Raw genomic sequence first — 71535 nt, forward strand, 5'->3', positions numbered from 1 at the left:
TTTGAGTTGTCTCTCTTTAGTTGTTTTCTGGCCCTCGTCTATCAATTGATAGTCAGGAGTAGTGGTGCATTTGTGTTATCGATGCTTATTATTCTTGTGGTCCGTCAAGCCGTTCTATTTCAGAATGACTAGGAGAAACAAACTCCAGTACCTCGTCCATCTCTGGGATTGGGTCAAAGTAGTTGTATTCCGCAGATCAAAACGCCAAACCAGCTTTTGATTCTGTTCTACCTTGGAGTATTACCATCTTTATGTCAAGAGTGTCATGAGAATTGCACCACCTCTTATAAATTCTTGACGCAGTGATACTTCTCGCCATCATTATTCATTCCTCGGTCCCGTGTTGTCACAACCGGAATACCGACAAGTGAATTGTGATGTGTGAAATCAATACTCTGAGCAACTCGTTGCTTGGTAGTTAATGGACAACACTCTCATTCTTAGCGTGCTGGTTATTGAATCATCATCCTAAGATTGATCGTGCTACCTAGTCCTTATTTTTGGCGCACTCTTCAATCAATGAGTTAGGATTTTGTCAAACCCTTGCTCAGTTGATCATATCGTCTTGCCCTGAAAAGCAAGATTGTTCTCGAGCTTAGTAACATATCGGTGGTTCGTGATTTTCCGGATATCTTCTCAGAAGTATCACCAGGTTGTCACCTGACCGCTATGTTGAGCTCGTGATCAAATGGTTTTTTCTATAAACCACTCTTTCTCCAAGAATCTGTGTTGGATACCCTTGAGCTAGTTGGTCAAGCTAGAAAACAACTTGGAGAGTTGGAAGATAAAAGCTTGCCTGACTTAGTTCTCTCCAAAGGATATCTCTTGTGTGTGTGTGTGTTGTAGGAAGATTATTTCTTCATCGATTGGTCCTCGTGATCAATTAATGGACCTATCATCTTAACCAAACTTTGATTTGAGTATGGGCTATTATCAATCAAATCAAAACCAACGATGATCATAATGTTGTCTTACTCGTGGTTGATCCCTCGAGCATGCACCATTATATCTTTTGGGTCTGACCAATGCTATCACTTGTTCACATAATTATGGTAGTCCATCTCCATTGGAATTTTGATAAATTGTTGCTGAGCCCATCGGCAACATTCTTGTCTTGTCCATGATTTTGTTGAGCATTAAGCTAGTGCTGGAAACTTTGTAAGCGTTGCCCTCGTGTCCCGTTCATGAGGTATATGCTTGGATGAAAGAAGATACTTCCTCTAATTCACATGCACTTGATGTAAGTTGCCGCCATGAATTCGAGAAAGTTTGTTTTTGCTTTCTCTGGAATCATCCCAAGTCAGCCATGCACGTGCGAAGTATTCCGTGGTCCGTTAGACTGATCATCTTCGTTCCATATGAATTCCGTAGCACACCAAGCCACTGATTGATTTGTTCAAGGAGAAGAAGTTCCTTCTTAAGAATCATGACTTATGTTAGGACTTTGTTATCCTCGTTGATGGTTCCCCACCTGAACTCGGTAGTGTTTTATTATAAGACTACTACGTGGCCATGTTTGTCTGGGACAGTGTGTTCACAAGTTTGTAGCAGAACCAGCTCATGTTTTGGAGCTTGCTATCGTAGTTCATTCCCCGAGAATCTCACAACATCATCTCGTCGGTTTGTGTTGCAAACTTTCTTTTCCAGACACGTTGTCTGAATTATCCTGTTACCAACCAGATTTGAATCTCAGGCAGATATGATGGTTGGAATTTCTTCCAAGAACTATGATATAGGTTCCAGTGAAGTGGACGTACCTAGCTGGAAGCACCATTATTGTAGTATCTTGATTAAGCCGTTTGGTCACTTCCCATGAGGATTTCATATGACTTATTCCACAAGTTGTTCCTTATGGATTTTTATATTTCCGAAGTCCGACCTTTTACTTGATGTTCTAGATATCAAACCATATCTATGAACGGGGTATGCTAGTGCATCAAGGAGAACATTAGAAGCGGAGTGCTAAATGTCTCTCGGTCGATCATCCAGATTTGCTTCTTTGGCATTGCTAAGGAAAAATCTGAGAAAGTGTTGTCCTCCTTTGCACCTGCAACCTCCATCACCGTTCATCATGGTAGTATGATGTGTTGCCCGGATCCTCGGCACGGATGTTGGTAAAACCTTGATGAACATGGAAATGCTCAAGTTCTTGAAAGCACGCTCAGTCACTAGGTTATATCCTTGGTATCAACTGGAATGTGCCTTCCATTTGCCGAGTTGTTCTATAACCATAGCTTCCTTTCCAAATTGAGTGTGCCATTCTTTTGAATTCTTTCAAACGATCATTGTAAATTGCCTTACGCTGGTATAAAGAGTTTCAATGATCTTTGTATCAAAAGTAATTCTTTTTGCCACTTAAGGGAAGAATTCCACGAGTCACCTTTCCTAAGGTGCCCCGTTATGGAGTCATGTCGATTTCTCCTCGCTACTTGAAACCTTTGTCATCTGTTTTCTTTCCATCCACTGTCTCAACTCAAGAGTTGTTCCAACGTCTCACTCCATGAGTTGATCTTGTATAGCTCGATCTTCGAGAAGATCAATCCTGTAGAGTTTCCCTCTCTTCCGTCATCATAGTTGGATGAAGCTCTCGAAAGAAAATATGTCAAGATCAAGATGATGCAATGAATCAACACCTTCGAGGAGAACAATTGGATCGTGAAGATTGTGTTAGCTTTTGTGTCCCCTTTTCCTCTTACCCTACGCTTGAATCTCGGGACGAGATTCTTGTTTTAGTGGGGGTGAGTTGTCACATCCCTAGTTCTGGTTTGCTCTAGGCTAGCTAGTCAGGTGTGCATCATGTTTAAGTTTCAAATGAATTTGAAATGGGGATTGCCTAAACCCTAGCATTAAAGGAATTCACTAGGTTCAACTAAAATATTCTCAGTGACTCCAAATGGCTTTCAAAAATGTTCATCATTTCTGGGAAATGCTGGAAGCAATAACCAGACGTGTTGCACATTTTTCCATGACATATTTGGGCTCTGAATTAAATCATATAGTATTTGCATTTGGGCATTTAAATGCTATTAAATATTTTAAATGCTCAAATAATCATAAACTAAAATGTCTACTGTTGGATATATTCTAAACAATAGCCATGATTAGTTTCATGATTTTTGGAAATGCCCTGGCATTTTTAACAAAGCCCAGAACAAAATAATAAAATAGAAAACAGAAACTAAATTAGAGAAAAGAGAGGAAGAGAGTTACCTGGGCCACTTACCTGGCCAGCCCAGCCCACTGGCCTGGTGCCAGTCATCGCCTACCTCTGCCAGTAGGCAGAGGAGGGAGACAGCGCACGCGCGCGCGAGGAGCCACGCCGTCACCTGCTTGCCGCCGAGCCGCTGGACGCGTGGATGAGCTCCTCCTCGTCACCCCGCACCCCTTGGAACCCCCCTCGCTCACTGCCTCGTCCCCATCCCCTCTCTGATTCTCTCCCCTGCATCGCCCGAACGCCGCTCGCCGTCGCCGTAGCTACTGCCCTCGCCGAGCCCCGTTGCCATGTCCCACTGGTCCGCCGTCGATCACCGCTTCACCAAGCCGAAGGACGCACCCGCGGGACGCCTGAAACGACGCCACCGTCTTCGTTTCCACCGCCGGCCGCCGGAGATCCCCCTCGATGCTCTGCTCGCTCCGGTGCCTCCCCGAGCTCGCCGAGGCCACCGCTGCACCCGCTGTGAGCTTCTGTGTCGTTTCCCCCTCTCCCCTTGCTCGTTTTCTTCCTCTAACATCGATGCCCGTCGGAGCCGAGAGCTCTTCGCCGCCGGCCATGTCGCCGCCGTGGTCACCGTCACCTATAGCCGCAACTGAGCGTGTCACCGTGCTCAGCACGCCGTCAGGAGTCCCTAGCACTCACCCACTGCTCCTGCCGTGCTTCGCCACACCGAAACCGCCGAGACCCGAACTCCGGCCGCCGCAAACCTCGTCGCCGGCGCTGCTCCCGGCCACCCCAGCGCCCGCAACCGCCACCGTTGGATGCGCAACTCCGCCCTCATCCCGTAGCTGTGCTCCGCGCGCCAAACGGCGCCCCGTAGGGCAAACCCGCGGCTCGCCGCCGCGTCTGGCCTCGTCGGCGGCTAAACGTCGGTGAGTTGACCTCGTTTGACCAGGCTGACCCCCTCCCCTGAGTCAATGACAAGTGGGGCCGCCTGATAATTAACCTGGGTTTACCTTTAATTAACTCTAAATTGGTTAGTTAATTAACAATGACACTGATGTGCGGACCCCACCGTCCAGGTTTGACCTGGACCGCCCAGTTGACCTGGTGACATCGCTGTGACGTAATGCTGACGCTATAAATCATTTCCTGGATTTATTCTTATACAGAAAATTCCAGAAAATCCTATAAACTTCTAAAAATCATAGAAAATCAACCGTAACTCCAAATGAAATAATTTATATATGAAAAATGATCAGAAAAATCCAATCTATCCATCTGTACCATTTCCATGCATGTTAGAACAACTTATGACTACTGTTTAGGACAAATCATGTAAATGGCATTTGAATTTCCACATATGGAGTTTGAATTTGAATCTTTGATTCAAGCCAACTCCATTTAACTTGCTGCTAGTTGCATTAGCCCAAACCACAGCATATTGCCATGTCATAGCATGCATCATATTGTGCATTGCATTGATCGTGTTCTTCTCTGTTTGCCGGTATTTGTCCCCTCTCGGTAGACGATGTTCCGGCGTTGTGATCGTTGACACTAATGAAGACTCAATGCTATCTTCAGAAGTGCCAGGCAAGCAAAACCCCCTTGTCCATTCCGATACAATCCCACTCTCTCGCTCCTGCTCTCTTTTACTGCATTAGGACAACAACGTTTCAACTGTTACATGCTGCGGTAGTTGAACCCCTTTCCTCTGCATGACCTGTCATTGCCACAGTAAATAGATGAAACCCACTAGCATGAGTAGGAGTTGTTTGAGCCCTGATGTGCCTACTCATTCATGCTTGTTTGTCATGCCTGCTATTGCTTAGAGTTGTGTCAGGTCTGATTCATCGGGAATGAATTGGAATATGGTGAACATGTCCTACTGTTGAGAGCTAAGTGTGTGAACACGATTTGGTAAAGGTAGCGGTGAGAGGCCATGTAGGAGTACATGGTGGGTTGTCTCATTGAAACCGTCCTCAGGAACTGAGTTCTGTGTTTGTGATCCATGAACAGTTACTACCACACATTGGGCTCCGGGCGCTCCAAGCTCTCTCAACTTATTAATCAACCTGATCTCTGTCCAGGAGTTGCAACTAGTTTCTGGTGTTTGTAGGTAGTGTTAGTAGTCTACCAAGTGGCACCCGGTACAGGTGGGCTTGGGACAGACTAGGCACACGTGGCCTGGTGTACCGAGTGGCACCCGGATGGTGGGCTCGGGAACCCTGCACACATCGTTTGGGGCCGTGAGCGACACCCCGGCCGGATCTCCTTGCGGATGGAACCCGAATAGGCGATAAACCTGGACTAGAGACTTGTCTGGTTAGTCAGGTCGTGGCCGACTCCCTCGCCAGGCTTCCGCTTGAAGGTTGCCGAGGTACACGACGTGTACATGGTGGTAAGTGGCGAGAGCGTGTGTGACGAAGTACACCCCTGCAGGGTTAATATGATCTATTCGAATAGCCGTGTCCGCGGTAAAGGACTTCTGGGTTGCCTGTACAGTTCATAGACAAGTGAAAGTGGATACTCTAAAATGCGCAAGATAAGCGTGAGTGCTATGGATGGCGTTCTCATAGGGAGACGGGAGCAGATCCATAGTGGTGTATTGATATGGTGAATATGTGGACTCGTGTGCGCCACGTCAAAAGAGTTACTTGCAGTCATAGTTTAGGATAGCCACCGAGTCAAAGCTGGCTTGCTGCAGTTAAACTCCACCACCCCCTTTGTTGATACCGATGCATATGTAGATAGTTCTGATGTAAGTCTTGCTGGGTACATTTGTACTCACGTTTGCCTATTTTATGTTTTGCAGAGAGACGTCAGTCTCGCTAGTAGTTCCGTGTGGACTTCGACGTTTAGCTTGTTACCTCAGCTACGATCTTGTGCCCTCGGCAGGATCTAGTAGATAGTCAGGCTTCTCAGCCTTTTTCATTTGTAGATGTCTGTACTCAGACATGTTAAGCTTCCGCATGTGCTTTGACTTGTATGCTCTGAATGTTGGGTCATGAGACCCATGTTTGTAATATCTGGCTCTTCGGAGCCTAATGAATAAATACTCTGAGTCGTAGAGTCTTGTTGTGATGCCATGTTGTATTTGCACATATCGAGCATATTGTGTGTATGATTGAAATGCTTGGTATGTGTGGGATCCGACAACCTAGTTGTTTATCCTTGGTAGCCTCTCTTATGGGGAAATGTAGTCTTGTGCTTCCATGAGCCATAGTAGTCCGCTACAGCCCGGTTCACCGGAGTCCTGCTAGCCCAGCACTACTGCTCTGGACACTTGACTGGCCGGCATGTGTTTCATATCGTTCCTGTGTCTGTCCCTTCGGGGAAATGTCACGCGGTGACATCCGGAGTCCTTGCCTAGCCTGCTACAGCCCGGGTTCCCGGAGTCCTGTTAGCCCAGTGCTACAGCCCGGATTCGCACGCTGCTGACCGACACGTTCGATGTTGATTCATGTATGCCTGTCCCCATACGTTAGTGCCGCTTTGGGTTCACGACTAGCCATGTCGGCCCGGGTTCTCTGTCATATGGATGCTAGCGACACTATCATATACGTGAGCCAAAAGGCGCAAACGGTCCCGGGCCATGGTAAGGCGACACCCGTGGGAATACCGTGCGTGAGGCCGCAAAGTGATATGAGGTGTTACCGGCTAGATCGATGTGATTTGGAATCGGGGTCCCGACAAACCAATAGCGGAACCTGGATGCTCATATTGACTCCCACATATTCTATGAAGATCTTTATCGGTCAAACCGCATAACAACATACATTGTTCCCTTTGTCATCGGTATGTTACTTGCTCGAGATTCGATCGTCGGTATCTCAATACCTAGTTCAATCTCGTTACCGGCAAGTCTCTTTACTCGTTCCGTGATGCATCATCCCGCAACTAACTCATTAGTCACATTGCTTGCAAGGCTTATAGTGATGTGCATTACCGAGAGGGCCCAGAGATACCTCTCCGACAATCGGAGTGACAAATCCTAATATCAATCTATGCCAAATCAACAAGTACCATCAGAGACACCTGTAGAGCACATTTATAATCACCCAGTTATGTTGTGATGTTTGGTAGCACACAAAGTGTTCCTCCTGTATTCGGGAGTTGCATAATCTCATAGTCATAGGAATATGTATAAGTCATGAAGAAAGCAATTGCAACATACTAAACGATCAAGTGCTAAGCTAACGGAATGGGTCAAGTCAATCACATCATTCTCTAATGATGTGATCTCGTTAATCAAATGACAACTCATGTCTATGGCTAGGAAACTTAACCATCTTTGATTCAACGAGCTAGTCAAGTAGAGGCATACTAGTGACACTCTGTTTGTCTATGTATTCACACATGTACTAAGTTTCTGGTTAATACAATTCTAGCATGAACGATAAACATTTACCATGATATAAGGAAATATAAATAACAACTTTATTATTGCCTCTAGGGCATATTTCCTTCACCAAGACCTCCGGAGGGAGCGGCCTCCCCAGGCTGGCTCTCGAGGAGCGGAGATTCCTATGCAGGCGCCCACCTCATGAGGTTGAGGTGACGCCAGCCATGAGGACCAAGGACAGGCGGGCGCCAGCGGGCGAGAGTAGCAGGTTTCCTCTTTGGTGCTAAGGAGGCAAGTGCAGGCGCGTGGTCCCAAGAAATCAGCCAAAGGTTTCCATTATCGTGCAACAAGACCAGGACCGCCAGGACGGATGTCATCGCCGAGCCCACCATGGCGTCACGACCAGAAACTTTGCAGGCGAAGACCACCTTTCATCAAGATAGGATGTACTTCTTGTCCCCCTTCAAAATTGGCCACTGTGGGATCTCTTCCCGCCTTCGCTTGGAGGAAGAGGACCAAGACCACTATAAATATAGCTTAGCCACCACGATAGAAGGGATCCGATCCAAGGGAACCTCATTAGCTCACACTCACACGGGAACTGACCTCCTGAGGTTGTTCTTCCCTTGTACTTGTTCATCCTCAGCCCCCTATACTTGTGGGTCATTGTCGGTGTCAAAACCGGCAGATCTCGGGTAGGGGGTCCCAAGCTGTGGATTATGGATCGATGGCTAACAGGAGACAAGGGACACGATGTTTACCTAGGTTCGGGCCCTCTTAATGGAGGTAATACCCTACTTCCTGCTTGATTGATCTTGATGAATATGGAGATTACAAGAGTTGATCTACCTCAAGATCGTATGTTGTGGTCTAAAACCTAAGGGTATGATGAATAATGTCATAATCCTCTATCGACTAGCCTGGCCTCAGCTTATATAATGTACCAAAGGCCTAGGATAACAAGAGTCCTAGTCGAATACGTCAGTGGAGAGGAGTCCTTGTCTTGATCACCAAGTCTTGTGGAATCTTCCTCATGTATCTCATCGGCTCCCGAAGTGGCCCATGAGTAAACGGCCATGGGGGTCCTCGGTGCAATCCACCTAGTCCGGAGACGACGTGGTGAGTACCCCCTAGTCTAGGACACCGTCAGTAGCCCCCTGAATCGGTCTTCAAGTTGGGGACGCTCCTCGGTTCTTCCGAACTATTCTTCGTCTTCGGTCGTCGGTCTTGAAAACTGGTTCAACAAATCTTCCCATCTTCGATCTTGAGGGTTATCGAGATAAATCTGAAGATTTCACACGTCGGGTATCCGAGGAGCCCTTTAAGTCTTCGGCCTTTATCAATGCCTTGTTATTTTTATGCCACACCTCGGGTTTGAAGTTTTTCCCGGTTGGCGGTATCCCCTTTCGCGACCGAGCTCCAACACCGGATTGCATCCGAGTTATTCTTGGGCAGCCGAACTCCAATGCCGAACTGTATCCGAGCTCTAACGCCAGACCGTATCCGAGCTCCAACGCCGGACTGTATCCGGGGTGTCATAAATTACCTCATTCTTGGAAAACTTTGAAGGAGTTCAACCGAGCTTAATGCCGGAAATGCCCTCTACGGAGCCAGCCACTTGCATCTGAGCTATATGCCGAACTGCTTCCGAGGTGGTGCACCACCTCGGTCGTGGGCTGATTGTTTGCGGATTTTATTTCTGATGCATGTGAATTTATTTGTTGACAAGATGTATTGCCAGTAGCCCTCAAGGTGTCTGTCGGCCTAAAATCTGAGATGCACCCGAAGGAAAACATGAAACCGCTGATCCTAGTAGCCCCTGGGACTCCACGGCGACGGTGTAGGGGGGTGCAGCAGCTGATCCAGCGTGGCGCGGAGGCCGGCAGCGACAACCTCGTGGCTCTTAGCGACGCCAAGCCACGCCTAACACTTTGTCGTCAAGTGGACGCATGCCATGGCCGCCGCGCCCTCAAGCTCCAGCACCTGCCCCGCCTTCCCGCGCCGCGCTGCAGCCCGCGTTCCTTTGCTCCGACAGCACACGTCGCGCCGCTGCCCGCATTCCTTTCCTCCGACCGCTACCGACGCCCGCGCCGGGACCCCTCTGGCCCTCGCCACACCGGCAACCACCAAGAACCCCGCCACCTCCTCGCCTCCGCTTGCTGCTCATCGCCAGGAGGCACCGCCACCCTCCTAGGAGCCCCGTCGCCGTTGCCCTGGGACCTTCGCTCGATTACTTGGCTTCTGCGGCGTGGATGCCTGCGGCACTCCTAGGAGCCCCGTCGTCGTTCCCCTGGGACCCTCGCCCGATTACTTGGCTTCTGCGGCGTGGACGCCTGCGGCTAGTGGCGGCGCCTTCCTTGGCTTCTGCGGCGTGGACGCCGGCGCCAAGCGGCGGTGGAGTCTACATAACGTTTTCTATAAGATAAGAAGAAATATGGACGAATGACCCAGCCCAAACTGCGTTTTATTTAGGGGACAGCCCAAACTGCTTTCCTTGCACATTTCGCTTGGGCCCAAAATGCACCGTTCGGTCCACACACACATCTCGGCTCTCGCTCTCTACAATTCCCCCAGCCCACGGCACCTCTCCCCTAACCACTCCAAGCCCTCTGCCCCCCAACCAGTCCAAGGTCCAGCCCTCCCCTTGCCGTCGTCTGGAGCTCGGCATGTCTCGCGCTCGTCTTCTCGCGGCGCGGGCCTCGCCCGTCGCCGTCGCCGTCGCCCAGGCCGCCAAGGTCGCCGCCGCCTGCGCCACCGTCGGCGTCGTTGCGGAAACGGTGACCGCCATCGCTGGCAACGTCACCGAGGCCGCGCAGAAGGTGCGGCGTGCTGCCGAGTCCGTGGGCACGGCTCTGCTCGAGACCGAGCAGGCCCTCCGTGCCGTCGTCGCTGTTCTGGTTCTTGTGGTGATCGTCTGCACAGATATCTACCTGTGGGTCGCGTGGGTCGCGTCCAGGCTCGCCGACCGCGTGGTCTCCCTCTCCTCGCCGACCGCCCACTCCATCCCGGCCACACGGCCATTCGGTGAGTTCCACCGACTAGCTGTGCACGGATACATTCCTCTTCTCCCGTGCGGACATGAAACTGACGCCTCCGAACAACGGAGCTGGCGGTCCTAGCCGAGAACCAGGGCCACCGCGTCCAACATGCGCAGGCGATGCGCCGCACGAACAGCGTCGGGAGCACGGAACACCGGGGTCGCTGAACCCCGTCCCTCCCCCAACAGCCCTCGTCGCCCCCTCCCCCGGTAAGGCACTATGGCGAATTCGTCTGCTTCATGGTTCCAAATGTTTGAGCGTGCCTGCGGTGGATCCCAAATATTTTTCGTGCTTCGTTGGGTACCGTATCTGTGATATCCTTCCATATGTGTTGGATCCCGAATATCTGATTTTATTCTGGTAGTGAGTTTGTGATTATATCATGAGTTGGTTGGTTTCCTGATAGTGTTATGTTCTGGTCAGTGTTATGTTGCTCACATATGTGATTGCCTTCCATGTCTGTGGATCCCGAATCTATTTCCTTTCAGATTCGATTCTGGTAGTGAGTTTGAGATTTTAGCATCAGTTGTGGTGGTTTTGTGACATTTTCTGTGCTCATGAAACTATAGTGTCGTGTTCATTGTACTGCTCAAAACGATTATCCTGAATCTGGTTCAATTCTGGTAGAGAGATTGAGATTATAGCATGAGGTGTGGTTTATGAAACTGTTCTCTTGTCTAGATAAATGCTCTAATCGATTGCCTGTCTTCAAAATTAAGGTATGCTCAAATCGAAGTGTCATAGCCATGTTGCCATGTTGGTATGGACGGTTAGATGATCTAATGTGAATATCTGCCTGTTTCAATGCCCAAGTCCACTCTACTTTGTATTTGACCAATATCCTTTATTAGTAGTTCTTGGTTGATTGTGTGCATTGTGCTATTAATGCTTATGTCTTCTCTAGTAAGATATTTGTATGAACTAGACACATGTATTGTCAAAGTCTGAAATAAAGGTTACCTTAATCAGAGTGTAAGGCAGTGCTACAAGGTAGGAGTAATAATGATCTTCAGGCAGTGCTAATTTAGAGGTGTCATTCATACATCTGTTTTAATGATGACTCTTGCTATTTTACTGAAGAAAATGTAGATTGTTCATGTATTGGGCTATTTTCTTATTTAAGATGAAATGATTATTCCTTACTACTGTTAGGATTCTTCTCTTGGTTTATTGGCATATTCTTAATTCTAGTGTTCTCTTCTGCCTTTATTGCTATTGTTGTATCGTCCATTTACTTAGTAAATTTTATTTAATATATAATGTGCATTTATCATTCTTTGGGGTCTGAACCTTTCCATGTCTATCATGGCAAGATGTATCTATCTTAGTAAACTGATTTAGTCTTCCATAGCAGCTATTTATCATTGTTGTTATACCTGAGAAAGCTTGCTTATGCTAACCTCAGCCAGATACAATTGACAGTTTACAAAGTGGATCATCATGGTGGCATTTTTGGGTTTCTTTGCAATATAAAGTTAATAATGAGCACATTGATGGTAAATGGATTTCAAGAATTCAGAATTGAGGTTAAGACATAGGAGTACTGCCCATATGGGAGCACACTAGGTTGTTCAAATTTTCAGCGCTTTCTCTAATCATCAAAAGCACACTTAGTACATCACTCATCAAACGTTCAAAATTATAAAAGAACAGTTAATACTCACTTCATTTCTGTATGGCCTGTATTTTTTGCAATCTTCTTTTAAAATATAGGTTTCTATATGTAATTAATGATTTTTCATTCTTTTACCCCCTTTTATCTCACTCTCATCGTCATTTCTGATTATGCAAGAGAAATGCCCCACTGGAGTAGGATATTTCCCTGCAAATTTATGGTTTAAGTGACATTGTGCAGTACTACATATTATATGTACTTTCAAAAAAAAAATTATGATGTTTCATTTGGTTATCAATCAACACACTTAAGTGAGATGTGCTTTGAGGCTTGAAATTTCGAAACATTTTTGTTTTTGCTTTTATTTTGGTGCTGGATCAGAGGTTACCTAAGGGCTTAGCTTCGTGAATAGCACACTGTCATTTTTGTTCTGGTTAAACTAGCCACTACAGTGGTACTGTTTCCGACGATTTTTTTGTTCGAAGTGTCATGTTCAATTTTATTCAAGTGTGTGTTAGTAGTATCGCCACTAGAGTAGTACTACTGTTCCAGACGATTTCTTTTGTTCGAATTGTCAACGTTCAAGTTGATTCAAGTGTGCATTATTACAGGCAGTTTTAGGTTGAGCATTTGCCTTGTTTTAGTAGAATTCTCCCACTATAGTAGTATATGGAACTGTTTGGATGGTGGTCGGGAGTTGTCCCACAAAAAATTGCTGATAATGTGTGCGACAAGGAATCAAATTATCTGAATATTCGTATTTACACTTTTGTGTTTATTGGTAATTTTAGGTTGAGCAGCCTTCTATTATATATATATATAATAACTTTATCTCTGTTCACTTGCAGGCCAGAATGTGTAGATGACTAGGACAGATTGAAGGTTACAAGTGAAGACGTTTCCCAAACGGAAGCTGATGTCTGTGGTTTGTTGGAATTTCCTTATGCATTGTTGATTGGGTGATTTGAGACATGGTCGTTTGGATCTGATTCTCATGCTAAGCTTTGAGACATGACGTTTGCATCCAATGCCTTACAATATGGTTTCATGGCTCCTGTTTTGCATCACCGTAGTTCTGTACTGGAAGTTTCTTAGGAGCTGTTACTATTTTACTTTCTTTGGTTGCAACATTGGCTGTGAGCGACCACGCTTTTGGCATATAATAGCGTATGTTTCCTCACATGTTAAGGCTCTTTTGTTGTTGTATGCCCGTTCGATAGCGGAACAATATGCAGAAACCACTCAATCTTTTTTTAGACAATCTCGCGAAGTTTTTATTTAACTCCCACAATATTTATAGGGACGAAAGTAAGATCACCAGGTTGCCTAACCAAACATGATGCCACCCGAATGTAAGAGCATGCTTTACTAAATTGTGAGCCTCAATATTCGAGCTTCTATACTCATGACTAAAAAAGCAACTAGTAAAAATACTAGAACGATCTATAATTCTTGAATAATCGCACCATAACTTGTTGCGCTTCTTTGCTTGATGTCGTCGATGACAACTTTGCAATTTGAAGTAATATAGATTCTCCGCTCATAGAGATCATCCGCCGATGACTGCGCTTCCCGAACTGCGAGGGCTTCCAGTGTGGTTGGGGCAGAGATTCCTACAAAAGTGATCATCGAGGCTCCCATGTAATTTCCATGAAAATCCTGCACACAGCGGCCATAGCTCCCACCGAAGCATTCCTGTTAGGAGCAACATCAACATTAATTTTCTTCACGTTCTTTGCTGGAGCAACCCATCCGCTCTGCCTAGCCGGGGTGTTCAGCCCTCTCATTATCACCTGTAAGTCATCTATGAATGAGTTGATGAAAGCATTAGTAGCAAATGGCGTCTGGTATATATCCTCGTGAAGCACTTTTCTCTTGAGCTTCGGATAGCCCACAAGGATACACCGAGGTGAGTGAAATCTGCTTAGACTCTACATGTTGAATAACCAGCCCCTTGCATTTGGATTCACATCGAGGCTCATAGTTTCCACCAAGGATTCGGAAGATAGTGCCCACACACTCCTCGACATTGCATAGTCGAGCAGTGCGTGCCTCCATCAATCGGTCGCGCCACAAAGCGCGCACGTCGGAGTAGCCGGCATGTTCCCGTAATGCAGGAGCTCAAAAGTCGGGATGGACTCCCTTGCTAGGCGCCATAGGAACACATGGATCTTGCTTGGTTCTTGGGTGCCCCAAAGTAACGACCGCCATTGCTCTCTGCGTCAGTGTTTGAAACGTGAGCGCACGCTGAAAATTCCTCATGTTTCCCTACTCCACGCCCAAAAGTCGTTTACTCTTCTTGTACAAAGATGAATGTTTAGTATAGTTGCCGCATCACCGGAAGAGAAATCGGATCTTTTACCCCATTTTACTTCCCCATTTGATAATTGCCCCCCCCCCCTCCCTGAGAGGCTGCCGGGTGGGGCCGGGGCCACTTGTCATTGAGACAAGGCTGTGGCAAATCATCAAATCCCCCATGTAAAGTGGGGCAAATGATCTAATTCCCCATCACTGGAAATAAAAACTGTCCTCACTGAATCTAATGATGCTGGAGGTGCTAGCATGTCACAAAAGTCGAGTAGTGAGTCTCGGGCATTCGTAGCCTAAGGATTGGGCTTTGTGCCCATTGGTAGTCCACAACATAAGGACTCGATATTCATGAATGATATTCGAAATTTGTAAATGTCCTTTATACTTTCAATCTTTTTGAAAAAAACATGAACATTTTTTTAAATTGTGCAACAGATTTTCAAATTCACGAATATTTTTTGGTACTTGAAACATTTTTCTTATCCATGATTTAAAAAGCAAACAGTTTAAAAAATTGTGACGTTTTTTAATCAAATATATGATTTTTTTAGTTGTCTAATATTTTTTGAAGTATATAAACTCAGTAATGAAAATATCTTTAAATAAATAATAAAACCGAAACAGCAGAGGTATCTCTCATTCAGATGTCCAAACTATGAGCACCATGATTAATGAGTAGTTTCAATCTGTGTTTTCAGCGGACCCTAATTTGGATGCCTCGGCAGTGCTGGAATTAATCATTTTCTGATGTTGAGATTATTGCTGCTCTGTTCCAAACTGGTCCCTTGAAGGCCCGTGGGCCGGATGGCTTCCCAGCCCGGTTTTTTCAACGTAACTGGGACACATTGAAAGTGAGTGTCATTGCCTTTGTTAAAGATTTTTTTTTTTGTAAGGAAACACAGTACAAAACAAACAAAATCGCCCTACGATCAACCAAGAATAATATGAAGATGCATATAAGGATTAGGTCAATGATCGCTACCAACTCCAGAGTGCAGTGATAATAAACGAGTTGTGTAGATCGTACTTGGAGTCCCTTGAACCGTTGATGGTGATCTCGTGAACCGCCCTCGAACGATCCCTCGAATGGAAGACCGAAAGCACGGCCTCTCTACTTGGTTGCAAGTGTACGGTCTTCAAGATCCAGCAGTACTTCGCCGTCCAAAGCTAACCGTCGCCAGAGAATCAGAGGGAAGAGATTAGAACCACACTAAGATTCTAATTATGAGGATTCAAGTAACTAGGTCTAGCTCTAATTAGTCAACTATGGCCAATTAGAATTAGAACTAGATTAACTAGAGTATAGGTTAGAGGGGAAGAGGAGGGCTGCCACCAAGGAGGGAAATGCCCTCCTTGGTGCGCCGGCCAGGGGGCTTGGATTCAGCCCCCCCCGCCGCCCTTTCCTTGTGGCCCAAGTTGCCTTTCACCTCTTGGCCTTTTAAGGCCGTTGATATTTAATTAAATATAAAATCCTTCTAATAATTACTAAAGCCTTTTATATATAATTTAACATCACCGAAAACATTTTCCACCTATATAATATTTATCAGGAATACCCGGTATTGCCCGATAAACTCCGAAACCCTTCCGGTGACCCCGATACGCTTCCGGTTCCTCTCAGAACTATTCTGAATAATAATGAAACAATTCCATAAATAAATCCTCGATACTCTCAACCTACTAACACTCGGAAGATCGTGATTACCTTAAGCTTGTGATCCTATAGGTTCGTAAATCATAGACATGAACGAAACCCCTTCATTCAATGACCAATAGCGGAACAGTGGACGTCCATATCGATCCCTATGATTGCATGAATGACATTCGAGTGAACCCTTGGTTATCATGTGATGTTCCCTTTGCTTCGCGATACTTTACAAAACCCGAAGAGCATCGGTATCCTCCCGGGTCATCCACATGCTCGCTATACCGTCACCCTCGTTACCGGTTTTGTTCTTCTTTCTCATTGAAGTGTTTCGGCATCCCCAGCTCTCATGGTTGATGGTGATTCTTGATCTTCCTCCCTAGCAAAGTCGTCAAAAAGTGTATTTGCACATGAACACATCACCGTGTACCTCCGTCCTCAAGAGCAGTATGCATGACACGTCGCTAAAGGAGCCTCGCCGGGAGCACGCTACGCAACACACACTGACAAGAAAAAATGTAGAATCGGAACCCACATTCCTGGGAGGGACCCTGTCAGGGAGTGCGGTGGCTATGGGCTGCCCTAGAGCCTCGAGGATCGTTGCGCTTCAACACGGAGAATGAACGAAGAACGAGAAAGAAAGAACAACGAAGAGATGTAAAAACTAGGGTAAGAAATAGTAGATGCGTTGCGATTGTGTGTTGTTATTCAATCGACCGTCACCACTTATCATGTATGAAGTAGGAGTAGCTCTCTTGCACTGGTCTTGCATGTTGCATATGACCTCAGATGAAATGGTCCCAAAAGCAAACTTTTTCATCTTGAAAAACCCGAATTCTTATGTTGAACACTTTTCCATCAAAGGTCATCTTTGAGGATGAATCTGAACCCGCGAATCTATAAAAAATATTGGAATTCCAGTTTTCTGCGCACAAATTGTGCAAACTTTCTGTTTAACCCGAAACCTCGCCCGAAGTTTTGCCCAAAACTTTGAACATTAAATATGTATAAAGTAGCTTCCTTTAGCTGCCCGTGAAGTCACATACGACCTCGGATCGAGATGACCCCAAAAGCAAACTATCCTGTTGTACACTTTTCCATTGGATTTCATATTGGGGAATAACCTTGGACCGCAAAATCACAACACACTCTTTTGACTCGAGATTGTATACAAGCTCGGATGAAGATGACCCAAACATCAAAGTTGTTCACTTCGACGGAGATTTCTTATATTGATGAATACTTTTCATTTGAGGCCATATTAAATATGTTTTCTGTCATGCTAAACTGATGTCAACAAACCGGTTCATGTCACGCTGAGACATGGGGGCGCCATAAATAGGGATTTCCTTGGATTACTTTGTAAGAGCATCTCTAGCAGACCCCTTAAAAACCGCAAACTGTAAAACTGAGACGAGTAAAAAAAAATGCATTTTAAGGGTTCATTTTAGCTACGGTCGAACAGATACTGTAAAACAAACAGCAAAACTGGGAAAAGAGCTCCTTCCTCCAGTCCGGCCGCTGCCGCCCCTTCCCCCAGCTGGCCGCGCCCAACCCCGTCGGCCACGCCCCGTCGCCTGCCGGCCGTGCCCCGTCGCCCGTCGGTCGCGCCCCATCACCACGTCGGCCGCGCCCCGCCTCGTCGGCCACGCCCCGTCGCCTCCGCTGTCCGCGCCTTGCTCTATTGCCAGCTGCGCCGGTCGAGCCGTGCCCCTTTGCTTGCCGCGCCGGGAGGATTCTAGCGGCCAGGCTAAGGTCATGGGAGGCTACGACGATGTCGAGCTCGGCCAATTCAAACCGGCGGCGATCGATTGCGGCGTCTAGCGGCCTTTTCCTGTGTGCGGTGATGAATTCCGGTGAGTTTAGGGCGGATATCGGCGAACTCTGCGGCGACGTGTTTGCTCCAACGAGGTTTGACCGGTATACGGGGCCCCCTAGATTCGGTCTTCCAACCTCCAAACATAAGGGTTTCGGGTGTGCATTTTCGGTGGCCCTTAAAAAATTTATGGGTTGGACCACTTTTACGGTTTCTGTTCTGGACATTTTTTTTGACCAAAACTGTAAAACGCAAAAATTATAAGTGTTTGACCACTTATACGGGTCTGCTAGAGACGAGGGGAAGACAGCCGGGTCACGAAAAAAAAAAGAAGACAGGCCGACTATGGCCTGTGTACTGGGCCTAATGTGGTGACCCACTCAAGCTCAGCCCATACTGCCAGATTCGAGTGAACTGGCTCCAACTAAGCTGATTCCCCATTCCCCGACGAGCGAGCACCTTCCCCGTCCTCCGCCCCACCTCCCTCCCATGGCCTTCTCCCCGCGCTCGCCGTGGTCGCGCTCCAAAAAGCCCGACATCTACTCCACCGTCGTGGTCCACGACGACGAGGACGACGCCCGCGGCGGCGACGCCCGCGCGGAGGATGACGACGACGACGACCCCTCCGCGCTGCCCCCGCTCCTCCAGCGCCTCCCCAAGGACTTCGGCGGCGCGTCCTTCGACGACGACGACGACCCCTACTCCTCGGACCTCGACGACGCCTCGCTCTCCGCCACCGTCGTTATCAAGCGCGGCGCCCCCGCCTCCACATCGTCCTCCTCCCGATCCCCGTTCCTGGATCTGCGCCGCTCCAGCCCCCGCGCCGCCGAGGCCGACCCGTTCTCCACCTTCGTCGTCCACGGCACCGCGCGCTCCGGCGGCGCCTCCAGCCCGCGGGAGTCCGTCTCCGGCACGTTTATACGCCACTCGGGTGGCCCCCCCAGCCCCCGCGAGTCCGTCTCCGGCACATTCATCCGCCACACCCGTGGCTCCTCCAGCCCCCACGAGTCGTTCTCCGGCACGTTCATTCACCACACCAGCGGCGCCTCCAGTCCACGCGACTCCGCCTCCGGTGCTGGGTTTGGGTCCTCATTCATAACCCCTTCGGCCGGGCAGGCGGAGGAGGACCGGCAGCCATCACTTCTGATGCAGCAGCAGCAATCAAGGCGGAAGGCATCAATGAGCTCTGTCCCAGATAGTGTTACTAGGGAGGATCCTTCAACCAAGTATGAGCTGCTCCATGAGCTCGGTGCGCCTCTTGTTCTGAAATTAATATCCCCTTTTCTGTATGCACAATAATGCTTCCACATACTTTTTGAGGTATTTGCATGACAAACAATTCAATTGGGCAATGCAGGGAAAGGTTCATATGGTGCAGTGTACAAGGCGAGGGATCTCAGAACGCAGGAGCTTGTAGCTGTCAAGATCATCTCCTTAACAGAAGGGGTCGGTTTCTTTGTTGATACTATTCTGTTAAGGTTGCAAAGATCATCATTATCAGTTAGCAAGCATGTCCAACCGACATCACCATATGTTCATTTATAATTTATATGAAATGAAAAGCTCAAATCAAACATGCTGTCTAATCCTTTGAAGACGAGTAGACAAAAATGCATGCTTATATGCACCACATCTCTTCTCAAATGTTACCTGTTGTTAGATTGCAATCCCGGGCCTGAATACTCATCCATGTAACATATAACCACAAACATCCAGAACTTTCTAGAATGAAATGGTAGAAGATTACATTGGTAATCGATCTGTCCTTGTTACTTTGATGAACGTTGGAGGATGGCACTGGAGTATGACAAGGATGAGAAAACCTAGATCTTTCATCAACTCTTTGACACACCAAAAACATGACAGAACTTCACTCATCCATCTTGTCAAAGCTTTCAATAAGACACTCATCATAGTTAATAATTTCAAAAGACTTTGGGTTTAGTGTTAGGCAACTCCACAATAGGAATGGTAATTGGTGTTACCAAAAGCATGGTACATCTTTAGTGTTGAATCCTTATTAAATCACTGCACTAATTGAAAACAACGTTTCTGTTTCTGCTCATGCCACATATTATCTTGTTAATCTATATTTGTATAAAATAATATTTTAAGTATTAGCACAGTAACAAACTGCGAGGATGGGAACACAAACATTTAACAGACAAAGTTTTCTAGTATTTGCTTTTACAATGTTTCCACTTTCGCCCAGTCTCTACAAAAATAAACCCCGTCCCACCCCACTTACATATTTGACGTGAACATACGATCAAGCATTTAATTCGCATGATTGAGATTTCGGGAATGCTAATGAAGGTACCCTGTGAAGCGGTCACGCGTCATTAGCATCCAAATTACGAATGGTTGTCACCATATATTTATCATGGCGAGTTCTTTTAAACTAGACCCATTTGGATATGTTTGAATGAAAATTTTCCCTATGACATTTTTCTAGCGGATCTAATTTCTTAAGGTGCCATGATTATGCACAGAAGGAACCATGGGTCAGCACAACGGCACTACTTTGACCTATGCTCCTCTTTCATTATCAATTATAAAAATAGACGCAGAAGGCGCCATAGCTTGATGCTGCTGGTAGCAGGCGCTACACCGAATGTCGCCTTGAACTAAAAATACAAGGAAAAGACTGAGAAGCCAGGAAAATGAAAGAAAACCAGCAAACCAGAAAAATGGAAGAAAACAACAAACCTGTAAAACCAGAGGCGAGTGTGTGGTTTCCTTCCTTGGGGCACGTGTAGTGCGGGTAGCGTGCCCACGCAGTCACTCCGCTCCTTAGTTGCTTGCTTGAAAGTTTACACTCATAAAATGAAATGTGTCTATTTTCTGAGCCTTCATTATTTGTCATCAGGAAGAAGGATATGAAGATATACGGGGAGAAATTGAGATGCTACAGCAGTGCAGCCATCCAAATGTTGTGCGCTACTTTGGGAGTTATCAAGGAGAAGAATACCTTTGGGTATACCCCAATATCCTTTTTTTATTAACGTTGCATAATAAATGTAGTATTCTATTTTGGCAATATGTCTCTAGTCAACTCATTAAACTGTGGTTGATGTGAGCTTCTACATGCAGATAGTTATGGAGTATTGTGGTGGTGGAAGTGTTGCTGACTTGATAGGCATTACAGAGGAGCCTCTTGACGAACCGCAAATAGCTTATATATGTCGAGAAACATTAAAGGTTTCTATTTTCTTCTGACACACATGCACACAGTCTTAAATTGCTACTTATATTGCATTACATGTTTGTTATAATACCTAATTAGGCTAGAACTAGGAAGCATGCTACAGTTAGCCTCTAGAGAGATAGAAAACCTCAGCTGCCCTGTGGTGTTTATCTTCAGATGTTTTACTTTTACTTGCATATTTTCTGCTGTAGGGTCTTGCTTACTTGCACACAATTTTCAAAGTTCATAGAGATATTAAGGGTGGCAACATTCTACTGACTGATCAAGGCGAGGTGAAGTTGGGTAAGTACAGTTGTTACCTGGTATGCTTTAATTTCACTTGCTAGTAATTATTTGTATATGCTTTTGCTTGCAAATTCGGCATGGTATCTTATTGGATGATGTTTGGAACAGGCGATTTTGGTGTTGCTGCCCAACTAACAAGAACCATGTCAAAGCGCAACACGGTATTATTTCCAAACATGTTTGTTGTTGCTATTTTATATATCCTTAAGACAGATAGAAGTCTTTCATCGTACTTGACCTGTTGACCATAAGAATCCCCATATTTTCATTGTTATTGATTAGTATGGTAAATTGATGGGAAGTTTGACCATAAGTTTCTGTTAGACAAGTATTACATGTATCTGTTTCTATTTGGTACTGCCTATGTTGGCATATACCAGCTTGCTTGTCACTATTGCTAACAAAGTAATCTAGTTCGCATAAACAGATATCTGAAAAAGGTGTCCAAGTTGATGGCAAAATAACTCCCTTAGCACAGAACATCGTTTTACTAACTAAACTTAGCCTGGAATGTCATATCCAGACAAAAACTTTGTTGCGTCATTGTCCTTGAAGCACAAGTTTGTATTGGCAACCATGATAACTTTCATAATCTGGTGCATCATGTTTATGTCTTTCAGTTCATCGGTACTCCACACTGGATGGCGCCAGAGGTCATTCAAGAAAGTCGTTATGATGGGAAGGTTACATCTCCCTCCCTCTCTCCTTCCTCCCTCTGTCTTAAAGCAATATTTCTGGTGCGGTAAGGCTAGATTAAAGCAATATCTATGGATTTTGCGTTAGGGCTATTCTGTATAATCATTACTGAGTAGGAATTTGTTAAAGTTTGGTATAATTTTACCCTGCAAAAATAGAAGTTTGGCATCATTTTAGTGTAAAATTTTGTTGAACTATTTGAGATGAAAGCTAAACCTGTAGCTCTGTCGGCATAGAAGGTACTCAGTATCAAGTATTATGTAAAAGGGCAGCCCGGTGCACGTAGCTCCCGCTTGCGCAGGGTCCGGGTAAGGGTCCGACCACTTTGGGTCTATTGTATGCAGCCTTTCCCTACATTTCTGCAAGAGGCTGTTTCCAGGACTCGAATCCGTGACCTCATGGTCACAAGGCAACAGCTTTACCGCTGGGCCAAGGCTCCCCTTCAGTATCAAGTATTCTGTATTTGAATAAAAAGCTAAAGAACCCCTATCCAAACATACAAGTCTTCTCTTTTGTTCATCTCTTGGTAGTTCCTGAAGTAACGATTTTCTGACCTGACAGTGCTACAAAAGATACAAATTTATAGCATCGAGAAAACATCTGACAGTTGGATTTTCTGTGCAACTTATCTTCCTGATATGTCAGTGTTGTCTATTTCCAGGTAGATGTTTGGGCTCTTGGTGTGTCTGCAATAGAGATGGCAGAGGTAGAAAATGTTCTTTGGTTCTTCCTTTTGTAACTGTACAGTTATGTTTTTTATGCCCTTTTTTGTGATGCATCTATCAGTTAACATTTTCTTTTGGTGTCTCTGACTGTAGGGCATGCCACCGAGATCCACTGTGCATCCAATGAGAGTAAGTGCATGGCTTCTTGATTCCATTTACTATTTAGTATCTCTAAAGTAGGATTGACTATGGATTCGAGCCATCGCACATGGTTTCATAAAATCTGTACGATTTTCCCGATCTAAATCGAGCAGGTCGACATTTTGGGCTATCCGGACACGTACTTCGAGAAATGGTTTATGAGTGTTTGTTACCGAAGCTACTTTACCTTTGATACACTGTACCTTGAATCCCTTTACATTTTCGCCCATCTTGGTTTCTGAATTAGGTTTTCCTGGTAGCAGTTCTTTTCATATATATTTTCTTCAATCACGCTCTGTAAATTGTTTTTCTCCCTTGACCTAGTTTGTAGTAGGATCACTAACGTCGATATATTTTTGATATTGTTGTTGGTTCCTGGTGTGTCTGCTTCCGCACTTTATTTAGTCAATATCGGATGTAGCTGCCTTTTATTGGTGTGTATGTGTGCCATCCTCACTTGGCTTGATCCATTAGCTAATCGTATCCCTGTCCCCCTTCAGGTGATCTTCATGATATCTAGTGAACCTGCACCGATGCTGGAGGATAAGGAGAAGTGGTGAGTGGCTTCTAATATACCTTGCAACTTTTCGACTTCTCTGAGTAATGGAAAACTAAACTGGACCGCTTGTAAGATAATCAATTGTTGATTACCTCAGACATAGGGTTTTAGGCCCAGGTTTCCTTTAATCTACCAAGAAATTCCGAGAACGCCATCTGAGATTCATACTACTTTTGTTTGTAAACGAAGTGTTCTTTTTTTTGTTGGGAGATATTGACATGGCTAGTTCTTGGCTAATCCCTGGATGAGGTGTAGCTATCGTTGACGTAGGATGCAGTTTGTCCTGTACCAAACTTGATACTGTAAATTCTGTAATAATCTGGCTATAAATCGACATGCATGTTACCGGCTACTAATGCATTACCGGTCTTCAAAACCAATGCAAGATCAGTTGTGATGCTTAGGCCTTGTACAATGCTAGATGCTTAGAGAGGTGCTTAGAAAAATAAACCGGGTTTTTCTGAAGCACCAGTGCCTATTTCTACAGGAGAGGCGCCTAACTAAGCATCTACCCTCTACAAATAAGCACCGGTGCTTAAAGAAACACTGGTTTATTTCTCTAAGCACCTTCCCTAATCGCCTTGCATTGTACAAGGCCTTAGTTGTGTTAGTTATACAAGCAAGACACGGAACGTCAACAGTAGCCGTCATTTCTTCTTCTTGTTTATTTATTCCTCTATCAGATTATCACTCTTGTAATATGGAAAAGGTGGCAATGACATATTTTAGCCCTGACCTGTTAACATCTCGTGGGTTTTCAAACACTAAGTCCCAAACATATGTCAGATTGTGAACTAGCTTAGAGCATGAAGAAATTATAGATTTATTCTATAAGAGGGAATCACAATGCTATTTTCTTTAGTTTAGTTTATTGTTTTGCCAATCCACCACTTCCTGCTAATACTGATCTATTAAGTTGTGTCATTTAGTCAAGCCACACAAAATTTTTGAGCTTAATCCAATGAAGTGCTCGAGTTTTAAACACCGGTTGGTCTAAGCTCTTGTATCCTACCCTCCAGGTCTCTTCTCTTTCATGATTTTATTGCCAAGTGCCTAACAAAGGATGCAAGACTCCGGCCTCCTGCAATTGAGATGCTGAAGGTACTTCTTTAGTGCTCAGGGATAACTTTGTGAGGCATCTTTATGATTTTTTATTTCTATATTTATTTATTTGTGTTGTTCTCATTTTTTAAAATTGTCCTGCAGCACAAATTTATTGAGAAGTGCAACACTGGAGCTTCAAAAATGTTGGCAAAGATCAAGGAAGCAAAAATCATCAGAGAAACAGCTGCACAAAACCAGCTGCCTGACTCTGACGATGTAAAACAATCTCTTCTATTGTTATGTGTATGTACGTTGGTTTGGTCATTATGATATTCCGACTTTGGTATCTACAGGCAATGGATGCAACTGTTCGAATTAATGAAGATTATGGAGAAACTGTTCCGACAAACTCTCAGTCAACTCATGAAACAAAAAATGATGGTTCGGGAGGTAATGATAACTGTGCAAGCATAGATCATGGGCATGTTCCACACTCAATGCATCCATTTCACCAAGTACCAGATTTGCTGTTATCCTGTCACTGTTTCCTCGTCATGTTGTCTTTTGAGTTTATTTGTTGGTTCTGTTCTGCCACTAGGTATGCTAATGATAAATAGTGACCTGATCCATGATGTGTAGCGTGTAGGCTTTTAAGTTTTAACTATTAGTTTTGTGAGCATACATGAGTTGAACATGATACAGCTCTGGTGGTGACCTGCTGGTATCGTTTCATGTATCTAGTGTTGAGGTGGCTTCTTATAATGCTTTTCGTGGTAATTCTGGTGGGCAGGATTTTAGTTGTTTCTCAGATGGGACGCTTCAAAGTATAGCGTTGTTTAGTATTTTGTTGTCTTGTGTGCTATGCATCTGAAACCAGCATTTAACTTCTCTGTTAATAGGCGATTTTGGCACAATGATAGTCCATCCTGAAGATGGCGATGAAGCGGCCGAATCATCTATTTTCCCAAGAACAGAGTTCATACCGGGCCTTGGTAGCATCAACTCTTTCACACATGATCCAAAGAGGGCTGAGCTTATTTCAAAATTTTGGTACGAGATTTTCTCGTGTACAGCTGTCATTCCTAGAAAGCAAAACAAAACAAGCAAAACCTATCTCTCGCCAGAAAGATTCTTATGTATGCTATTTTGATAGGGCGGAGAGCACAGCTGATAGTGATGCCAGTAAAGAGCGGGACTTGTATGGACTTCCCGACATCCAAGAACCCAAAACAATGCCACGTTCAACTGGAACAGTTAAGCAGCACAAGGGCGCAGAAGGGACTGTGCTGCGCCATGATATCACTGCATCACCGGGTGTTGCTAGCACAATGAACAAATTAAGCAGCAGCCCAAGCCGTAAAGCATTTTCGGTTCAGGATAAGGTATGCGCTTTGCGGTCAAATAATTTTCTATATGACTCTTTATTACGTCAGATAATTGTTGCAATTGCATGCTTCCCCGTTTGACCCCACTCCTAAAAGTGTCAACAAAATTCCTTTTGTAGCTCTGGTCAATCTATGCCGCCGGAAACACAGTGCCTATTCCATTTCTGAAGGCGATTGACATTTCACCGCTAGCTCTAGTATCGGATAGCGTAGCGGGCAATGGCCCTGCTGGTTCAAGCACAACTGATGCCTTGGAGGCAGTCAGGGAGCTTTTCAGTGGCGATGGGCAGGCAAAGAAAGGGCGCAAAGGGCAAAATGAGGTATGCTGTAGACTGTTCCGTTCATCAGTTGCAAAGCGACACTATTTCTCATGCCCAGATGTGTGTCTGATACTGGATTTGATTTCGCTAGGCCCCTCTTCCTCCTGGTGTGCACGACAGGTTGACGACAAGCCCTACATTGATGAACCTGGCCCAGGCTCTCGCTTACCATAAGACGTGAGTTGTTTGAACTGTTTTTTTTTGTTAGAGCTTTCCTTTATGCCATGATTGAAGGGACGATTCCATCATATGAAAATGTCTGCTTGGTTCTATAAATACTGCAGGTGCTACGAGGACATGCCTCTTCAAGATTCACAAGCGACAGAAGAGCAGCAGACGATACAGAACCTTTGTGATACGCTTCGGACCATACTGAGGTTGTAGACATCCATGAGTGACGACTACATACATCTCTGGAAGGATTCGGCACGCCATGGTCCTGCGTGGAGGCAAGGGCTGACCTTGGCCTTGACCTTTTCATGGCGGGCATTGCGATTTGGCTCAGCCTGGGGTCGTGTGGGATCAAAAGCATGGTGCAGGCTGCAGGTCTGACGCTGGTGGAACGTATGACCAGTTTTCTGAATTTATAGACGCTGGGTGGGTGGGTGGCTGGGTGGAAGTTGGATGGAATTCTTTGTGCTGCGGAGATGGGAAATTTTGCCTTGTGTTTATAGCCTCTAGGTCTTTTTCAGTGGTCGGTGCAATGTACAGATTGTGTAGCTAAGTTTTGGTAAGCAATTTTGTGGCGCAAATGGCGATTGGAACTTGTATTTTCAGCATATGCAATTGTTCTCCCCCTCGAAATAAAGAGGACGAGTAATAATTAGTTAATCAGCCGTCCGTTTGGTGGCAGATAAACATTTACTACCTCTGTAAGCTTTGATAAGACGTTTTAGATCACTATAAAACGTTTTTATAAAAGTTTGCAGAGGGAGTAGAACGAAAGGCACGGTTCGTGCTGTCACACTGTATGACAGCTCCAGATGAGGGATGGTTCGAACTGTTTTCTCGTCTACTGGATCTTGAAAGGCATGGTCCGCGGACCTTGGTGGCACGAGTGTGCCCGTTGGCGCTTCCGACGGACGTGGAGCACTTGCTGCCCGTCCTTGTCCTTTCTCCTTTGGTTAAGGTTTGGGTGTGGAGAGTAGACCCGAGAGACCAAGTCGGAGACCACGAAAGGCATGGTCCTTGCTGGCACGAGTGTGCCCGTTGGTCCTTGTGACGGACGACGTGGAAGAGCTGCTGCCCGTCACTGTCCTTTCTCCTCCTTTGATTAAGGGAGAGGGTTCGGAATACTGGGCTGGGGGTGGAGACTCACAGTCCCTTGATGATGTGAGTGTATTTTTTAAGGAGGAGGAAGAGAAACTCCGGTTGACGCACAAAGTCCGCTTTCTTAAATCGGAAACGTAACCAAACCGGGCGAAACGGGCGAGAAAGCAAGCAGGACGTGGACACACAGCTTGGTTCGATTCGATTGGATGGTGTGCGGTGCCGCATCCCGCCGAGGCGTGTGTGAATGTGACGGTGTGGTCCAGTGCCGCATCCCACCGAACCAGCCAGCCGAGCGACTGCCCCCTGCACTGGAAGCCTGATTCGCCAAGGCAGAGGGGGAGGGATCGTGGGATATTCCTACTCCTGAGCATACCATATCAGCGTGGCGTGGGTCAGGGTCGCCCACCAATCGACCGCCGGAGTCCGGGGCGGGGGCTCCCACGCGGGATCGCACACGTACGTACGGGGGAATGCGACGCGAGGGGTGGGGTCCCCAAGCCCAGCCGCGGCCGCGCTCGCTCGCTCGTCCCGATCCTTTTGTCCGCGCGTGACATGTGATCGACCACCCATCCTCCATCCTCCGTCCACACAAAAAGAAAAGAAAAGCGCACCATCCATCCCCTCGCCCCCGCCCGGCTCACTAGGCGACTCCATCCCTCCCGTCCCATCCCCTCACCCGTTGGCCGACGAACCCCCCCAGCCCCAGGGGCGGCCGCCGGCGATGGTGAGGGAGATGCGCATCAACACCGCGCCCCGCGGCAACCGCGTCCCGCTCCTCAACAACGGGGTACGCACGCACGCAGCCGCCGCTCTCGGCCCCCGCCCTCCCGTGCCTCTGTTTTTTCCGTCTGTGTTTGGAATTAATTTGGGCCCGCGCCGGCGGCTTTGCTTTGCAGGAGACGTCCAGGATCCTCTCCGACCTCGAGGAGGGCAGCAACGTCCAGGTTCGCCGCCCCGCTCACTGACTCACTCCCGTGTCACACAGTACCCTCCCTGGTTTGGTTTGGTTTGGTTTCTCCATGGACCTGAGCTTCAGCTACAGCCATGCCTACTAATTCGTCTTTCCTTTTTCACATGGTCTAATCGGAATCCTCCCAGGCGGCCAACGTCGGCTTCTGCCGGGTCATCAAGTTGGTGAGCACCGTCTGATATTACCAGGTTTAAGACCGGGGAAGTTTCAGTAGTTTGCTTTGCTAAATGCACGGAAAAATGTTTTGCAGGCAAAGCATGACGCGGGGAAGCTCGTCTTCGCGACCATGGCGCTGCTCGTCGCTTCTCTCAGCAACCTCCTCGTTGTAGGTACTCCTCACTTGTTATGATCGGGCAGTTCTTTGGTGCTGAATTGCATTCCCTATTCTGGTGAAGCCTTACACAGTGGCTGGCTCTTATATGAGCCAGGGCTTTAATTTTGAACCCGATTAATCGCTCTCACAACACCAGCAGTCTTGGTTGAACTGAGACAAGGCCAATTAAACAAAACTGTAGCAACATGGAAACTATGCAAAGAGAAATAAATGTGAAGATATCACACTATTGTTTCAGTAATCAGTTTTGACTCGTGAGTACATTGGTTCATGCGTGGCAGGATTACTATTAAATAGCGGCCAGTAGTCAGTACAGTGCGTTGGTTCTTGTGTGACATGATTAAATACGAGTGTGGTGTGGTGAGTGTGCGTTGGTTCTTGTGTGACATGATTAAATACGAGTGTGGTGTGGTGAGTGTGCGTTGGTTCCTGCGTGACAGGATTAAATACTGCTCCGTACAGAGCAAGTTGTACTTCCGCCTATAAAGAGTATCAATGTTGCACATGTTTCTTGTCTTCATGGATGGATCATCTTTTTAAAATGCCTAATGGATGGATCATCTGTTATCCTACAGCCCAAATACGGAGGCAAGATAATTGATATTGTGTCAAGAGATGTTCAGCGGCCAGAGGATAAGGCCCAAGCCCTGGCGGATGTGAACGGCACAATATTGTACATTGTGCTAATAGTTGTAACCGGGTATATATCTTTCTTGAAAACTTATTTTTGAGGATTATAGAGGGATATTCTGTTATACTACACTGCCACTACCATCTTTATAAACAGTTTATGTTTGGTGGATCTAGGTAGGCCGCAATTTTAGTTGGTACTGATAACTACACCATTACACTCTACTTACTTTCTCCTCCTAGAGAAGAATTCATGTTAATGTGCTAAACCCAAGTAGCTATTTTTGCTTGAAATATTAGAAACCAACTCTGCCCCTGTTTCAGGTCAGTTTGCACAGCTCTTCGGGCATGGCTATTCAATTCTGCTAGTGAGAGAGTCGTTGCTCGACTTAGACAGGACTTGTTCAGTCATCTCGTAAACCAGGCAGGTGGCTTAGTTCTCTATCCAAATAGCTTTGTTCTGGTCTTCCATATATCTGTGTTCTTATTATCAAGTCTGCACACATGTCTTGTGCCCCCCACAGGAGATAGCATTTTTTGACGTGACTAGAACAGGAGAGCTCTTAAGCAGGCTTTCTGAAGATACCCAAATTATAAAGAATGCAGCTACAACAAACCTTTCAGAAGCACTGCGTAATCTGACTACCACAGCTATTGGTCTTGGCTTTATGGGTATGTTTGGATTGTGCCCCATCTAGCCCTACCAAATTATTGGCATGGCCAACTTGAAGGCAAGACCAAAAAATTGGCAGGTTATGGCTGTTTGGTTTGTAGCCCATAGCACTTGCCAACTTTTTGGCAAAACCATTGGCCAGCGTTTGGTTTGAAGCCAAATATTTGGCAACCTTGATTGGACTGTGTTTGGTTTGGTTCCAAAATGCATGCCAGCCAAAAAGTGATCAACATCAGACACTACCTCACATATATCACATGACATTAATACAAATTTTCAATTTAGAAACACACAGTGAGACAAACTGTAAGCATGCATTTCATAAATTGACAATGACATGGTTCAACTAATACATTAGATAACTCATATTGTTCGATACATCAGATTAATCATCAAGGAGGCTAAATAAAATTCACATAGTAACCAAGTCTTTACCAGACCAAGTAAGTCATACTAGTCAGACTAGCACCAAGTCTGCTCCATATAAACAAAATATGATGCACCCAGCCTTCTCTATATAGACAAAATATGCATGATGTATGTTACCCATGCTCCTAGCGGTAAACAAAAGGAAGCCGCAATCTCTATCTAGTCATGTGGCCATTCAGTGAGCAGTTGCAGATCCACCATTGCCACCATCTTCTTGAAACCGAGGCTCGAAGAAGCTAAGGACCCACTGTCCAAGAATTGTTTCATCAGCATAGTTGAGGTAACTACGAAAGATATCTTGATCTGGCTTGGATAGATATGCTACAATCTCAAGTTTATCCTTAGCTGGTATGGTAAGGGCATTTATCCGCTTCCAAAGGTTTGCATATGGATCTGTAGGTGGCATTGGTTGCACAGAAACAATAGGAGATGCAAGAGAGTCAGCTAGCTTCTTGATACTGGCTGCCATATCATCATTAGATATCTTGCCCTTCTTGTTTGCTTTCCCCTTAGTTGGCTTCTTGGAAGGTGAAGATGACACGTGCTTGCACTTCTTGTTTAAAGAATTGCCTTCCAAGTCAACTTTAGGACTATGACGATTAATAGTGTCAGAGTCAGCTTCATCACTGTCAACTGGAATTAGATTGGCCTCAAGTTCCCTCACTTCCTCGCTGTCATCACTATCATCATCCACATTGACAGTGGTTTGGTCAGTTGCAAGCGAGCCATCAACAAATGCACTAGAAGCATAGTCCCGACCAGCATACAAACACCCATCTTCAGCAACACTTGAAGCTTACATACTAAAATAAGTCAGACAATCTTACAATGATAAAATAAGTTGCATAAATTCATCAAAATCAAAACACTACATCCTTCAATTGTTCCCTCACGTTGGACGTGAGAGGGCATCTTTTAGCACAAGAGAATCATGGGCAGAGCCCTCCCAACCAGCTAGAACATATGTGAACCGAAGGTCGAAGTCAACAACTGCTAGCACATTTTGGGAGGGATATGACTTGCGGCCCCTAAATTTGTCCATCATGTGAGCAGGAACACAAGCCTTAACATGAGTGCCATCTAGTGCCCCTATGCATCCCTACGAATATGAAAAAGGGAAGTTCATGTCAAGCTTGGGCTAGGCCGATCTTGTATAATCAGTAAAAAAATCTATGGTCTAAGGATTACCTCAAAGTACGGGTAGAATCTGTTCGGGCTGCTAGTGATTTTTGTGTGTGTGTCCGTCGATCTAATATAAATTAGATCACGTGCTAACTCCCCCATCGCACGTAGGACAATATTGAAATATCTGCTCACTGTTTCACTAGATCGCCAGAACCAAAATCCAACAGATGAATTTGTGTGATGCTGACCGACCATGTATAGGAACATTGCAACTTGTTCCTCTACCGAAACATGAAATGTGTCACTTAACAACTCCTTCTGCCTAAGCCTGTTACATAGCTTGTAAAATACAGCTCAAGTCATCCTTAATTGCTTGATGCATGTTGCATCCGATGTGTCAAAGAGCCTAATTAGTACATTAGTTCTGTAGATGTCTCTCTGAACTAATGGACCATACTTCCTGCCTTTACCTCTAAATTTTCTACCATCTCTGCTTCTATACCAGAGGGCCAAGAGTAGAACAATAACACAGAGAGTTCTCCGCTTCAACATGTTGTAATAATAATATCTTTGTTGATCCATGTCCATCTGGGTCAATATGAAATGTACAAAAATATGAATGAGCTAACTTGGTACATTATTACAAATGATTACTTGCTAAAAGATACATGTTAGAAAGCAAACCTGCTTCTAACCAGTACCAAGGATGCACAATTTGTAAAAAAAAAACACCTTGATGGACAAAAAATCGAAGCATGTCTCAGTAGTTAACTATGTATATCCAACTTCAAAAAATCCACCTTAATGTTCTAAAAATAGAGACCATACATATGGCACAAAAAGGGAAGAACAGACCATACTACTTTCAGAACCATACCAGGTTAATTAACTAATTAACATCATTATTCTCATGTGATTTGACTTGCGTCAAATAAAGAACATGGATCACCCACAAAAAAAACAAAGAATATGGATGAGAGTCTCATATGTTTTTACTTGCAGCAAACCAACAACATGCACGGGAGTCCCATTCCAATTTTACTTCCAGCAAACAGGGAAGAGGATTCAGCAAGCAATTCTCAGATCTAGCAAGTAGTACCTCCGTACAATACATACATCCATAAGGGGATGATGGGGATTTGAGCTCACAAATCAGACCATAGAAAAGGGGATCGGAGTAGTGTTGGATGGGGATTTCAGTGGCTGACCTTGGAGCGTAGCTTGACTGGGAGAGGAGGGCGAGAGGTGGAGCAGCGTCGCCGGTCGCCGGCCGCCGGAGAAGCTGGCACCAACGCAGAACGCGGCCGCCCGGTGATTGGATCGAGAGCGCTTCTGTGCGTGGAGATAAGAAGAGAGATGGGGAAAGTGGCGAACAGGTGGGGAAAAATCAATCGTGCCTTTTATATCACGGTGGCTGGCTCGCGCCAGATTTGGCAGCCAATATTTTGGCGGCTGATTTCCGCGCCGCTGTTTCGCCCGCGAGTTGGCGAAAACGGTACGCGGGCGCGCCCAAGTCGACGATGGCGAGCCAAAAATGGTACCAGACCAAACGCTAGCCAAATATCGTGGGCGTGACCAATTTTTTGGTAAGGCTAGTGTTGGTCACCATCCAAACAGCCCCTATGTTTTCAACTTCATGGAAGCTAACATGTAAGTACCAGTTGCACATCTTGTGCTCTACAGATTAAGAACTTTGTTGCATCTCATTTTGCTGACTGTGTGGCATCTACCTCTGCATCAATAAAATGAGACCAGGCTTGCATGTGTTGTGTCTTGTGAGTGTCCCCCACCTGTTGGTTCCGTTGGTTCTGACGGAAGTATAGTCTTCTGCGCATTCCAGTAAAAGTTTGTGGTTCCCTAAATGGTTTAAAAAAGATGTTGTCCTGTGATAATTTTGCTTGTGTACATGCATTTTGAAAAATAAATAACTTTTTTAATTTAGTATTCCTCCATACTATTCTGTTAATCTCATTTACTATTCCTCCACAGTGTTGGCACTTGTAATTGTTCCAGTGATATCAGTTGCTGTGCGTAAATTTGGGCGTTTTCTTCGTGAGCTTTCACATCAGACACAAGCTGCGGCTGCTGTAGCTTCATCCATAGCTGAGGTTTGTATATCTGTTATTTTATTTGAGGATGAGCATGGGAGAACTTTGGTGGAACCTTACTTTAATTACTGTAACGATTACAGAAAAAAACAATCCAATATGCACGTTGAGTTTTCATTTCAACCATATGGTAGAATCCTTGATTTGTTGTATTTGGGCATTAACAATCATATCTTCTACCATCTAGGAATCTTTTGGTGCCATTCGCACAGTAAGAGCCTTTGCTCAAGAGCCTCATGAGATTTCACGATATGGTGGAAAAGTAAACGAGACACTGAAGCTTGGTCTCAAGCAAGCTGTGAGTACTGTAATGTTAGTGTAAGAAAAATGGCACCAGTTTGCATAATGACCTGACTGCATTTTTTGTAGAAAGTTGTTGGACTATTTTCTGGAGGGCTTAATGCTGCATCAACCCTGTCGGTTGTTGTTGTAGTTATTTATGGAGCTAACTTAACCATCAATGGTTACATGACAACTGGTTCTCTTACGTCATTCATCTTATACAGCCTTACAGGTAAGATTCAGCATTATCACTTTTGTTTTTACCGAACCCAGTATTCTACCGATACCACAACTGGAAATCTACAAGTCAGTTATAGCAATCATGTTTATAAGGGGCACTTCTGTTCTAATTGTCATGGTTATGTGTATGCTGACTTTTCTGAACAATTCATCCCTCTCTTGAGTATGCAGTTGGCTCGTCAGTCTCTGCCTTGTCAGGACTATACACAACTGTAATGAAAGCATCAGGTGCAAGCCGTAGAGTTTTTCAACTACTTGACCGTGTTTCCTCAATGACAAACACTGGGAATAAATGTCCAAAAATGTGAGTTTCATTGTCTATCAGCTTTCTTGATTGATTATACCTGTGCATTATGCAATACACATTTCCTTTCATTTTACTGTGAATTTCATAGTCTATTAGCTTTTTTGGTTGATTAGCATGTTCTCCCATTTCAGCGAAAATGAGGGGGAAGTTGAGCTGGACGATGTTTGGTTTGCATATCCTTCTCGTCCTTCTCATATGATTCTTAAGGTAAATATTTTCAGATTGCATTTCTGTGCAACCTACATGATAATTTAAATTTGGCGTACTCTAGCATGGTGTTGTCTTTTCCTCCTTGTTTATGTGCAGTGTACACGCAAAGATAAAGTTAGGTGTAACTTGCATGCTTATCTTTTCTGCTCTTATCAATTTGCGCCGCGTTCGGGATAACTTGGCTCACTTTCTGAAACTTGGGTACTTAGTGGTTTGTTTTACTATTAGAAATGGAAGAATATGCTGATACAGTAACCTACATGATCTTAGTGATTTTTTTTGTACTGTTAGAAACGGAAGAATATGCTGATACAGTAACCTACATGATGGCAAAATGTTGCCAGCATTACTCCCAATGGTGGATTAGTCAATTATTCTTATAGTTCCATTGTGTATAAGAAGAGTGAGCATACTTTGACTTGGCATATATAGGAGTTTTCTCTAAATTCTATATGAGTGTTAGGATTATTTTAGTGATAAAGTAGTTACGATGTGTTGCAAACTGTAAAATATGACTACATTTCATAGGAAGAGAAGTAAAAGATCAGTTACAAGCTTTCTCGAGAGCATAAAATACAATTTCAACTAGAATGCGTGATGCATTAAGTTTATATTTCGTGTCATCAATATTTCAGGGAATCACATTGAAGCTAGCACCAGGTTCAAAGGTTGCACTTGTTGGGCCGAGTGGTGGTGGAAAAGTAAGCCTAGTTTTGTCCGTATGCTATAATTAGTTCACATGCTTGGTGTTACACTATGAAATTGTTTCTCACTTAATCATAACCTTCGGCTTTTTACATGCTCCTGCAGACTACAATAGCAAATTTGATTGAAAGGTTTTATGACCCTCTAAAGGGAAGGATCTTGCTAAATGGAGTGCCTTTGGTAGAAATTTCACATCAGTATCTCCACCAAAAGGTATGGTGTCCAACTGTTTTTGTCCGTAACAGGATTGATATGATGTTGTGGAAATTAGGACATTATCTAAGCTATGCTGGTTATTTAAGGTTCCGAGTCCTAGTAGCTGGTGCCATCGCCGGACATTGTCCTGATTCCTGAATTGGTTGATATTTGTCCGATTCTGTAAACTGTGCCAGTTAGCAGGTTCACCGATAGTCTAGTCACTAGAGTCATGTAATTCAGAACCTTTTGGGGACAAAAATAGTAGTATGAACCAAAAAGTTTCAGCATCCCAGAAATACTCCGCTTACATCAGTAATGAACATTAAATTATGCCAGTTGGTAATTTCAGTATTTTGGTAGTGTCTGGTGAGTGTCACTGGCCATTCAAGACTCAACTTGTGAACCCCTGAGATTACTTATGCATCTGACAAGCACAACTAGGAGCGCATGATTGACATGGTTCATGACTATACTTGTATATTTGGCCTCAGGTTTTTTTAAAAATGTTTATTTTCTCAACCAAATGATTTCAGGTAAGCATAGTTAGCCAGGAGCCTACACTCTTTAACTGCTCCATTGAAGAGAATATTGCATATGGATTGGAGGGCAAAGCTAGCTCTTCTGACGTTGAAAATGCAGCTGTAAGTATCTGAATTTAGGAACACTAAGCGTACCTCAAGATTGCAGGATCTGACTAACTTCTCGGTGCAGAAAATGGCAAACGCGCACGACTTCATATGCAGCTTCCCAGACCAATACAAGACTGTCGTCGGAGAGCGAGGCATCAGGTTATCGGGCGGGCAGAAGCAGAGGGTCGCCATTGCGAGAGCTTTGCTTATGAACCCACGAGTGCTTCTCTTAGATGAAGCTACCAGCGCCCTGGATGCCGAAAGCGAGTACCTTGTTCAGGTACCGCAACCACTGGACTGTTACCAACTTTGAAACTGCCCTGAAGGGAAACAAACAATTCCCTTGCTGCAATCTGCTAGTAATAAATTTTATGTGATCTACATTTCCCTATATGCCACAGGATGCAATGGACTCGTTGATGAAAGGGAGGACCGTTCTCGTGATAGCTCATCGGCTCTCCACCGTGAAGAGCGCTGACACGGTTGCCGTCATCTCCGAGGGCCAGATTGTAGAGAGAGGCACACACGACGAACTCCTCGAGTGCGACGGCATCTACACGGCCCTGGTGAAGAGGCAGCTGCAGTTGCCCAAGTTTGAAGGGACCGCCAACGGGACAGCCGAAGTAGAACCCAGCAGCAACGGCCAATAGTGTTTCCTTGCTTGGTGATCTCTCCTCCTCGGTTAGGCAGACACCATTTCGTAGGGATCCACCATATGTAACGCCCATTCTGATATACGTATTCCACTCTGGATAACGCCAACACGCTGGAATGTCACACGCTGTAGCTCTCCTACACCTTGATTCACATGTGCGGCTGCATGTGAATGTACTGTAAAGGATATACATTCTTTCCTAGACTTTGCCTAAGGGTCTGTTAGGTCTCAGTCGACTTAGACTTCGTGAAGTCTCAGTCAGCTGATGTCACCTAAAGTAGATTAGGCCCATTTCTTGACTTGCGTCTGATGGGCTGTATCAGTCCGATTTGTGGGCTTTCCTTGTTCCCTTTGTTTGTTTGTTTGTTTTTGTTTATTTGGACTGGGAAATTCCCTTGTTAATTTGTTTTATACACACACAGGGAAGGGTGTTGAACAAAAAAGTACAAGCTCGTGATAGAGACAAAAATGTGCAGATTTTCAATTGCCTCGTGATTTTTCTGGGCGCCAATTCTTCTTGAAGCGCACCACTAGCCTACCGTTAGGTCTTTGTACGATTTTCCCATGTCTAGTTTTTTTGTTCGTTTCTGCTTGTTTCCTTTTATTATTTTTCTTTTGTTAGTGTTTTTCTTTTCTTTTCATTTTCAGTTCCATGTACACTAAAAAGAAAAAGAAAATGAAGCACTTCTTTACATTTGTCATGATATTGTGGGACATGAAACTGGCAAAGTCGGAGTTGCAACCAAGTTATAAGACATGTAGTTGCGACCATGCTTGAAGACATGCAGTTGCGCGTCTAGTGTGGGGCATACAACTGGGCCCCTCTCTCTCGACGCCGCCACCTCCGACAAAACAAAGGCCCCCCAAGTTGCAACCAAGTCAGAAGACATGCGGTTGCGTGCCTAGTGTGGGACATGCAACTGGCCCCATCTTTCTCGACGCGTCCCCTCCGACAAAACAAAGGTCCCCCAATTGCAACCATGTAAGAAGACATGTAGTTGTTTGCCTAGTGTGGGACATGCAACTGGGCCCCGGCTCTCTCGATGCCGCTCCCTCCGACAAAACAAAAGGCCCCCTGGTTGCGACAAAGTCAGAAGACATGCAATTGCGTGCCCATTGTGGGACATGAAACTGGCAAAAGTCGAGTTGCAACCAAGTTATAAGACATGCAGTTGCGTGCCTAGTGTGGGGCATGCAACTGGGCCCCTCTCTCTCACCGTCGCCCCCTTCGACAAAGCAAAGGTTCCCCAAGTTGCGACCAAGTTAGAAGACATGGAGTTGTGTGCCTAGTGTGGAACATGCACCTGAACCAATCTCTCTCGATGTGGCCCCCTCCGACAACCCCCCTCCCCCCAGTTGCGACCATCCCTCTCGACGCCGCTCCCTCCAACAAAACAAAGGTCCCCAGTTGCAACCAAGTAAGAAGACATGCAGTTGTGTGCCCATTGTGGGACAAGAAACTGGCAAAGTCAGAGTTGCAACCAAGTTATAAGGCATGCAGTTGCGACCATGCTCGAAGACATGCAGTTGCGTGCGTAGTGTGGAGCATGTAACTGGGCCCCTCTCTCTCGATGCCGCCTCCTCCGACAAAACAAAGGTCCCACAAGTTGCGACCAATGTTTGAACACATGCAGTTGCGTGTCTATTCTGGGACATGCAACTGGCCCCATCTCTCTCGACACCGCCCCCTCCGACAAAAACAAAGGCCACCCAGTTGCGTTAAAGTTAGAAAACATGCGGTTGTCTTTCCTGGTTTGGGACATGCAACTGGCCCCTCTCCCCGTACAACAAAAAATGAAAAACTCGAGTTAGGACAAAGTTATAACACATGCAATTGTGACCATGCTGGAAAAAAGACCTGCAGTTGCGTGTGTATAGTTGAGCATGCAGCTGGGGCCTTTTCTCTCGACGCCGCCCCCTCCGACAAAACAAAGGTCCCCAATTGCGACCAAGTTAGAAGACATGTAGTTGTGTGCCTAGTGTTGGGACATGTAACTTGCCCCCTCTCTCTCGACGCTGCCCCCTCTGACAAAACAAAGGTCCCCCGGTTGCAACCAAGTTAGAAGACAAACTCTGCAAAGCATCTCCTATGCGCATAAATAAAAAGGCCAAAAACATAAAATTTGTGCTACTGATACGCATACTTATTCAGCTAAATGATTTTTAGTGCAAAAAAACTTGTATGCTTCCGAAGAGAAAGGATTTCAAGATAATGATAATATATCATTGGCGTCGCCGCTGATGAAAAAAAGAAACATATTTACATTTGCGACGTGGAGATAAAAAGGATGATGAATCTATCAAAAGACCATATTAATTCATATACAAAATAAAAAATGAACATCACACTAATTTCATATGGTTTTTAGCACGAAAAAAAGAAAACTAAAGAAAACATGCTGCTGCTGGAAACTTACTTTCATTAAATCATTCTCTTTTTCATTACGCAAAAAAAGATAGATTTGAACATGCTTCTGAATTAAAAAAAGAGTCTAAGCAAAAAAAACCCCACTCTCTAGTGATAGATATCAGCAGTAATATCTCCTATTTACAAAAAGAAAAGATTTCAGAAAAAATATGGTGCAGATTAGATAGGGGTTATGAGAAATAAAATAAACATACCACACTACTGCTAATACATTCAGTAATAAAAAATCTCTCTTGTTTCGAGAGAAAAGATTTCAGCGAAAAACCTAAGTAAAACAAACAAATGGACTATACAACTCCTAATGATGGCCCAGTAATATATGAGGGGATTTGAGTCAGAGATAATCCTCAAAAAACATGGAACTGATTTCGCGAAAGTAATGGTTCAGCAAAATCCTATTCTTCGACCTACTAATCTCGACTAGAATAAAACAAAACAAGGGATTGAATCACTCCTACTAATGGTTTCAGTAATGTGTATAAGGGGATATGAGAGAAGCACTTCTTGAGACACCAAAAATATCCCAGTAAAGAACATTATAAGTGATAGCACTCACCAGATAAAAAAAAAGAAAAAAGTGTCCAAAAAAAGGATAACTAGCAGAGGTTGATATACTAAAAAACAAAAAAGAATGTTCAACTTAGCAAAAAAATCCTAAACACACATCTCTCTCGTCACCTACTCATGAACAGAGGGTGTAAAAAAAGTGCACTATACTCTCTGTACAGAGGATGTAACAGAGCGTGTGAAAATTTCTCTATAAGTACCTACAAGCATAAAAAAACATGTTGATAAAAAACTACTTCCAGTAGTACAATCCAGCGGAGAAACACACTGCATCTCAGTCTCTTGGCCTACTAAGAAATTTAGTACTACTGGTTGTAAAATAATCTTTACTGGAAAGAACCTCAAAAAACGCAGGAAAAAAAGAAAAAAAATCTGAATGACAAAAAACGGTGACACATAAAAATGGGGCTTTATTTATCGAGGTAAGTGAATCTAGCTACAAGCAAAGAATCCAGTTTCATCATAAAAAATCCACCACACCGACATTGCCGATAGACACGCGAGAGCGAGAGACACTATTGCGCATGAACGCACAGAAAAATCAAACCTAAAAAAATAAGGGCTAAACTATGGGGGTGATTCTCTGGTTCAAACTACTAATCACATATTTGATACAAAACAAAAAAAAAACAGGCGTGGGGGGGGAGGGGGGGGGGGGGAATATAGACATACAAAATCCCATCTACTCTACTGGATACATGGGCACAGTGACGAACTCCTACAATGTAGCAGACATGAATTTCAGACTAAGAAGCAAAAAGAACTAAACTAACTGACCCTAACTGAAATTAAACACTAAAGAGTGCAGTTTACTTGGCGTTACATCTGCAGCACCTAACAAAAAAACAAAAGCAGCCGCTCACTCTGGCCGCCCTTGATGCACTACAAAAACTACCCGAAACCTTACATCCGCATGAACCACAGAAAAAACACCTCCAATCTATTGATTGCTTGAACAATAATAACACGTAAAAACAACTAAAAATCCTGGAGTTGACTATACAGTTGAAGCTATTAATCTTCACTTGATCCACACAAAAAACGACCCTAATCTCTTCAGATCTATGGTGTAACACCAACAAGAACAAGACAAACAACTTCCGCAAAAAAAAAAGAACAAGACAAACAAGAAAAAGATGGAGAAGAATGGGGGGGGGGGGGACTCACTCCATGGGGTGGCCGCTTCCCCTTGTTCACTTTAATGCGGCCCAAAAACAAACATAGAAAAAAACCGCACCGAAACACAGCATAGCCCCAGCCCATCAGCAGCGCTCGCACAAGGGATCACGAGTTCGACGGGGAGAAAACAAAGTGGGCCGGTCCAGGCCTTAGACAGGCCGAAATAGGGACAAGCGCTCTCAGCGCGAATCTACAAGCTGCTGAAGATCGAACGGCTGGGCCGTCGACTGAGACTTCGCAAAGTCTCAGTCGACTGACTTTTAGCAATACCGTTTATTTATTTATTGTAAGAATTAATCCTCTTTGCTGGGGCAAAAACTGTTGGAAATTCGAGCATACGTGAGATAATCTGAAACTGTGTCGGGACAAGGTAACTCAACACACCAACTCAAAAATCATTGCTCAACACCAAAGGAAAGATATGCATATATATGCAACACGGAAAATGAAAAAAAAATGCCACGGTACCTAGTGCCACCAATAGAGAGCTGCCAACTATTGGTGTGTGGGCCATGTATTTTTGCATTGCATTTCGTTATTTGATTTTCACTTTTGCATTTGCACTATCCACTCTTTCTTTTCCCACACAATACATTCAACCATTCCTTTCACCATTGGCTAATTTAAAACACTTGTATCTTTTAAATCATATATTCATTTTTGAAACTTCTTAAATGTTTGAACTCCTTGCGTCAAAACCTTTAAAATGAGATCGATCTTGGATATTTTTCAACAACGTTTAAATTCGAACGTATATTTCACATTTCGAAATAATCAGTTTCACAATGGTACATTAGAATTTTCACTTTCTGTAGTTACTATTTCATAATTCAGAACCTATATTTCACTTTTCAATGGCTTGTTTCACAAAAAATATCTATTTCAATTGCAGAGTTTTCAAATAACATATTTCACTCTTTTGAAATAAACTATTACACATGTTCAAATAATCAGTTTCACAAGGATACACTACAATTTGACTATCTGTAGTTACTCTTTCAGAATCAAAACCTACATTTCACTATTCACTGGCTTGTTTCACAAAAATCACATCTATTTTAATTACACATTTTAAAATAACATATTTCACTCTTTCGAAATAATCAGTTTCACATTGATACATTACAAATTCATTTTATGTGGTTACTATTTCACAATTCAAGACCTATATTTTACATCTCACTGGCCAGTTTAACAAAAATCACATCTATTTCACCTGCACATTTTTCAAGTAACATTTCTCGCTCTTTTTGAAATAAACTATTACCCATTTCAAATAATCAGTTTCACAAAGTTGACATTTCAGTTTCATATTTGGGTTAAATAGGTTTCTAGTGAAAAAAGTTGGTTTAACATATTTGTAATAGAATAGTTTTTTTTCAATTTTTTCTAGTGAAATAGGTTTGTTTCACATATGGGATGTGAAACGTTGAAATTTAAACACGTTTGAAATGTGTCCAAGATTGGTCCAGTTCTAAAGGTCTTGACGCCATGAGTTCAAATATATAAATTATTTAAAAATTAATTTATAGTTTAAATTATATGCACGGTTTAATTTAACTAAGGTGAAATAAAAGGCTGGATTTATGAGTGAGAGAGGAGAGAGAGAGAGTGGGCTGCTACATGTTGCGATGCATGTCATATAAAGGACAAATGATGAGGACCGCTAACTGTATATGATGATGTATACATTTAGTATAGCAAAAAGGTGAGAATAAAGTACTGACAATGACACGAATCTTGATGCATAGATGGACCATGGATTGTTTGCCGGTACCTAGCGGTACCGCGCAAAAAGAGTTTGCGATGCAACACGTGAAGGAACCAACTCAAACCACACCTATGACATCGTCTTAGGTACCAACAAAGTCTTGAGCATCTTCGCAAAAAAATAAAGCTCGAGCAAAACTTAAGACACAAATACCGAGAATCACTTTAGACTGCAGTATTAAGGACAATATATGGACACAACATTTTCAAATAAAAAACCCTTCAGACTAAGGTAAAAATCATAGGTCGAAGTCATCCAAACCTTCTTCCACTATTATCAACCATGGAAAATAATAAGTTCTTCTCTGAGTAGCCCTACAGATCTCATACATCAACATTTTACCGTCTTGGATTGCAACAATAAGATTTTGGGTGCAAGAGTTAGAGATTAGAACAATATCACCAAACATGACGGGACCATAGCTTAAAAGAAGCGGATTTGAACTTCACAACATTAGAATGAACTCCCTTTGCTTTATGGAAATCTGCGTACTCCATTTTTTCTCCTTTTACCATTCTCTCTTTGTTTTTTTTCTTCTACTATGATGACTGAAAGTGCGTTAAGTCGACTAGAGGAGGGGGTGAATAGGCGATTTTTATGAATTCTTCACTGAGGAATCTCAGGGTGAGGAAATTCCTAAGCGAAGAACTACTTGCAGCGAAATAAGTACTCAGATGCAGTCATAACATAACATAAGCATAGACATCATGGTGAAATGAAAACAAACACAGAGTACAGAAAGCGCAAGCACAGGATAAAGATAAACAGACTGAAGAAATTGAACTGAGGAAATTGAGAAAGTCTTCAGTCAAAGTCTTCAAACAGATATGAATAAGCACACAACACAGTAATGAGGAAATGGAAGGGTTGAGGAAATAGAACCAGTAGGCTTGGTGAAGACAGTGATTTGGTAGACCAGTTCCAACTGCTGTGACAGTTGTACGTCTGGTTGGAGCGGCTAGGTATTTAAACATGAGGACACACAGTCCTAGACACACAGTCCTCTCCTTGAGCTAAGGTCACATAGACCTCGCCCAATCACTCGTGGTAAGTCTTCAGGTGACTTCCAAACCTTCACAAACTCGGTCACTCGGCAATCCACAATTTCCTCTTGGATGCTCTAGACCATGACGCCTAACCGTCTGAAAGATGCACAATCTTCAAAGGTAACAAGCGTTGGATCCACACAGAAACAATTTCTTTAGTGATGCTCAATCACTTTTGGTTTGTAGGTGTTTGGGTTTTGGTTTTCCTCACTTGATGATTTTCACTCAAAGTCCTCGGGGGATGGGATGCTCTCAATGACAAGTGTCAGTTTCTCTCGGAGCAGCCAACCAGCTAGTGGTTGTAGGGGGCTGCTATTTATAGCCTAGGGAGCAGCCCGACATGATAAGACATAAATGCCCTTCAATGATATGACCGTTAGGTGGATAAGATATTTTGGGACAGCTGGCGCATAGCACAGCAACGGTCGGAAATTTGACTATCAAATTCCTCAGGGCTATCATGTTCCTCACTTGTAGGCAATCCGCACTGGCGAATTCCTAACTCCTCAGTCAGAACAAATTCCTCAGAGACCAGAAGAACTTCGTCTCTATCACTGAAGAAATTGACTGAACTGCATGAGATTTCCAATGGCTTCACTCGAAGGGATTGGTAGGTGTAGGATTTGAGATGAGCATCACTTGGAAACCTTTCCTTAGTTTTTCCTCGACCCCCTTTGACAGTACAGTGTTTCCTATGACTCAAGAAAGAGAAAACGAAACTACGAAAACAAAAGTCTTCACGCTTCATGTTCCTCGCATGAATACCAAGTCTTCAGGGCCACACCAATTTCTTCACTGTCAAAGTCTTCAGAAATCCAAAGTCTTCAGTTGAAGACATTCATTTTTAGGGGTCGACTTTCTCTATAAATATCAAACTCCTCATAGACTTATATACCTATGTACACTCGCAAACGCATCAGTCCCTTAACCTATAAGTCTTCAATACACCAAAATCACTAAGGGGCACTAGATGCACTTACAATCTCCCCCTTTTTGGTGATTGATGACAATATAGGTTAAGTTTTCAACGGGGATAAACATATGAAGTGTAAAAACTGGTATTGAGGAATTTGATAGCAAGATATAGAAGAACTCCCCCTGAAGATGTGCATAGTGAGGAATTTGCTTTTGAAGCAATGCACATTTGAAGAGTAGAATCATGGAGATCTCCCCCTATATCTTGTAATTCATACATGCATTTAACATATGATATGAAGGATTTGAAATGCATGATGAAATATGGTGACTGATGTAATTCAACATGCGTGCATTAACATAAATGAAGAAATAGCATGCAGAAGAACATAGCGGAGGTATCAGACCACCATAGGGTTTAAGTTTCCAACTCGATCCAACAAAGTCTTCAAAAGAACGAGAGTTGTAACTTAGCAAAAAAAAAACACCCATATATAAAGACCCGTTTGAAGACTAACTCAAATTTCTCCCCCTTTGTCATCGAATGACCAAAAGGGACGAAAAAATGAGGACTAACGCCCCTGAAGAATATCATCATGAAGTCGATGGAGGAGCGCCAGCGTTGTTGGGGTCGGTTGTTGAAGTAGGGCCTGCCGCAGTGTCGTCCAAATCTTCATGCTCATCAGTCTCGCGTGATGAAGAATATGAGCTGGCTACCAAGGAGGGAACTTTGACTTTCTTGAATTTCTTCGACGGAGGTTGAGACCAGCCAAAGTCCTGCTTGAAACCCATTTGCTTCAGATCTTCTTCACCATAAAGATGAGACAGAACAACCCAGGTGCGATTGAATACTTCATGGATGTAGTAGTGGTTCTTCTTCACTGAATTGTGTGTAGCAGTCATGTTGTGAAGAATGGAACCAAACTGACGCTTGACCCATTTGTGGTTGCGATCGACCTTCTGATGAAGACTGAGGAGAAGCTCACGATCAGTCATCACCCTTGGAGCTGTGCCTTGAGGATTTTGCTTTGAAGAATTTGCGGCAGAGTCATGAGTGGCAGAGTCATCATTGGTGGAGTAAGATGCACCTTTGCGGAACTGACCATCCAATGGACGAATGCCTTCGTCAGTAACAGCAGTGGCCTTGCCCTTTTCATCAGCTGAGGAAAATGTCCGCTTGAGGACTTCAATGGGGGGAAAGTACCTGCCATGGTTGAGTGTGTCAGCCTTGTAATTGAGTGAAGACCTTGATCTGAGGCTCATAATCCAGGGAGCGTAAGGCTTCAACTCAAACGGTGACAGTGCAACATTTGCCAGAGTCCTCATGAAGAAATCATGGTAGTTGACAAGAACGCCATGGATGATATTGAAAAGCAGATTCTTCATGATGCCGACGACCTCTTCTTCATTCGAGTCGTGGCCTTTGATTGGACTCAATGTCTTGGTCAGAATGCGATAGACAGTCCATGGCACATACATCAATTCCTTCACGAGGAATTTGGTCCTTGGGGCTTGACCGGGCTTCAGCGGCTTCATCAACATTTGCATATAGTGAGCAGTGAGTTCAGGTTCATGATATATACAACGAGCACCTTCAAGGGGAGGACTGACAGGCAGGGCATGAAGCAATTCAGAGGCCGGTGCTTTGAAGTGAGTGTTTTTAGTCATCCAGTCCAACACCCAAGAGTTCACATCTTCAGCATTTCCGGTGATGTGTAGCGTTGCATAGAACTGAAGAATTAGCTCTTCATTCCAATCACAGGTATCGGTGCAGAAGTTGAGCAATCCAGCGTCGTGAAGAACGCTGAGGACTGGTGTGAAGCAAGGCAGTGATTCCATGTCCACATGAGGAATATGCTGATGGTCGAAGACTTTGTCCTTATCAAAAATCAGCGAAGAATAGAAGTTTGCTTGGCTGGTGGTCCAGAAGCGCTTCCTTCGAAGACGAGCAGAGTCATATGGATTGTAATCTGTGAAGAACACATGCTTGTGAAAGAAGTCATCAGCCTTGAAGTTTTGCTTCTTAGAGAAGGGATTCTTTGGCTTGGGCTGGGGAGTATCAGTCAATTGCATCACAGCCTCAGGAATCACATTCTCAGGAAACACAGACTGAGGAATTTCAGTTTCTGCTTCAGTTGCAGCCTGGGTCTTCTTTTCTTCATCAACATTTTCATCAGCACTAGTGGCTGGAATTTCTTCAGGAATGGAAGGAGTGGTGCGAGGTTCGTCAGAGCCCATTTGAACTTTAGTGTGTACTGGGGACTGAGGAATCTGTTGCAGTGGTGTGAACATGGGAGAGTTAGGATGATGACTTTCCCAATAGTCATCATTCAGCACAGGCGGGGTGCTCCCAATGTGCACGTCTTCATCTTCTTCACTTAATTCTTCAACGCCTGCCTCTTCAGCTGTGAACTGAGGCACTGGCGATGAAACAACTGGAGTTGAAGGTATATCATCCACTTCAATTTCTTCGTCCAACTACTCTGAAGAAGCAGCAGAAGGAACGTCTTCATCAGATCCGCTTGGGATCACATATTCTTCACCAAAAGGAATGATTTCCTTTGATGGCATGCTTGAGACGGGAACAACATCAATGGGATTCTCAAAAGAGCTTGTCAATATCTTCATCTTCTTTGGTGCTGAAGACTGAGATGAAGCAGATGCTTTCCTCTTCTTTACTGCTGCTCGCTCCGCAGCTTTGGTTTTCTTCGCTTCTGATGCAGAAGGAAGAACTGGACTTGGTGTTGGTGCAGGAGGAGCAGAGGAAATTGGTTCAATTACCTCAGGCACAACTGTTTCAGTTTGCCTGGTTGGTTGAGTTTCTTCAGGCTCAGCGGTTGATGCCTCAGCTGGCCTGGCTTGTTCCTCAGGTGCAACACTAGTGGTTGCCCTGCAATTTCATCAGCGGCTGGAATAGATGCATCAACCCTGGTACTCTCATTTTCATCAGCAGCATGATTTTCATCAGCGGTGCTAGCATGTTCTTCCGTCTGCTGAGCAGAAGCCTCAGCCTGAGGAGATTCATGTCGCGTTGGGGCTGCAACATTGGTGGTGAATCCTTCAGCCAACTTGACGAATCTGACCTTGGCTCCCAGCCAATCAGCACGGTATGCGTCAAATTCATCACTGAGGTATTTGATTTCAGATTGAACAGCCACAAGTTCATCAGTTGTCATTTTGAAAATGTTCTTCTTCAGAAAGCGCTCCTTTTTGTACTGCGCTTTCTTCAGCTGCCTGGCCTTTTCAAATTTCCATTTTTCTCGCCTATGAAGGCGGTCAGCATGTGACTTTGGCCAGGAGTGAGGTTGAAGTCAGGCATATGGGTGTTGGGATCCTTGTGCCAGAGATCAATGAAATCGAGGATCAATTTTGGATCCAAAAGCAGAGTCACATTTGTGCCTTTGGCTCTAGCGGCCTGGTGCTGCCTGTCTCTGATGAGTTCAGTGAGTTCCTCATCATCAGCTTCGTCTTCACTAGACGGTACTTGGAAGGCAACTTGCTTCTTGTGAGGACTTCGGAGGAGAAGCTGAGGACTTTGGAGGAGCAGGAGCAGCTTGAGGAATCTGCCGTCAGGGCTTTGCAGAGCTGGGTCGTGAGGGCATTTCTGAGGTGCTTGGCCATGAGGTCATTGAAGCAGAAGCACTGGGCTTGTGTGCGGGCTTCTTGGGCATATCCTTCTTAGGCTTGCTAGCAGAGGCCTCAGCAGTGGCAGCAGCAGAATCTTCATTGAATTTCTTCACTGCCTTTTTTGCCATTTTGGCCAGCTTAGCTTGACGCTTTGCCCACTCCTTGGGGAAATCCTCACCTCTTCTGATGCTAGAGGGTTCAGTTTCTTGGCCTGGTGCCAATGGAGGTCTTGGGCATGGAGGGTGTACAGCGAATTTCTTCATGTACTTGGGAATGACATAGCGATATTCCCTCCATTCTCTGGCCCATCTCCTCTCTATCTTTTGGATGTGCACCTTGCGCTGATTTTTGGTCGCCTTGCCATGTTTGGCCTCATCAGGAGTGCAATATTCATCATAGATATCCTCAGGGATTTCAAACGCTGTGTTGACTTCCAATTTCTTTCCTCCCTTCTGAGGTTTCTTGTCGTCAGCCATTTTCTTCAGCTGAGGATTTTGAATGATTGAGTTCTCTGATGAGGTATGTAACTTTTCTTCGAGGAATGCTGCAAATGAGTTAAGTTGATGAGAACCTAGTGATTCAGCAGCGGACATGTGTACCTGTGAACAGAGTGTAGGTGCGAAGAATTTGGAGAGGTCATATGCGTTCTCAGAAGTTTTTGCAAAAAGAACAAGTTTGAGGAATTTGACCAGATGTGTCTTGAGGAATTTCACTAAGCGTTCTTTGACTTAAGTTCCAAAGTTTTATAGATTGAAAATCCACACGATTGAGGAATCTTGAAGAAAAATGTTGCTTAGAGAAAGAGGTCAAGAACAGATGTTTGTGTGAGGTGTTTAGAGTGTGAAGATTGAAGAATAAACACCTTTTGAAGATTTTGTAGAAAACATCAGAATCAACAAGGGCAGTAAAAGTAACTTTTAATTACCCTTGACGAAGAACACGACAAACTGAGAGGTGTAGATTTAGAAGTTCGTCTGTCCAGATCTTCCATGCCCTAACTTGGCTGAGGAAGACAGCTACGGCGGCGGCGGAGTGAAGAAATCCGCGACCGGCGCGAGTACGACGGTGACGAGGTCGAGGCAGCGAAGCTCTTCCTCACCGGTGACGATGGAAGTAGCGGCGGTGCTAGGTTTTGAGAGCTCGAGCGAGGGAGTGAGGTCAAGCGGAGTAAAACACAGTCTGAGGAGGGTGAGGGGTATTTATAGCCAAGGTGAAAACCACTCGCCCGAAGAATATTGACGAACGTGCCCCTGACCCTTCTCATTCGTGCGACATGTGTCACCCATGTACAGAGAGGTGGAGATCGTGTGAGATCGTGGGTGAATAGGATAATCATATCGTAGAATGTGGAATGGTTTGAGCAGCAATAGCCGAAAATTCAGATATACAAATTGTAATGTTTCGTTCGCAAATTCTTCAGCTGACAAGGACACAGTGAAGATTTTGAATGGGTTTCAAATAGAACGCACATGAAGAATTTGTGAACAGACTGTGTTGAGTTTAGCATAGAGGGGGAAGGGTCCGATCACATTCACTTAGCAAAAAAAGCAACTTGAAAAAATTGCAATAGGTGAATGTTGTAGAGGACATAAACTCATATATATATATAGTCAGTGAAGAACAACGACGGAAATAGTGAAGATAAAGAAAAGTTGAAGAAATCGAACAGCTGAGGAAATTCAAAAATAAAAAAAACTCAAATTGAAGATTTTCAACTTTTGTGGTGGCGTGACCCACCGTATAAGAATGATGATTTCAGACGCCGCGTACAATTATCGTAGGGCTCTGAGAATCAAATTCTTTGTTAATTTCTTCACACTTACAGTGTTAGTATTCATTGATTGAAGAAGAACGTTACTGCGTGTGTTGCACATCTAAGTCATCAACTTTGCATAAGTGTTAGGATGTGTGTCCTTTTCAAAGGACATTCGAAGATTCTAAGATATTTAGCTCACACCGCAACTTGCTAAATCTCTTCTCATCCAAGGGCTTTGTGAAGATATCGACTAGCTGTTCTTTAGTCTTCACATGCTCAATAGAGATGTCGCCCTTCAACACATGATCACGAAGAAAATGATGACGAATCTGAATGTGCTTTGTCTTCGAGTGCTGAACTGGGTTATGAGCAATCTTGATGGCACTCTCATTGTCATAGTAGAGAGGCACATTCTTCACATTGACACCATAGTACTTGAGGGTTTGCTTCATCCATAGCAATTGAGCACAGCACGAACCAGCAGCAATGTACTCAGCTTCAGCAGTAGAGAGTGATAAGCAGTTCTGTTTCTTTGAGGACCAACAGACTAAGGATCGTACGAGGAAATGACATGTGCCTGATGTTGACTTGCGGTCCACACGATCACCAGCATAGTCAGAGTCTAAATATCCAATGAGATCAAAAGCCGAGCCCTTGGGATACCATAATCCAAGTGTTGGAGTGTGAGCTAGATATCGAAGAATATGCTTCACAGCCTTATGGTGTGATTCCTTCGGTGTAGCTTGAAAGCGGGCACACATGCAAACACTAAGCATAATATCTGGCCTAGATGCACATAAATACAATAAAGAACCAATCGTGGACCGGTATACCTTTTGATCAAAGTTAATACCATTTTCATCAGTGCATAGATGGCCATTTGTGGGCATACGCCTTTGCAATCTTGCATGCCGAATTTCCTCAATACATCCTTGAGGTATTTCTCCTGAGATATGGAGATGCCATTGCGCTGTTGATAAATTTGAAGACCTAAGAAGAATTTCAATTCTCCCATCATAGACATTTCATATTCCTCCCTCATCATATAACCAAATTCGCCAGTGTAATGTTGGTCAGTACAGCCAAAGATAATATCATCAACATATATTTGGCACACGAATAATTCATCATCATAGGTTTTGGTGAAAAGAGTTGGGTCAAGTGAACCGGGTTTGAAGCCTTTCTTCATGAGGAATTCCTTCAAAGTATCATACCACGCCCGAGGGGCCTGCTTGAGGCCATAGAGGGCCTTATTGAGTCTGAAGACTTTGTCAGGATGCTTTGGATCTTCAAAACCTGGGGCTTGAGCAACATATACTTCTTCCTCAAGCTTACCATTGAGGAATGCACTTTTCACATCCATTTGATATAAGATGATGTCATGATGGTTAGCGTAAGCAAGTAATATGCGAATAGCCTCAAGTCTAGCAACAGGTGCAAAAGTTTCATCGAAATCAATTCCTTCAACCTGTGTGTAGCCTTGAGCTACAAGTCGTGCCTTATTCCTCACCACAAGGCCATTTTCATCTTGCTTGTTGCGGTAGATCCACTTTGTGCCGATGATATTGTGTTTGAGAGGGTCTGGACGCTTGACTAGTTCCCAGACATTATTGAGCTTGAACTGATGTAATTCCTCTTGCATAGTTTGAATCCACTCAGGCTCCAGAAAAGCTTCATCTACCTTAGTGGGCTCTGCGATAGAGACGAAATCAAAGTGCCCACAAAAGTTAGACAAATGTGAAGCTTTTGAGCGTGTGAGAGGACCTGGTGCATTGATGTCGCTGATGATTTTCTCAATCTGCACTTCATTTGCAACTCAAGGATGAGGGGGTTGGCAATGAGGAATTGGATCAGCATTTTCTTCAGAGCCATTTTCCTCAGGTGCACCAGCATGATGTTCTTCACGATCTGGAATGACTTCTTCAGCAGATTCTTCGGTAGGAATGACATCCTCAGTAGCCTTGAACTTGATTATTTCCTCAGGTGACTTTTCATCTAGCACAGGAGGTTGGTGCTCTCTTTGCGAGCCATTAGTTTCATCGAACTGCACATCTACAGTTTCAACAACCTTGTGGTGAATGTTGTTGAAGACTCTGTAGGTGTGCGAGTCCTTTCCGTAACCAAGCATAAAACCTTCATGTGCTTTCGGTGCAAATTTGGAATTGTGATGAGGATCTCTAATCCAACATTTAGCACCGAAGACTTTGAAATAACTCACATTGGGTTTCTTGTCAGTGAGGAGTTCATATGCAGTCTTCTTGAAGAATTTGTGAAGATATACCCTGTTGATGATGTGGCACGCAATATCAATTGCCTCAATCCAGAAATGACGATGCGTCTTGTATTCATCAAGCATAGTGCGAGCCATCTCAACAAGAGTCATGTTCTTGCGCTCCACGACGCCATTCTGCTTAGGAGTATAAGGAGCAGATAACTCATGAGTAATACCAAGTTCATCAAGATAGTCATCAAGACCAGTATTCTTGAACTCAGTTCCATTGTCACTTCTAATGTGCTTGATCTTCACACCAAAGTTGGTTGAAGCCCTCAAGGAGAATCGTTTGAAGACTTCCTGCACTTCACGTTTGTAAGTGACGATATGTACCCATGTGTAACGAGAGTAATCATCAACAATAACAAAGCCATATAGAGATGCTTCATTAGTGAATGCAGAATAATGGTTAGGACCAAAAAGATCCATGTGAAGCAATTCAAACGGTTTAGTGGTAGTCATGATAGTCTTCGCTGGATGCTTGGCCTTGGTCATCTTTCCAGCTTCACAGGCTCCGCACAAGTGATCCTTGAGGAATTTGACATTCTCAATGCCAATTACATGCTTCTTCTTCGCGAGCGTGTGCAAGTTCCTCATGCCAGCATGACCGAGTCGTCGATGCCATAGCCAGCCTTCTGAAGCTTTTGCAAGTAGACATATAGCTACTTGTGGTCCTGTAGAGAAATCAACAATATACAGATCTCCTCTCCTAAAGCTTTCGAAGACTTTGGAATGGTCAGCTTCCATGATCACAACACAACGATACTTGCCAAAGATAACAACCATATCAAGATCACAAAGCATTGAGACTGACATGAGGTTGAATCCTAAGGACTCGACAAGCATGACTTTGTCCATGTGTCGATCCTTTGAGATCGCAACCTTACCTAGACCCAATACCTTGCTTTTGCCTTTGTCAGCGTAGGTGATATGCTTCAGATGCGATGGAGATAAGGGAGCGTCCATCAATAGATTCTTGTCACCAGTCATCTGATTTATACATCCACTATCGAGGACCCACTCAGTGGCTTTGGGTTGATCATCCTGCAGATGAATTAGTGCAGCTTACAAACTCATATACTTCATCAGTGAAGAATATGACATCAAATTCATCAGATCAATTTCATCAAGCAATTGAACAGTGTGGCACCCCGATCCACATGGAGCAGGGGGCCTTCGCACGTCAGCCGAGGATTACGCCTGACGCACGACAGGTCCATGATACAGCATTCCAGGTACAATAATATTCATCAAATACATGTGTATAAGATTACATCATTGATGAATACAATTTTCTGGCATAGCCCTAAGGCTATTTACATGGCAGCTGAGTCCATATAAATGGCGGCGGAAGTCTTGGTTTGGCAGCGTCTCACTAAGGCTGGGCTCCATAACGCACATGACTGGCAAGATTACGACCTAGCACGACGGAACAAGCGAACGACCTACAAAACTGGCATGACACGCCAAGTCAGTACATTGAATGTACTTGCAAGACAACCAAATACATAGCATCCAAACAAACAGAAGACAAAGCAAGAACCAAGCATATGCAACAGTCCACATCAACACAACTTCTAAGCATGGCATGATATTAACTAGAATCATAATTCAAACTAGGCATGAACAACATCATAGCATCAACTATCATGGCATATCAAACTTACTTCTATCATAACAACAACAAAGCATAGCATATCAAAACAGGGCATGACATCATGAAACTATGCTGAAAATAAACTACCAGTTACCTCCCGTGAAGACATGTTGTAATAACCTTATGCCACAATCACTTACTCTGCCACAGCTCCTCGGAGCACAATCATGACTTACCGAGACCTTGTCTCGGGGTCATATCAACACATCATCGTGACTTCTCACGATTATTTCATAGTCCAAGCCATCACATTAGTTATCACATCTTAGTTATCACATAATTTATTAGCTGATTTATCCTCCATTTCGACCGAGACCCGATAGTGTGACCTACTACGAACCTGTGCCCATGACCGAGGACGCGGCTATCGATAGATTGAATACACTCTGCAGAGGTAGCGCACTTTACTCACACTACGGAACCCTGGTCTCGCACTCCCATACGTGCGGACCAAAGCGTTCCGACAAAACCGATCTACTGCCATGACGCCCTCCCGGCCACTCCGACCAACACCCCTTAAGGGTTGTGGCAAAACGGTCCCAAACGGGGACATGATCTCAAAGCCAAACCCGGGCACACAAGGCTTATGTCCACCTACCTGATCAGGGTAAGCGCCCCCATAACCTTCCCTCGTGGGAGCCACCGTCGAGAGGCATGACAATAGACCCAGCTAGGACCTTCCCACAAGGTAAATGTGGTTGCACTGGAGAAAGCTCGATTTGGTGGCACTATGATATCCCAGTGATGGCGGAGGAGGTTTGTTATTAAGTCATATTATTAACTTCTCCACCATCATCAACATTATGAGCATATTAAACAAGAATGCAACAATGAACATGCAACTAACAAATGCATTAACAAATATCAAGCTACTCCAGTGAACAGTTATAGCATATGAAACATAACAATACTAGATACTAGCTTATTGACGGTGCAACAAAATCATCATAACATCAAGACTACTGGCATGAAATAAACTAGACAGAGGCATGATATTATCAACAACAATATAACTAGCATGGCAAAAGCTATCATGAGAGGTAAGCAAGCAGTACTAACATATATCACAACTAAAATAACGGCAAACGAAACAGACAAAAACTACTACAACTAAGCACACACACGAGGTACCAGCAAAGTCAACATGCAAGTTCGGGGCTCATGATAAGAGTTTGGCTTGCCTGGGGTCGAGGATTACTCCGGAAAAAGTGCGGAACGAACGCGGAAAGATTTGCCGGAAACAGTTCTCTCTCGGAGGGGCTGTTTACGGGCAAGGGCAAAGTGGTCATTTTCACTGTGTGAAAACATAATGAAATTGATACCAATGGAAAGAGTTCGACGAGACGAAGACGTGAGCATTGGTTTCACCTCAATCGGAGTTACGGTTGTCGAGATACGCAGGGTTGAAGTTCAGGGACCTATCTGTGAAAGTTTTTCAGCAAATAGGCCCCTGGAGGAAAAACTAGACGCGCCTTTCTCAACAATACGCTTTCCAGAGAGGAAAGCGTATTCTAGCCCGAAGAGGAAGCGAATACACTTTCGGTTAAGGGAAGCGCACTCCAGGGGAATACACCTTCGTGTTTCCGAAAACGGAAAGTGGCCCGAGGCGCCGCCACTTAACTGACGTGGCGAGGTGGGGTCAACGCGGGGACACTGCCAGGTGGGGGCCACGCGCAGGTGGGGCCCGCCTGGCCTGCGTCTTCAACCTCCCGCTCGCACGCGCGCCGGGCAGAGGGAAGGGCCCGCCTCGACGGCGATAGCCGACGCGTCCGGCCACTGCTCGCGACGGTCGACCTACCCACGGGTTCAGGAACGAGAGGCGCATCCCGTGGTGTGGCCAGCTGCCGTCGAGGGGCACTAGGGAAGGAGCAGCAGGGCGCGCGGTGGAGGTGGGCTTCGGCCGCCGGCGAACATGGTGCTCCGGTGGGGGAACGGAGGGGCTGAGGCTACAGGGAGGGTCGCCGGAGTGCGGGGAACACATAGGTGGTGGTGGAATGGCGAGGGGGGCACAGCATTGCCGGGATCGAGGGAAGCCCGAAACGGCGGCCATGGTGGGGATGGGCGTCAGGGAGCTCCTCGAGCTCGAGCTAGTGGTTCAGGGGCGTTGTGGACTGCGAGGAGGCTCGGGGTCGCTACTTATAGCCGCGGGGACGAGCTCTAGAGGGAGGGGTGAGGGAATCCTGGATTAGGGGGTCCTCGGACAGCCGGACTATATACTTTGGCCGGACTGTTGGACTATGAAGATACAAGATTGAAGACTTCGTCCCGTGTCCGGATGGGACTCTCCTTTGCGTGGAAGGCAAGCTTGGCAATTCGGATATGTAGATCTCCTCCCTTGTAACCGACTCTGTGTAACCCTAGCCCCCTCCGGTGGCTATATAAACCGGAGGGTTTAGTCCGTAGGACAAGAACAATCATAATCATAGGCTAGCTTCTAGGGTTTAGCCTCTACGATCTCGTGGTAGATCAACTCTTGTAATACTCATATCATCAAGATCAATCAAGCAGGAAGTAGGGTATTACCTCCATCGAGAGGGCCCGAACCTGGGTAAACATTGTGTCCCCCGCCTCCTGTTACCATCCGCCAAAGACGCACAGTTCGGGACCCCCTAACCGAGATCCGCCGGTTTTGACACCGACATTGGTGGTTTCATTGAGAGTTCCACTGTGCCGTCACCATAAGGCTTGATGGCTCCTTCGATCATTGGCAACGATGCGATCCAGGGCGAGGTTTTCTCCCCGGACAGATCTTCGTATTCGGCGGCTTCGCACTGCGGGCCAACTCGCTTGGCCATCTGGAGAAGATCGAGAGCTACGCCCCTGGCCGTCAGGTCAGGTTTGGAAGCTTAAACTATACTGCCGACGTCCACGGAGACTTGATCTTCGACGGATTCGAGCCCATGTCCGGTGTGCTGTCGGACGGTGTTCGGGATATCACACCTGTGCCTACTCCGGTCCTCAATCCGGAGCAGATTACGCCGTCCGAGGATGGGTGGATGGACCCCGCCACGGAGGTCGCACACTCAGCGGCGTTAGCGCCGAATACTGACTTCACCTCTTATGAGACCTGTGTTGCCGAACCCTTGGATTTGTCCCCGGCCACGGGCTCCGAACCGCTTGCGTCCGTGCCTATCGAATCTGATTGGGCACCGATCATGGAGTTTACCTCCGCGGATATTTTCCAGCACTCGCCCTTGGGCGATGTGCTAGATTCATTAAGGTCTCTCTCCTTGTCAGGAGACCCTCGGCCGAACTATGTCTGGCTCGAGTGGGAAGCGGACGACGAAGAAATTCGTTCCCCACCCACCACCCACTTAATAGCCACTGTCGACGATTTAACCGACATACTTGATTTCGACTCCGAAGACATCGACGGTATAGACGACGATGCAGGAGAGGAGCAGGAACCACCGCCCACAGGGCGCTGGACAGCCACTTCATCACACGATATATACATGGTGGATACACCCAAAGAAAACATTGACGAGGAACGGAAGGATGCAGCGAAGGATAATCCCCTCAAGAAGCAACCAAAGCGACGACGTAGGCGCCGCTCCAAATCCCGCCTCGGCAAAAACAGCGATAACAGCGCAAGAAAGAATAATACCCCGGTCGACTCCAAAGGAAACGATGACCACACGGACCCAGCGACAGAGCAGGATGAGCCAGCAGATGGCGAACATAGTACGGAGCCGTTGTCCGATCACGGCGACGCCGAGGGTAAAGATCATCAACCCGTCTCCGGAGAGGAGAACAGCCCGGACGATGATGCACACATCATCCCGGAAAGGCATTTGGAGCAAGAGAACCTCCATAGAAGGCTTATTACCACCGCGAGGAGTCTAAAGAAGCAGAAGCAAAGGCTTAAGGCCGTGCAAAATACACTCAACAGTAGATGGAACAAAGTGCTAGACACTGAAGAAAAGTACGGTGGCAGTCGCCACACAAAGAGCTATCCAAAGCGCAAGGTGCTGCCGGAATTCGATGACGAAGCTTTAGAGCCCATACAGCCGAAAAATAAAACGGCCGATCAGCCGGATCGACCACCCCGTGGCCGCAATAGGGCGGCTAACGATGGCGCACATAAGTCAGTACACGATTTACGTAAGGACTTGCACCAAAAAGCCGGTCTGACCAGGTCCATCTATGGATCTAGGAAGCGCGCTCCGGCACGGAATCAAAACCGAGCACTACAACCGTCAGAATGCCATGACACATCCAAATACAGGGGTGCCGCGCACCCCCTATGCTTCACCGATGAGGTGCTGGATCACGAATTTCCAGAGGGATTCAAACCCGTGAACATAGAGGCATACAACGGAATGACAGACCCTGGGGTCTGGATTGAGGACTTTATCCTTCACATCCACATGGCTCGCAGAGATGATCTCCACGCCATCAAATACTTGCCCCTCAAGTTGAAAGGACCAGCTTGGCACTGGCTGAAAAGCCTCCCTGGAAACTCAATTGGAAGTTGGGAAGAGCTTGAGGATGCTTTTCGGGCTAATTTTCAAGGGACTTATGTCCGACCTCCGGATGCAGACGATTTAAGTCATATAATTCAACAGCCCGGAGAGTCAGCCCGAAAGCTTTGGAACATATTCCTCACTAAGAAGAATCAAATCGTCGACTGCCCGGATGCCGAAGCCTTAGCGGCTTTCAAACACAGTGTCCGGGATGAATGGCTCGCCAGACACCTCGGCCAGGAAAAACCGAGGACAATGGCAGCCCTAACAAGCCTTATGACCCGCTTTTGCACGGGCGAGGATAGTTGGCTGGCCCGTAGCGGCACCAGCAACCCAGGCACATCCGAAGTTAGGGATGGCAATGGAAAACCGCGATGCAATAAAAGCAAGCGTCGAAACAATGAAGACAGCCCAGACAACACGGCGGTAAACGTCGGATTCAGGGGCTCTCAACCCGGTCAACGGAAAAAGCCATTTAAAGGCAGCAGAGATGGACCGTCCAGCCTAAACAAGATTCTAGACAGATTATGTCAGATTCATGGCACCTCCGACAAACCTGCAAATCACACCAACAGAGAATGCTGGGTCTTCAAGCAGGCGAGCAAGCTAAACGCCGAACGCAAGGGGGGAAGACACCAAGTGAAGACGAGGATGACCCTCGCCACCCAAACACTAGGGGACAGAAAAAATTCCCACCAGAGGTCAAAACAGTGAACATGATTCACGTAACGAAGAGGAGGAGCAAACGCGCACTCTGAGACATATGCGCCGTGGAGCCCGTCACCCCCAAGTTCAACCCTTGGTCGGCCTGCCCTATCACTTTTGATCGCAGGGATCACCCGACTGGCATCCGGCACGGAGGATCGGCTGCTTTGGTGCTAGACCCAATAATTGACGGATACCATCTCACACAAGTCCTTATGGACGGCGGCAGTAGTCTTAATCTGATATATCAGGACACAGTCCGCAAAATGGGGATAGACCCGACAAGAATTAGCCAAAGCAATACTACCTTTAAAGGAGTAATCCTAGGCCTAGAGGCCCGCTGCACGGGCTCTCTAGTTCTAGAGGTTGTATTCGGTTCTCCCGACAACTTCCGAAGCGAAGAATTAACCTTCGACATCGCTCCATTCCGAAGCGGCTATCACGCACTACTCGGAAGAACGGCCTTCGCTCATTTTAATGCAGTACCGCATTATGCTTGTCTCAAGCTCAAAATGCCCGGTCCACGTGGCATCATCATAGTTAGCGGAAACACAGAGCGTTCCTTACGTGCGGAAGAATGTGCGGCGGCTCTAGTAGCCGAACACTAAACGGCCTCTCCAACCAGAATAAATGATCGGTCGTCAAGACCGCGGACATGGCTAGACAAGTCCGGCGCACAACTAGCTGTAACAGCTTTGATAAACCTGAGATTGGGTCGACGGATATATCCCCATAGGTGGTACTAGGGGCCTCCCGCATGTAAAAAGGACTACAATTCGGTTTGACCCTATTTAGATTGCATTTTAATGGTTTATTAAGAATAACCAATTTTTCGCACAAAGACTTTCACCTGGGTTTTTCTCTTTTGCAGATGATAATCGTGCTACACCCTTCCAGGATACGGCACAACGGAGACACAGGCGCAGACGTGCAGCAGGGCCCCGCTCAAAGGTTTCTTTTTAGATTAAGACCCTGTGTAAACCTTTCTTACTGTCTCTTGTTGCTTCACACCCCCCAGATACTCAACACAACCGAGAGGGATGCTGGCGTTATTGGCATTTCGTCACGTCAGACTAATGCACGTACCTGGAAATTCAGGGTTCATTATCGAGGGCGTTACTCAGCCCAGTATACGTTGTAAAGAACGAATACCTTAGGGAGTGTTCGGCGTCGCGAGTTTGGCCTTATATGCATCAACTCCGAATCATGTCTTTGGTCAATAGTTGGGTTTGCCCGGCTCCCGTGTTTTGCTACCTTACGTTCCGCTCTATCGGCTAAGGTGGCATCGGGAGAACTACTGCGATTGTGCCTTGGTTCATCTGGATGAGCACCTCAGTAGAGAAAGCCGAAAACTGACTGTCATGATAAAGCGCGAGACTGGTCAACCACTCGATGACTCAGCGGAATCTTCGCGATTCCTCCGCATTGACAAAGGGCCGGTTTCCCGGTCATGTATGTACGCGCCCCGTATTCGGATGAGCGCGGAAGTACCAGGGGCTATATAGTAGCCCCACCGTCAAACTCCTATGGCTAAGTGAAAGTGTTAAAGCTATATAGTCCGATTTCCTTGTTCGCCGCGCTATCACCTCCTTAATGGAACAAGACGTTGGATCAAGTGTGAATACGCGCTTTTCCAAACACCCCCGCATTATATGCGTGGGGGTGGAAGCCGACGACTGCAAACTTTCAGGTTATATACATACATAAACGGCCGCACAGGAGGCATCATATTACTTTTAGGCAAAAGTATAAACACAGCCTTTATAATCCAAATAGCATTGTTTTTACAATTGGGATACATGTCACTCGAACATGATACTCTTCGAGCACTGAGCCTCTATTAAACGAGCACCTTCTAGGACTTCTTCAAAATAGTGCTCGACAGAGACCTGGCCTACGGCCGGATCCTGGGTTGCAATAGCGGTGGCCTCCATCTCTGCCCAGTATGTCTTAATACGGGCAAGAGCCATCTGCGCACCCTCTATGCACGCCGACCTCTTTACATCGTCGATATGCGGCACAACACCAAGGAATCGTTGCACTAAACCAAAATAACTATTCGGCCTTGCTCCCTCTGGCCAAAGATGATCCACGACAGACCTCATGGCAAGTCCGGACAACCTATGGAGCTCAGCCCACTCGGCCATTTGTTCATTTAACAGCAGCGGACGCGTGGAGCACTGAACTGCGACCAGAACAACCTTTCCACTTCATGATCTTTCTGATCTTTAAAAAACCCAGTCGCATCAGCAGCACTCGTTGCCAAGTCCAAGTACGCGTCTGCAGCACTCCATAATTGATCCAGAGGGGCATACTCGGATCTCCGAACTTCGTCCGCAACAAAAAGGGCTTCCCAGCCGTGATATCTCCGGCTTGACGAAGCTCCTCCTTCGCCGCTCTGATTTTAGAGCGGGTTTCCTTGGCTGCTACCATGGCTTTCTTCAGGTCCGGCGCTTTCGCTTGGCTTTCCTTTTCAAGAAGCTCATACCGGTCGGCGGCATCCTTCAGCTCAACAGCCATCTTGGCTATTTTATCTTCGCTCTGGCGATGAGCAGCCTGTTCGGCTCTTAACTCTTCGGCCGCCTTTAGGGCGGCCGCATCACTTCTCCTGGCTTGTTCCTTGGCTCGGGCAAGCTCCGCCCGAAGGGTCTCCACGGCGGCAGCTCCATCTGCAGTCACAACATATTATAGATACTAGCATCATGCTCCTCTTAATATCTGCTGACCACTGGAAAATACATACCCTGTGCCTCGTCAAGCCGCTTGTTACAAGCACGATGTCGGCATCTGCCGCATCAAGCTGCCGCCTCAGTTCGGCAAACTCACCAATCCGGCCAGCCACCGGACCTTTAGCTGCCTGCACATGAAAGCAGCATAATCATTACCTGGTACTATGATCCTCTGTTTGCCGTCTCTGGACAGCAACCAGAGTCTCAGGGGCTACTATCTGTATAGGGCACACCTAACGTGTGCGGTACCGTAAAAATATATATTACTTTGCGTACCTCAAAGCCTCGTAGCAGGCTCATAAAAGCTTCATGCAACCCACTTTTGGCGGATGAAATCCTCTCAACCACCGTACTCATTAAAGTACGATGCGCCTGTGAGATAGCTGCTTGCTCCAGAAGACCCACCAGTGTGTCCGGTCGTGCACCGAACAGTCCCGGACTCTTTCTGTTTCCCTCCTTAGGAGCCGAATACTCCGGACTTCGGGTGGCCGAAGGGTTACCTTCTGGCCTTGGCGGATTAGGAGAAATCCTCCATGACGACACCTCAGGGTCGTCCGCCTCATGAGGCGAGGAGACAGGGGGAGGCGTTTTGCTCTCCATCATCTCCGGAAGAAGATCCCCCGAAGACGAACTCTGTCAAGAAGGGCTACAATCCGAACTGCAAGACATACGTCTCGGTTATTGTCCTCGGAGATGAAGCAGGATATATTTACCAAAAGTACTCTTGTTCACTTACAGCTCGGTGGAGGGCTGACCCCCTTGCAGGCACGGTGCGGTAAGGACGCCCTCCGGGGCCGGGCCCCCTGACGAAGGTTTCTTCCCTCATTTGGAAACCCTCGTTTCCAAATCTTCAGAGGCGGTCCTTTTCCTTCCTTGGGGAGAGGGAATCTTAGATTCTTCTCCCCGATTATCCTCCTTCGCGGAGACACTAATTCCCCCGGTTTGGATGAGTAATGCGTGAGGCCCGCTTTCGACTTCTTTATTCCTCCCTTTATCTTCCTCTGATGGCACTTGATAAGGTGCGTGCTCAAGCATCCTGGCTAGTACAGGATCCGGTGAGCCTTCGGGAAGGGGGGCCAAACACCTGATCATCTTCGCCTTTTTTATCCAGTCCTGGTCAAAGAGCTATTTTTTCAGAATGATGTTGTGACAAATAAAAAGACAACATGTTCGGCCACGGAATTACTTACGTGGGTATCTGGATGATTGCAGCTTAGACCCGCATCCTCGGTGGTGTCCGGACACTTTATTCGTGATCTGAAGAACAATCCATACATCTCTTCGAGCGTCACGCCGAAGAATTGCTGAATAGTTCGCCGTCCTTCCGGGTTGAACTCCCACATATGGAGAGGTCGACGTTGGCATGGCAGGACCCGACGAACTAGCATGACTTGCATTACCTTGACAACGCTGACATCTCTCTTGAGGAGATCTCGGATGCGACTCTGCAATGTCGGCACGTCATTAACTGGCCCCCAGTCCAGCCCCTTGTTGACCCATGATGCCAGTTGCGGCGGGGGGCCCGAACGGAAGGCGGGGGCAGCTACCCACTTAGTACTTCGGGGAGCTGTGATGTAAAACCACTCCCGCTGCCATAAGCCAGACATCTCCGGGAAGGAACCCTTTGGCCATGGAGCATCGGCGCCTTTGCTTATTATGGCACCTCTGCATTCTGTGTGTCACCCATCGATCATCTTCGACTTCACATTGAAGGTCTTGAGCCATAAGCCGAAGTGTGGGGTGATGTAGAGGAAGGCCTCACACACGACGATAAACGACGAGATGTGAAGGATGGAATCTGGAGCTAGATCATGGAAATCGAGCCCGTAATAGAACATAAGCCCTCTAACAAAGGGATCAAGACTAAAGCCTAGCCCTCGGAGGAAGTGGGAAACAAATATGACACTCTCGTTGGGTTCGGGAGTGGGGATGACCTGCCTTTGAGTAGGCAGCCTGTGCGAGATTTCGGCGGTCAGATACCTAGCTTCTCTTAGCTTCTTGATGTCCTCCTCTGTGATAGAGGAGGTCATCCACCGGCCTTGAAGGTTGGATCCGGACATGATTGAAGGTCCGAAGCGCTTAGCCTGAGCCTTGGATGTTGGAATTCGAGGTGGGAGAAGGGAAGGATCGAGCGCGAGAAGAAAGGGACATGCCTTGGCCCCTTTATAAAGAGGGTGAATATCAAGCGTCCTCCGCGTGGCCGTTTGGAACTTGCCTAAAATCGAGGAGTCATACCAGCAAGCACGATTGGGTTACCCACACCCGTATTGATGAGAATCCCGTGATAAGGGGACACGGTCTTTGCTTCGACAAGACGTGCCAAGAAAACTGCCTCGCAACACGTGCAGTGGCAGGCTGGGAAAAACGGTTCATAATGACCGGACCACGGCAGGATGTCACGTTATGAAAAGTTGTCAGCAGATTAGATTTGTGGAATATTACGCTCTCTACGGTGGTATGTGGAATTTGTTTTTGCAGAGCCGGACACGATCCTTGTGTTCAAAATCTTCTGTGGAGTATTCGGAGGAGGAACCCGCCTTGCAATGCCGAAGACAATCTGGGCGCCGGACTCATCGTCATTGAAGCCTGGTTCAGGGGCTAATGAGGGAGTCCTAGATTAGGGGGTCCTCGGATAGCCGGACTATATACTTTGGCCGGACTGTTTGTAACGCCCACGATGCGGCTATATCTCCCACATGTCGAGGCATGACTTAGAGGCATAACCGCATTGTAGGTATTGTCGCAAGAAGGGTCATCTTCACACAATCCCATGTAATGAACAAGAATGGGATAACGAGAGTTGGCTTACAATCGCCACTTCACACAATACATAAATTAATTCATACATCATCCAAAATCCACACATAGACCGTCTACGGTCAAATCCAAATGAAAAATAAGATAACCCCAAATGCTAGATCCCCGATCGTCCCAACTGGGCTCCACTACTGATCATCCGGAAAAGAAACATAGTAATGACCACGTTCCTCGTCGAACTCCCACTTGAGCTCGGTTGCGTCATCTGCACTAGTATCGTCGGCACCTGCAACTGTATTGGTAGAATCTGTGAGTCACGAGGACTCAGCAATCTCACACCCGCGAGATCAAGACTATTTAAGCTTGTAGGAAAGGATGGTGTAATGAGGTGGAGCTGCAGCAGGCACTAAGCATATATGGTGGCTAACATACGCAAATGAGAGCGAGAAGAGAAGCAACGCAACGGTCACGAAGCTAGAAATGATCAAGAAGTGATCCTGAAACTACTTACGTTCATTCATAACCCGAACCGTGTTCACTTCCCGGACTCCGCCGAGAAGAGACCATCACGGCTACACACACGGTTGATGTATTTTAATTAAGTCAAGTGTCAAGTTCTCTACAACCGGACATTAACAAATTCCCATCTGCCTCATAACCGCGGGCACGACTTTCGAAAGATAATACCCTGCAGGGGTGTCCCAACTTAGCCCATTATAAGCTCTCACGGTCAACGAAGGATAAACCTTCTCCCGGGAAGACCCGATCAGTCTCGGAATCCTGGTTTACAAGACATTTCGACAATGGTAAAACAAGACCAGCAAAGCCGCCCGATGCGCCGACAAATCCCGATAGGAGCTGCACATATCTCGTTCTCAGGGCACACCGGATAAGTCAAGCTACGAGTAAAACCAGGCCTCGAGTTTCCCCGAGGTGGCCCCGCAAGCTGCTCGGTTCGGACCAACACTCGAAGGACCACTGGCCCCCCCGGGGGGGGGGGGGGTTAAATAAAGATGACCCTCGGGCTCGCGAAAACCCAAGGGAAAAGGCTTAGGTGGCAAATGTTAAAACCAAGGTTGGGCCTTGCTGGAGGAGTTTTATTCAAGGCGAACTGTCAAGGGGGTCCTGTCGTGGAATAGTCACGGCAGATGCCCTTGTGAAAGGACTTAGTCGTGGAGCCATCGCAACTAAGAAGCTTAAAGGGGTTAAAGCGGGACAAAGGACACGAGGGTTATACTGGTTCGGCCCCTTACGGTGAAGGTAAAAGCCTACTCCAGTTGAGGTGGAATTACTAGGGTTTCAATGACCAGGGAGCGAATCCGCTATGCCTAGCTACCGATTTTATGTTATCTCCCTTAAGCCGCCGGCGGGTCATCCCCTTATATACACGGGTTGACGCCCCGCGGCCTACAGAGTCCCGGCCGGCTTATAAACAGTATCCGGCTCGGTAACTAGTTAATCTTGCCTTACAACACAAGTCACGCTATTACGGCGGTTTATCACTATGGGCTTTAAGTCGCCTACGGGCTTTGGGCCCTTTATTGAACCGCCATCTTCAAGCTTGATATTGGGCTTCATATAATGAATTGCTATAGCGTAACCCGGCCCCTCCTGGGCGGGTTACACCAGTAGTTATATCCTCAACATTAGGCCCCAGATTGATTTGAACCGGTTCATGTCAATCTTCAATACTTTAAGAAAAACTTTCTGGCTTCTGCCTGTGCAAAGTTATAACCCGCCATGATGTCATCTTCTGAATTCATGATAACCCGCCATGACATCATCTTCCATTAAATTCATTTTATTCTGTCATATCTCAACGGATCTTTATCTTAATGACCATCCCGAAAATCGAGGCGTCGGAGTAGCTGGATATCCATGTCTGGCCTCCTCGTTTTTCGCGCCCTCTCTGTCAGTCCTTCCTTATAAATAAGCACGACCTTTAGGTCTTTCTTCATTCTCCCCCTTTCTGTCATCTTCTTCCTCTCGCGACTCCGCTGCTGCTCGAGCTCCGCCGCCGCCGCAGCAGAGCACCTCATCTTCGTCGATCTTGGCCGCTGCATCAACCTGAATCGACCTGAGAACGGCGGCGATCCTCCGCAGTAGATCTACAGCCGTAAGTCTTCACCTTCCCGCACTTCAGATCTGCATTTAGGGTTTTCAAGTTCTTCCGTGTTCTTCATGGTTCAACACAGTTTCTTTGTAATTCCTCCACCGCGGCTTTATTTGATGCAAAAGTAGTATGGAACTCATGCGGTAGTTGCTTCGCATCCATTTTCAATACTAGCAGATCCCTTTTGCTTGTAAAAAGACCTCAATACAGCTCACGGACTCATCTGTACTAGTTTTTAGGTCTAGAATATTTTCTTTGCTGAACCACCGTTTGATCCAAAATAGCAACTGCAACCTGTGAAACCTGTTTGTGCGATACTTAGGCAACAAACTGTATCCATTATCCATGACGGCTCTTACCGCCGGCTTAACGAGGCAATGCTCAATGAATGATCCTGATCACTCATAGTGGATTTAAATAATTTAATTGCTACTATTTCCCATGGCGGCTTAAACAATCTGACACAATTAGCCATATATCATTAGGCCCCTTCGTAAGCCGCCATCTTGAATATGAATTGAAGTATTTTCTCTGGCTTAAATTTGAACCAGAAATTTTTATGTTGTCATAGGCTTCCATCCTTCATAATGCCGCCCAAGGCTCCCAAAGCACCCATCACATGCAACTGGGTTAAATCCACCCTCACTGATAGCATCTTAGACGGTTTTGTGAAGAGTGGTCATCTGCCGAAGAAAGAGATCTTGTCTTATCGCGCTCCTGACCCGTCAGAAGAAAAACCTCAACCCAAGGATGGGGAAGTTGTCATTTTTACTGATCACATGAGCCGGGGCTTTGCTCCACCCGGCTCAAAAAATTTCAGAGACGTCTTACACTTTTTTGACCTGCGGCCTCAAGACATCAGACCCAATTCCGTGTCAAACATATGCAATTTCCAAGTATTCTGTGAGGTGTACCTTGGAGAAGAACCCAGCATACTACTCTTTAGAGAGTTATTTTATCTGAACCGTCAAAACGAATGTGCCCACGGGCCCAGTTTGGAACTTGGTGGGATCTCAATCCAACGACGTAGAGACTGCCTCTTCCCTTATGCCGAGCCGCCGAGTCACCCTAAAGATTGGAACCAGACTTGGTTCTACTGTCAAGACACTTCTCCGGCTGATGAGAACCCCTTGCCCGGCTTTCGCGCCCTGCGCCTGGAGTCAACTCACCCTTTACCAGATAAATTATCTCCGGCTGAACGTCAAACACTTGCCCCCACTATCAACAAGATCAAAGCTCTTCTGGGGAACGGCCTAAACGGCATTGACTTGGTCCGGGTTTGGATTGCCTGGCGGGTGATTCCCTTGAGCCGCCGCCCCGGCTTGATGTGCGATTACACAGGCCAGAAAAATGATCCTCTACGGCACAGTCCTGACAACTTACCCGAGGATGTCGTTGATGACATGACCAAGTCTCTTCTGAACGAGAGCCTGGCAGATTGCGGGAAAGCGGGCTTAAGACCTTTCTGCAAGGCTAACCCGGCTCCAGCGGTAAACCATTAACTTGAGCATCTTACTTTCCATTTTGACAATTTCATCTTTACTCAAAAACTCTTGCTATATTTTACAGGCTGGTGATAAATTCTGGAAGGTCAAGTATGACCATGAGGCTGCAAAGAAGGCCAGAAAGGCCAAGAAAGCCGCCAGAAAAGCCACTGCCCGTAAGAAGGGGAACAAACCTAGCGCCTCGGACGTGTTTCATCTGGATGATACCTCCGAGTCAGAGGTAACTCTTGACTCTTTAGACTCCTTCTTTAACCATCTTATTGACACTAATTATCAGCAGGAGGATACAGGAGCAAGTCATGCAGTAACTGAAGAGGTAACTATAATTTCCTCCGACTCCGAGCCTTTGCCAAGACAGAAAATCCGAAGGGTAACCCGGAAAGTAAGATTTTAACATCCTTTAGCTTATCAAGATCCTCAATTTCTGTTGAAGCAACAGATTCACGAGAGTCGGAGGCAGACCCGGACCAGTAAAGATGCGGACCTCTCCTCCGGCTTACCCGATGCAACAAGAAAACGCCGGGCTGAGGTTATCTCTGATTTATATTCTTTGTATCCTTTAGCGGGTTTTACTCGTCAACCACTCAATTCTTCTGACTCAAACTACCAGGGAACTTCACCTTCCTCCAATGAATCAATGCAGTCCGGCATGCCGGCTTTCAAAACTGCTCCAGGGTAATGATAATCTGTTTATCTTGTGCTTATCTTACTCATGCTTTTTGTACTAACCCTTTAATTTTCAGTGTACAAGTAAAGCCCAGCAAGAGGACGAAGAAAAGTAAGCCGGCCGAAGAACCAGTATTTGCTGAACCGGAGCTCAGAGCGGCTGCTCCTAATACTTCCGCTCATGAGCCATCGCCTGAACCAGCCCATGACACTCCAACTCTCACCACTGATCCGCTCGTCGAACAAGCCATGGAAGGTTCTGAAGATCCGGAGAACCCTAGCCTGGCCAAGGCGGATGACCCGGACGTCGAAATCACCCGGACTGACTTCGTTGAACCGGGAAACCCCACTGCACTGGCCAAGTGCTCTGCCAAAGAAGAACTTCTGGAACATCGCAAAACCCGGCTGGATGTCACTGATTGTGCTCATCTGAGTATTGGAGAAATCGTCTCTGGTTATGTAAACCAAGTGCACAACAGCCGGGATCTGGAAGTTGATATGGTGAAACAAATACACCAAAAATCTGAGGTATAACTCTTGTTGCTTGTTCCTTAGTTATCCTTACTAGGCCAGCCCCCAAGTCTATTACTTATGATGAAATATGTTATAGACTTGTCATCAGCTTAATAATCACTGTAAGAAAACCGGCTTATCCGGTAGCACCCAAAGGCCGGCTTAGACAGCATGGTTGAACCGGTCTTCACCGTATTTTAACCAAGTACTTGAACATCAATATGCATTAGCCCCCAAGTGCCAAGTATCTTTGCTTGCAAAGTGCTTGGGACTTTATTTCCATGAACCGCCACTGTAATTAGAGTGATTTAGCATACATTAGCCCCCAAGTGCCAAGTATCTTTGCTTGCAAAGTGCTTGGGACTTAATGTTGCATTATGATAATCCTAACTGTAACCCGGAATTTATACAGGCCGCCATTAAGCAATTTGAATCGGAGATCTCCGTCTTGATGAATCGCCTGAAAACTGAAGAAATTGAAACCCAAAAGGCGAATTCCAAGTTTGAAGTCAGTATATATGCACAAGAGAAATTGAAAAAGAAGTTTGAGGCAGAAAGAAAGGCCTGGGCGGATGAAAAGACCGCTTTACTCAACCGGGCTGAACAAGCGGAGGCCACTCTTGCAGAAACAACCGCCGAGCTATCCGGCTTAAAACGCCATATATCTCAGATGGTCTCAGCAATCTTTGGTAAGTTATTCTGCAAGTGTTAGCTAGCTTGAATCTTTTTCAACAAACATCTCAATTGTCCTCAGCTCACCTGACCTTGTAATGCAGGCTCCAGGAGTGCCAATCTCAACCAGAACATCCTGACAAAACTGAAGGCCGTTTATACCCTGGTGGAACCACTCTACACCGGGTCACAACGCGCCTTAGCCGTCGTGGCTCTGTCAAATGAAGTTCCCACTCATCTGGCGGATGTGCTACGGCGGCTTGCCGTGCTACCTCAACGTTTCCAGGAATTGAGACGAGCTTCTGCGAGAGCCGGAGCCATAGCTGCTTTAAGCCGGGCCAAGGCGTGGCTACCGGAGCTAGACCCGGCCGATATCGCCCTTGGGTATCCCAGTTTGAAGGAGGACGGCACCCCATTTGACCAGAAGGATTTCGCCGCTTGCGTGAAGGACGTACGTCCTGTGGCCACTCTGATCGGTAATGATACGGATCTTAGCAAATATCAACCGGGTTATGACGCCGATAATCAGAGAATTCCAACACCACACTATGAGGCAATCAGTCTGATCCCTCCCCCCGTAAGCATTCTTTCGCCCCTGAAGTTGATCCGGCCGGGTTAATTGATGATGAAGCTGAATTTGAAGCCTTGAGTGGCATTGACTGGAAATCATCAACTTTCCAGGACAGGGAAATAGCCGGAGGAGTGGAAAGGGATGAACCGGAAGCGTCAGCCCAACAACACCTTTGACTCCTCAGGCGACTCATATTTATATCTTGATAAAAAACAATGCTTCACTATTTGGACTCGGGGAGTCATGTAATAGAGTAGGAAAACACTTATTTTTGTCGTGCCATCGCGCACCTGTGTGGCGCTCAACACTGTTTAAGCCGCCATCTTATATTCCCCTGTTTTATGCTGATCCTCTTCTTCCTTATGTTTAAAGGGCTGCCTTTAACTGTCCTGCATAGAGAACCAATTACAAGTCCCTTGGTGGCTTACCGCATAGAGGGTCATACATTTTACATATAACCCGGAGCCAAAATCATAAAAAGCCGGTTCTCAATTATATCTTCGAAACAACCACAACAGCATACCTGTGACCCTTCGATTATACTTCCGGTTTATGTGACCCAAACAA

General features: G+C 45.7%; 3 protein-coding genes and 1 long non-coding RNA gene across 7 annotated transcripts; 3 read left to right on the plus strand and 1 right to left on the minus strand.

Moving 5' to 3' along the window:
- The first annotated feature begins 10114 nt into the window (after positions 1–10114).
- LOC123125561 (uncharacterized) lies at positions 10115–13244 on the plus strand. Its single transcript, XM_044546034.1, has 2 exons — positions 10115–10746; positions 13001–13244. The coding sequence occupies exon 1, from the start codon at positions 10166–10168 to the stop codon at positions 10616–10618; it is 453 nt and encodes a 150-aa protein (XP_044401969.1). The 5' UTR covers positions 10115–10165; the 3' UTR covers positions 10619–10746; positions 13001–13244.
- Positions 13245–18356: 5112 nt separating this feature from the next.
- Positions 18357–27122, plus strand: LOC123122870 (mitogen-activated protein kinase kinase kinase kinase 2). Its single transcript, XM_044543236.1, has 18 exons — positions 18357–19172; positions 19281–19369; positions 20793–20900; positions 21017–21124; positions 21323–21413; positions 21525–21577; positions 22037–22099; positions 22774–22818; positions 22931–22966; positions 23479–23534; positions 24557–24638; positions 24744–24857; positions 24935–25031; positions 25481–25631; positions 25735–25963; positions 26086–26286; positions 26378–26463; positions 26571–27122. Exons 1-18 carry the CDS (start codon positions 18413–18415, stop codon positions 26668–26670), a joined length of 2469 nt encoding a protein of 822 aa, XP_044399171.1. The 5' UTR covers positions 18357–18412; the 3' UTR covers positions 26671–27122.
- A 1019-nt stretch (positions 27123–28141) lies between these two features.
- On the plus strand, positions 28142–37401 carry LOC123122871 (ABC transporter B family member 25). Of its 4 annotated transcripts, XM_044543240.1 has the most exons (18): positions 28142–28345; positions 28455–28502; positions 28657–28692; positions 28779–28853; positions 29438–29562; positions 29817–29916; positions 30017–30164; positions 33337–33369; positions 33709–33827; positions 34015–34125; positions 34197–34341; positions 34521–34653; positions 34788–34863; positions 35502–35567; positions 35677–35784; positions 36303–36410; positions 36481–36678; positions 36800–37401. In XM_044543240.1, the coding sequence occupies exons 1-18, from the start codon at positions 28280–28282 to the stop codon at positions 37046–37048; spliced, it is 1944 nt and encodes a 647-aa protein (XP_044399175.1). In that variant the 5' UTR covers positions 28142–28279; the 3' UTR covers positions 37049–37401. The 4 variants fall into 4 exon arrangements, with proteins under 4 accessions (XP_044399175.1, XP_044399172.1, XP_044399173.1 ...); XM_044543237.1 differs by lacking the exon at positions 33337–33369; XM_044543238.1 differs by lacking the exons at positions 30017–30164; positions 33337–33369 and having other exon boundaries at positions 29817–29920.
- LOC123122872 (uncharacterized) lies at positions 30542–33317 on the minus strand. Its single transcript, XR_006460404.1, has 2 exons — positions 32928–33317; positions 30542–32307 (listed from the first exon to the last, which is right to left on the minus strand). It is a non-coding gene; the product is annotated as an uncharacterized lncRNA (long non-coding RNA).
- Positions 37402–71535: the final 34134 nt, after the last annotated feature.

This window comes from Triticum aestivum, chromosome 5D (assembly GCF_018294505.1).
Source record: "Triticum aestivum cultivar Chinese Spring chromosome 5D, IWGSC CS RefSeq v2.1, whole genome shotgun sequence".
Classification (NCBI taxonomy): domain Eukaryota; kingdom Viridiplantae; phylum Streptophyta; class Magnoliopsida; order Poales; family Poaceae; genus Triticum; species Triticum aestivum.

Bases quoted from the DNA above. Each gene is read 5' to 3' on its own strand.
- LOC123125561 (XM_044546034.1), top strand. From the start codon at position 10,166: ATGTCTCGCGCTCGTCTTCTCGCGGCGCGGGCCTCGCCCGTCGCCGTC.
- LOC123122870 (XM_044543236.1), top strand. From the start codon at position 18,413: ATGGCCTTCTCCCCGCGCTCGCCGTGGTCGCGCTCCAAAAAGCCCGAC. The intron at 23,535-24,556 runs GTGAGTGGCTTC...CCTACCCTCCAG, and splicing joins CTGGAGGATAAGGAGAAGTG to GTCTCTTCTCTTTCATGATT. The intron at 24,858-24,934 runs GTAAAACAATCT...TGGTATCTACAG, and splicing joins AGCTGCCTGACTCTGACGAT to GCAATGGATGCAACTGTTCG.
- LOC123122871 (XM_044543240.1), top strand. From the start codon at position 28,280: ATGGTGAGGGAGATGCGCATCAACACCGCGCCCCGCGGCAACCGCGTC. The intron at 29,917-30,016 runs GCAGGTGGCTTA...TGCCCCCCACAG, and splicing joins TCAGTCATCTCGTAAACCAG to GAGATAGCATTTTTTGACGT. The intron at 35,568-35,676 runs GTAAGCCTAGTT...ATGCTCCTGCAG, and splicing joins GGCCGAGTGGTGGTGGAAAA to ACTACAATAGCAAATTTGAT.